Consider the following 71850-nt stretch of genomic DNA (forward strand, 5'->3'; position numbering starts at 1 on the left):
GCTCAAAGCTTTCCTTGTCATCTTTGATTTGTGTTTTATGGACCCATTTTTAGGGTTTTTGGTCCCAAGGTGGAGACTTTATGAGCAAAGGGTCTCCATAAGCTTAGATATGCCCTATTCCAGTGTAATATGTGTTGTAGGTTCATAAAAATCCAATCTTGGACGTTGAGATTAAGTCATGCATGAGATTAGGGCTTAATGGGAAAAGTGGATATATGTTTGAAGTGATTGGTGACCTTTACAGCCATGCAAGGGCTTAAAGGTTCCGACTTTATGACTTAAGGGGCAGTAGGGAGCTTAGATATGAGTTATGAGTCTAGGTCTTAATCTATTCAGACCAAAAATGAAGAAAGTAGGAAACTGGGACTTACGCTGGGCGTAATCCCAGTACGCGTCGCGTAAGGGTTTGAGACCCCGATTTTGGATCGCCGGAGTACGCCCCGCGTACAAGAACCGGTACGCGCCGCGTACTGCCCCCTGTTGACTTTTAGGGTTTTAGTCAACATTTGGACTTTTGGGTCAAGGAGGGGTAAAATGGTCTTTTACCCTTCTGTGGGATTGTAGAAAGGGATTTAATCTAGCCTTTGAGAGCCATTATTTATTTGAGGATATTGTTTATGTGATTAGGCGGGGGCTAGATCCGTATATCCGTGTGCGAGATTATCCGAGTTACCCGAGGTGAGTCTTCTCACTATACATTACTTAGAGTGGTATCTATGTGTAGACCGGAGAGTCTTGTGTGCTATGTGTATGTATGAGATTATGTGCATTGTGATATATGTATGTTATGTGTTGTATAGACCGGACCGGAGGGTCCAACGATATAGACCAGACCGAAGGGTCCAACGATACAGACCGGACCAAAGGGTCCAACGAGCTATGACCGGACCAGAGGGTCCAACGAGCTACGGGACTGGAGGGTTCCGCTGAGACACATCGACCGGAGGGTCGTACTGTAGCCTCGAGTGGCGTATGTGTTGTATGTGGTATTTTGGGGAACTCACTAAGCATTTATGCTTACCGTGTTATGTGATATGTGTTTCAGGTACCAGCGAGAGTCGCGGGAAGGCGCCGGCATGATTGTACACACTGGCAGAAGATTAAGTGTTGAGATTTTGGGATATGTTTTGTGGTGATGACATTGATATATGAGATTTTGAGAATATTATATGAGTTTTATTATGTTTGAAAAATGAAAAATTGTTTTAAAAATTTACGTCGTTACAAGTTGGTATCAGAGCCTTGGTTTGAGGGATTCGGATGCACCTTCGGGCATATCTGAACTCAAACTGAGGATTTGAGGAAATTTTCATAAAAGAAACAATTTTTCTAAAAGAGAAAGATTTTTGAGAAAATCAGAACGGAGTAGTGTGTACGATCATCCAGCGCCCGAACGGTGATTTCCCAAAATACCCTTACATTATGTGTTATGAGATATTATGTGATATGCTATGCATGCTAGAGATAGGCTAGGTATTTCATATTTTAGGACTAGAGTGGCCTGATCTGTGATGCCTTAGCCTAGAAGTTGCTGTTATATGCGATGTGCCTTCGAGTATGTGCTGAGTATGAGTATCCAGCAGGAATCCTTTTAGAGAGGGATCTGAGTAGAGGAGTAATCTAGGGGAGATACCTAGATGAGCACGTGTGGAGTCTACAGAGAGAGTAGACAGATGGCCGCATGGGGCGGAGTTGCATGAGTTCGGTGATATCCTCCGAGTATGAGGAGAGCAAGTGGGATCATGACCTAGATGGCTGGCATCATTAGGAGTTTTTCAGCAGCTGATGGCGGAGAAGTGTGAGGACCTAGGAAGAGCCTAGGGGGTGATCATGGTCGGATGAGTGCGCTGACAGAGTAGAGCATTTCGCTGGGAAGCGAGCACACGTAAAGAGATTTATAATCGAGAAGGTTGAGCAGCTACTTAGGAACTCTGGGATGGTTCGTGTGGAAAGTATGGGTAGATGTGGCAGGTAGTATGGGCCCGTACTACTAAAAGCATAGGACCCATACTCGATGCAGGGGGCATACCGGAGGATTCTAAGTAGCAGATTGAGAAGTGATGTCATGGTTCGAGTACCATGATTGGTAGCAGATTGAGAAGTGATGTCATGGTTGGAGTACCATGATTGGTAGCAGATTGAGAAGTGATGTCATGGTTGGAGTACCATGATTGGTAGCAGATTGAGAAGTGATGTCATGGTTCTAGTACCATGATTAGTAGCAGATTGAGAAGTGATGTCGTGGTTCGAGTACCATGATTAGTAGCAGATTGAGAAGTGATGTCATGGTTCGAGTACCATGATTGGTAGCAGATTGAGAAGTGATGTCATGGTTCGAGTACCATGATTGGTAGCAGATTGAGAAGTGATGTCATGGTTCGCGTACCATGATTGGTAGCAGATTGAGAAGTGATGTCATGGTTCGAGTACTATGATTAGTAGCAGATTGAGAAGTGATGTCATGGTTCGAGTACCATGATTGGTAGCAGATTGAGAAGTGATGTCATGGTTCGAGTACCATGATTGGTAGCAGATTGAGAAGTGATGTCATGGTTCGAGTACCATGATTTGTAGCAGGTCGAGAGGTGATTTCATGATTCGAGTACCATGATTTGTAGCAGGTCGAGAGGTGATTTCATGGTTCGAGTACCATGATTTGTAGCAGATCGAGAGGTGATGTCATGGTTCGAGTACCATGATTCGTAGCGGATTGAGAAGAGGTAACGTGGTTCGGGTATCATGATTCATAGCAGATCGAGAGGTGGCCACATGGTTCGAGTACCATGACCCGTGGCGGTTGGTGTTACTGGTTCTACCAGTTATTCCGTTGTGATTATCTAGACTGAGATAAGATGTGAAAGAATAGGGGGGACGGAGGGCCATGATGAACGAGCATCCCTTAAAAGGGAAATCGAGTTAGCTCCAAGGGAGTGTTGGTGAGATGCCAGTTGGAGTCGCAAGACTCACGGATGAGTAGAGATGGTGCGTTATGGGAGAATACGGTTTGGGCTGAGCAACTGGCCGATGGTGGAGATGTCATTTTCTGTGACCTGAGCGGTGCTAATTCTGTTCCTGTGGGAAACATGAGAGGTATTGAGATTTTCGGTTTCCAAAGTTGGGGGCGAGCCCTGTGGGGTAGCTTTGGTTACGATCTTTCATCAGAGTATTTGGGCAGTATGTCTGCCGAGAGGTGATGTTAGAGCCTGAGCAGGTTGTCAGCGGGGACTGAGATGGTTAAGGACAAAGATACACCCTATTTGAGCATAGTAGGGCATGTATTAGCTGCATCGGCAGACGATCAAGAAGAGGACATTGGGGCGGTGGCTCTTATTGTCTATGATGAGTATCGAGTGTGGTAATGGGGACTCCACTCTTACTACAACCCACGTGATGGAACGTTGGTTGAAGAATCGAGGATGAGGAATATGTTAGTTCGTTATTTTCAGACTGAGAGTCAGGGTTTTGACTGGACAATTGAGATGTCCGGTAGTGGGATGGTACGAGTTTCTGAATGACTAGAGGTAGTCATGATGAGAAGTTTACGAGGATTTCATCGGAGATTCGGGGAATTTGGGATTGCTTGACTTCCATCGGGAGTGTTGGATTAGTGTCTAAGTCCATAACTATAATTGGTATGTACTTGACCCGACTCGGCATGGTCCATTTGGGTTGCATGACATCGGAACATTTGGATAGACCGTTTATGAGGAAAAGACATTTTGTGACATATTAATATATTATAAGTTCTAATATATTAATATGACATCATGTTATTTAATTAGTATTGATCAAGAATTAATTTGGACTTAATTTAGTGATCAAAAAGAGACTAATTAAATATATGGGGATTGATTGTGTAAATCATTCATTCTTATATATGTGGGCTTATGATCCAAGATTCCTTTATGTTGGGTTTAACCCATGTGGTGATCCATGGATACTCTATGGAGGTTAAAACCCATGGAGCATAAGGAATGGGTAAAGTCATGAGTTACATGGTGTAACCCTAATAGCCACACTATATAAGAACCCCTTTAGTTCAAGAAATTGGCACTAGTGATACATATTTTGAGGGCTAGCCGATTTGAACATGTATGTCTTCTTCTCATGGTTATTCCAAGAGTTCATGATGTTGTGTGAACCATTTGAGGTGTCACACTTGGGGCACTAGGCTCTCAAGCTTCATGGAGTCAAGAAACAACAACAAGGTATGTATTCTATCTATTTTATTATCCTAGTATCAATGTTTTGGTATGCTAGTTAGGATAATACCTTGGATAATCATATTTGCATGTATAATAGAGAAAAAATAGATCCAAGGTATTTAGGGTTGCATGTACACTTAGGAGTGTTAGAATGCTCAAAACCCAACAGTGGTATCAGAGCCTGGGCTTGTTTTCAATTATACTTGATGCAAATTGCTGAAAAATGCTGAAAAAGTCGAATTTCGGGCATTCTGGGCACTAGACTCGCCGAGTCCACTGATGAACTCGCCGAGTCCATGAAGAAAATCATCCTACTCGGCGAGTAGGTTGATACACTCGACGAGTAGGAGCCCCAGACATCATATTTTCGAGTTTTTTTGGCTAGAAATGGACTAGAGACATTACCCTAAGATGTTTTTGAACTTATAAACTTGTTTTTGATGTGGTAATGTTCATACTAATCCAATTTCAAAGATAATTGTCAATAGATTCATGTTTTGTATTAGTTTAGTGATTAGGCTAATTACATGAAAAAGTTTGATTTGAATTATCTTGTTCTTATGAGTTGCTTAGATTAAAAGAAAAGTTAATTGATTATGTGTTTTCAATCCATTTTAATCTAAGATTTGATTCTAAAATGTGTTTTTGTAACTTGTCCTCAAGTTATATGAAAAGTCACATTTAAGTTTCATAAAACTCATAAAAGTTGGCAATGGTTACAAAAATGAAGAGTCTTGTCCTCAAGTTATGGAGGTTCAAGAGTCACTTCATTAAGTAATAAAATATGTAACCTTAATTAATTCCATAAGTTACAAAATAAAGAAAAATTACATTCTTTTATTAGTTTAAAGTCTTCCATAACTTGTCCTCAAGTTATGGAACTTGAAGAGTTTTTTAATTAAAACTAATTTAAACACATAAGTTATGGAATTAATTAGTTTTGAATAATTTCAAAACTTGCCCTCAAGTTTTGGAATTTGAAAAGTTTTCTCTTATGAATACTTTAATTCCAAGTTAAGCCCTTAGAATTTTAAAAGTTAAAATTCAACCCTTATACTTTATAATATTATAAGTTAATAATATATATATATGTATAAGAGAAAGTCAGTCTTACCGTTAGTAGGCCTCATTCACAAAGCCGGTCTATAAGGGGGGTATAAGGTTACTGCCTATAAAATGGCAGTTTAATGGGTGTCCACTCTCACCCACTGCTTCCTTGACTGGTGGAGGGTCGTTAGCCGAACGGGTAGGACAAGGACTATAATTCTCCCTTCATTAAAAGTATTAATGATAAATACTAAGTAACTAAACACTTATAAATTCCCAATCTTAGTTACTTAGGAAAATGTGAATAAGGTGCTAACCCATGAAATTACACTTTGCACTTTGCTTAAGTCGGTTAGTGGAGCGCGTGTGGTTTACCGGCACACTAGCTTGATTTAACAAGGTAGGCAAAGGGTAACTTAATGTTTATCATAGTATCGATGGAGCGTGTGTGGTTAACCGGCACATCGATTGAGGGGTAAACACTTAAGGGTACCAAGTATATTTGCATGGTTATTCACACCTTGTTTTGTGATCCTCGGCATCCCAGTCACAAAACCTGAAGGGCACACTCGAGATTGAAACATGCCATTGAACAGTTCAATGAATCTCAAAAGATCTAGGAGTTTCAAATCCAATTAAAACTTAATTATATTTCGTTTTTCATGGTGGAAATTGGTAAATTGTCATTTACCTACCTTCAACTATTTTATAACTTGGATTACGACATCCCTCTTCCAGTTATAAATAGGTTGTTGGGTCCTAACCTTAATATTTCATATTGGGTGTTATATTAAGGACTTTAAATCAACTCTCTTGAATATCTCCCAAAAGATGATCTTCCCAAATCTCTTGAAACAAAATTTCCTAAATGAAGATGATGTCCCATGGAAATCATACTTCTTTCACCTCCTCCAATTATTCTCCCTAACCCACAAGTTCCTGAAAAGATTAAGGTCACTCAAGCCCTATTGGCAAGCAAAGGTCTATGTGTGATCACATCTTGGAGATGTAGTCACATATTGACAAGCCGGGAGAGTTGGGTGTCAAAGTCTAGAGGAAGCTGATGATCAATCACTTTCTAAGTCACATAGTGAGTTCCTTTGGGACTCCTATGAAACAGAATATGACAAGACCCTTAATGATCTTATCTATTTGCTAAGATCAACTTCCTAAAACTTTATGGACATTGACAATGATGACATTGGATATCCAGTAAAGCTCTCTCTTCCCAATGAAAAGGGATCGGCCATAGTCAACTCGGTTGACCAAATGGTAAAGAGAACGGCTAAGTCTGAGATAGTCCCATTATCAAGGGTCTATTGCCAAAGAAAGGGGCATTGGTTGCGAAGCTGCCAAATTTACCTAAGGATATTAAAGTCAATAAGTTTGACTCTACTTCGGGTAAAGTCCACTATCTAACTCTGCTAAGTTTCTATTCTGAGATTCTTGATACATGATGTGACTGGGTCACATGGTGATGTTTTAAGAATCAAAGAAAAAGTGAAGAAACTTAAAGAAAGAATATGCTGAATCTGATCGCGTAGATGGATTTCTATCACATAGTTTGAAGATCAGATTCTTGAGCTACTTCTTAGGAGTTATGATATTTTGCTTAGGAATAGATAACAACAAGTTTTCATATGGATTGTAAGGATGAGTTTTTCCGCAAAGTTTTAAAATAAAAGGTAAATCTTTTGATTTTATTTATTTTAAAATATCCTTACAATGGCATTTGTGAAAAACTGTGTTGCTTATAAGATTCCATTAAGAGCAAGAGTGGAAATATGAATTTGATTCTTTCATTTGTGGTAGTGTCTAAATTTACCAAATAAGGAAAGATTATCATCACCTAAGTTTCAGTTGGATAGAAACTTGGAATCATGCAAGTTGTACAGCATGATGAATAAGAACTTTCAAGCATTGGAAAAATTAAGACTAAGTACTTGTTCACATGGATGTGTGAGTCAAGTAAAGGATCGAGTACACATTCTTGTGCACTGATTAAGTCCACCACAAAAGATCGATAAGACTATTCGTCATGATTTACTAAAGTTTAGTAAATATGGTTATACTTACAGGCTTAAGTATAATTCTGAAGCATTGGAAAAAATTTCAGTGTATGGCGGAACGAATGAGAAGAATCAAATTAGGCAGAAGGATAAAACTTTCTCAAATTTGAAAAGATGGTAGAGTACTTGAGTATCATGTTATATAATCATCTTAATGATTAAGAGACCTTATCACAATTCATCCTCTAAGTGCATTCTGGTAGCTAAGAAGAGGAGTTATGAATTGTCGAAGTGGTTAAATCAAGAAGATGAGTCATATTTCATTCCAAAACAATTCTTAGAGTCATACTCCAAGATTGTAACTTGAGTGACATGTCTTAAAGAAGGTTTAAAAACACTTGTCAAATGTAAGAGTAGAAGGTTTCTACTCTTGTACATTTGAAATTGGTAAGTTGTGATGTTTTTGGATAAAACAAAGACCAACTAAGGCCAATTGTGTGAAGTGTTTGTCTTGATTAGAATCCACACTATATCTTGAATATTTGACAAGAGAGTCTTATATGTCAAGAGGACAGTGGGAGTCTTAAAAGGTCTTGAAAGTCTCAAGAACTAATCAAGAGTAAAACCTAAAGTTCTTCACTAGCACACGACTTGAGGTTTATAACCTATCGTGTTGACTATTTCTGTGTCCATTCCAATTATAGTTGGCTTTGCATATGAGTTCTTAGAGTTCTCAATTGGTTTCACAGCTACTTGGAAGCAATGGCAGGCCCTTGAGCTGCCAAATGGCAAGAATTTAAGATTGCACAAGTTTAATCCATATAAGTGTGGATTTGTCAGTAACCTTGTCTTGTGATTATGGTTTTGACAAAATTCATATGGATAGGAACTCATACACCATAAAATCTAAGTGTCATAAGGTTTCTCTCCGATTCATGAAAATGATGGTGAGGAAACACTTTCACTAAGTAGATTTTAGCTAGATAGCAATTGTGATATTTGCATTCTCAAAGTCGTTAGTGGAGCGTGTGTGGTTAACCAGCACACTAACATGGACTTGTGAGAAGTGGTAAAGGTCTAAACAATCGAGGCTATGATTACGGAATCCCTTTTCATAGTTCTTAAAATTGTTTAGACACACCTGTGAGCTATCTAAGATAAGGTGTATGATATTGATAAAGTTTTATCAAAGCAATCTAGTATCAGAAATCTGAATTTTGGTAAGAAAGTCAATAAAGTATTGATTTCTAGAAGTCCAGCTGATTTCTGATTACATGTCAAAGCTAGTGGGAGCATAAGTGTTATGCTAATAATCATCATGTTAGTGGGAGCATGATAATTATGATAAAGGTTGCAAGTTAGCAATGTTAATTATAGAAAACAAAAGTTTCAATTCGTGAGGCTGCAGGGGTTGAAAAAGTTGTTTTGTTATAATTAAGGGAGTGGAAATTATACTTCATTTCAATTCTAAAAGCTTAGATTGAGGTTTTAAGTCGTATTTAGTCAAGGATATATATATGAATTTCATGTTGGAATGACTCAACATAAGGAAATTCTATATATGGGTCCATTATTTGCGTTCTAAAATTCGATTATGATTACGGCATCGCTTTTCATAATCTGAATTATGAGAACTTGGCAAATAGAAATGGAAATGTTATAGCAAAAGACTCGTTTAGTCTTTATGTGAGACATCATGACTCGTGTCCCATATGCTTCGGATATAGGATCGATTACATGTGCTATATTTATCCTTTCTAAAAATTTTCCAAATGCCTGGGGCATTAAGAAGGGAAAAGGTCTAGAACTGGATATGACTAAAAGGATTAAGCAATTGTCGAGGACAATCTAAGGTTTACCAAAGATTGGTTGCTCAAAGACAGTTGGAAGTATAGTGTTAATTCTGGAAGGACCATATTGACATAATCTGTAAGGAGGCAACTCTTGTTCAGAAGTGATAGTCAAAATGGAATATGGAAATGTTTCAAAGTTAGAAATTATTCAATCTGTGTAAGATTAGGAAACTTAATGCAAGAAGGATGTTTCCAAGGAGTTGATCTCCTTGGAATGCTCTGTAATGTTTGTTGTCAAGTCCTTGTGACTCTGTGCGTAATCATTACAGGAGGATCAATGCATATAAGTTTAGAATCTAACAGATTTCAGTAAATGGCATGAATTTGGAATTCTTGCATTTGCAGTAAGGATTTGGGACTGTGAAAGAGGATCATTGGAGTTATGTTCAATTGATCTAATTCACAAAGTGAAGATCATAGACAAACATAGTATGCATACTTGGTGTATGGCATGACTAGTGTTTAGAAAACATAGTGTACATGCTTGGAGCATGGGACAACTATTGTTTTAAATTCAAGAATAAAGTTGATAGCTGAAACAGTATACAATGAATAATGTGTAATCATATGGTGATAAATAAAAGGTGTTTTATTTATGTTCATAGGTTTTGATACCATATTAGATTCTATTATTATTGTGTTTCATTTTGCATGTTTTGACTTCCAGAATAACTAGGTCGTTCTTCCTGATTGACTAAGTTATTCAAACTATCCACAGTCGGTCATATGTTGGAAGTAGATATGAATCAAGACTGTCATGGGTTGGCTTGTAGAGGTCTAAGATGTTGGACAAGGGGCTACAACACTCATGAGTGCTCATAAGTTCTGAGTATTGGATTCAACTCGCGCTCATTGGAATCACTTCATGGATTTTATCACGAGTGATCATGAGACGATAATATCTTATATTCTTCAAACCTAGAGATATGAGTTGTTACTATGAGTTGGTTGTACATTGATTGCACGAAAACGCATTCGGTAACTCGGTGTTATAAAACGTGCCTTTGTGTATGATTCAACAAGTAGTAGAACAAGCCATATGAGTCGAAGTTTATCCATTCCTTTTACCTTCGGGATAAAAGTGATATCTATGGGCCCCTCGATGATTTGGTGATGACAAATGTAAGTACTCGGCCGGGCCTGGACTGATTTGATTTGTTCAATTAGTCAATCGTCATAAATCGGAAATCGGGAAACAACAAATGGACAGAGAGAATGATTATAATCCATGTCTCGGTCCATATGATATCTAGAATGGAGGAATATATGATCCCTTATCTAATGGACAAGTCATTGAAAAAGGTCAGAGTTCATCTACAAGGTCAGAGTTCGACAACGGCTTTTGAGAGCTACGATTGCCAGTTGGTTCCTGAAGTCATACACAATAATAGTTTTAGACTTATCCAAGTGGGAGACTGTTGGATTAGTGTGTAAGTCCATAACTATAATTGGTATGTACTTGACCCGACTCGGCATGGTCCATTTGGGTTGCATGGCATCGGAACATTTGGATAGACCGTTTATGAGGAAAAGACATTTTGTGACATATTAATATATTAAAAGTTCTAATATATTAATATGACATCATGTTATTTAATTAGTATTGATCAAGAATTAATTTGGACTTAATTTAGTGATCAAAAAGAGACTAATTAAATATATGGGGATTGATTGTGTAAATCATTCATTCTTATATATGTGGGCTTATGATCCAAGATTCCTTTATGTTGGGTTTAACCCATGTGGTGATCCATGGATACTCCATGGAGGTTAAAACCCATGGAGCATAAGGAATGGGTAAAGTCATGAGTTACATGGTGTAACCCTAATAGCCACACTATATAAGAACCCCTTTAGTTCAAGAAATTGGCACTAGTGATACATATTTTGAGGGCTAGCCGATTTGAACATGTATGTCTTCTTCTCATGGTTATTCCAAGAGTTCATGATGTTGTGTGAACCATTTGAGGTGTCACACTTGGGGCACTAGGCTCTCAAGCTTCATGGAGTCAAGCAACAACAACAAGGTATGTATTCTATCTATTTTATTATCCTAGTATCAATGTTTTGGTATGCTAGTTAGGATAATACCTTGGATAATCATATTTGCATGTATAATAGAGAAAACATAGATCCAAGGTATTTAGGGTTGCATGTACACTTAGGAGTGTTAGAATGCTCAAAACCGAACAGGGAGGTCATCGAGCATTGTGTATCACCTTCCAAGAGTAGGTGCGATATTATTGGTAAAAATAGTATGTGGGTTAGATTGTTGACGGACCAATTGGTGATGGTTCGAACCCTGAGTGGGGGAGAACCGGGTACTTTTGAGGAGATCGTAGACTTATTCAAGAGCGGTTAGAGAACTGGATAGAGAGGCCTGTGGTGCGGATTCCTGAGACCAGGGTTATTGTTGGTCAAGGAGAGATGCAGAGTGAGATAGTGCATGTGGTACGTGTTTGAGAAATGATGAGTGTCCCCACGGCAAGTGGCCGTTGGTCGGGGACCTTGTGGTGGCTAGGAATCCTTCAAGGTTAAAATAGTGAATTCGAGGTGGTTGGCTTGTGAGGTTAGTTCGGCAGTTGAGAGTTTCTGGTTCAGAGTATGGGCTATTATATGCAATATGGGAAGGAAAGAAGTTGATTGAGCAATCAACTTCAGGGTTGTTATGAGTATTCTTGCATGAGTTTTGAGCAATAGAGGAGGAAGTTTCGGATTGTCATCTTCGTGTTCTGAGTCGTCGACAATTTCTCCGTGTTTTAATTTGGGAGATGGAATATTTCGGGGTATCCGAGTTTAATGTCCAAAATCTCGGATAATTTTGAGTTTGAGCTTGAGATGACAAGTGGTGTATCGGGTGTCTATGGTTTCGGTGGGGGCCCTTCAGCTAATTGACATCAAAGGGATTTATTTGAGAGTGTGAATTGCAGCGAGAAAAAGAGGTTTTTGTCACGACGGTGGTCGTCCGAAGTAGTGATTCTTAGCATGGATGGGTGTGTGTGTACCTATCTATGCTGGGCCACAAAGCATGAGTAATGATCGCAGTGTGATGTCAACCTGAGGATGAGATTGTGAAGTGGTAAGAGTAAGTGCGGTAAGACTGTGGGGAGCTGCAGTTTCAATGAGTCGGTGCAGAGAGGTTGTGGTGATGCTACGGGGAGCCGTAGTACTCACTGTTCAGTGGGAGGTTGTGGTGATGCTATGGGGAGCCGTAGTACTCACTATTCAGTGAGAGGTTGCGGTGATGCTACGGGGAGCCGTAGTACTCACTATTCAGTGAGAGGTTGTGGTGATGCTACGGGGAGCCGTAGTACTCACTATTCAGTGAGAGGTTGTGGTGATGCTACGGGGAGCCGTAGTATTCACTATTTAGTGAGAGGTCGTCGTGATACTGCGGGGAGCCGCAGTACCCACTGGTCAGCAAGAGAATGTTGTGATGAAGTGCTCTCTGATCAGAGCTTGACGCAGAAGAGTTTTAGGCTTGGGTAGCCCTAATATTTGAGTTTGTGGAAGCCTGGGGTCGAACCAGGGGCGAGACTGGGGTCTCCATGATTGTCGGAAGTCATTATATTCTGATTTGAGTGGTGGTTTTTGTGACCAAGGGGAAGTGGATCAGTGAGGTACGCGTGGGTTGCGGGTCATGGGTCGCGAGTTGAGTGTTCGTTGGGACGAGTGGTTCCAATTTTGTGCCAGACCATACTCTCGAGTTGAGTTTGATTCTAGTGGTGTATTGAGTAGATGGAATGAGATGCCGGATTCAGAGATGAATTCCATATTGTGGGGTATGTGAAATGGAGCTGAGGCTTATGGTTATTTTCATGTCTAAGGACACTTCAGAGCGAGCATGATTATTTTCTTTTGTCTGAAGGCAGAGTGTTGAGAATTCACTGTTCGGATGGGTTAGTATAGCAGTTCAGTGGATGAGCCCTGGTGGGATGTGAACCCTTCCGTTCCATGGGGCGTGATCCAGATTATTTGGTACATTGGTATGAATGATCGCTAGCCGATTGTTGAATTTTGTCTTGTGAGAACCAGAGGAGCAGTGAGTTATCAGGGTTTGATGTTCGAGGGGCGATTATCATGGTGATAGCATGAGTGGGCGGTCTGGCGGCGGGCCATGCCACTAGAATTTCCCGAATTTGGGAAAGTCAGAAAGGGGGATCTTAGTGGCAGAAGGGTCGGTTTGGATTCCAGAGTTGGGAGTTCCTGTTTGGACTCAGGCGTCCATGGAAAGGTAGTGGCGGGATATGAGGTCCTTTCAGTGGTGCTTCTCGAGTTAGGTTCGAGCTATGTGTGGTCAAGAAGCGATTTCGAGGGCGAAATCTATTTAAGTGGGGGAGAATTGGAACATCCCGAAATTTAAGTACATCTATTGAACCCTTTTCTATTTACCAAACTGTCAAGTTTAGCCCCTAAGTGAAAAGTGTTACAAACGAGTACGCTGGGCGTACCAAAGTTACGCTGGGCGTAACTGGCTCAGATGCAAAACCCTAAATGAGACTTGAGGACTATAAAAGGAATGATATGGTCCTTACCCCAGCCACCATATTACAGAGAGTGAAACCCTAAGAGAGCAAAAACCCGTTATAAGCTTATGTGTGTGTTCTTAAGCTTGAAAGTGTCATTTTGTGATGGTGAAGAAGAAGAGGAGGCCATGGTGGAAGCTAGAAGTTAGAGGGCAAGCTTAGATCCGAGTTCTATAGAGGTTGGAGCTTCACCTGGAGGTAAAAAGCTCAAAGCTTTCCTTGTCATCTTTGATTTGTGTTTTATGGACCCATTTTTAGGGTTTTTGGTCCCAAGGTGGAGACTTTATGAGCAAAGGGTCTCCATAAGCTTAGATATGCCCTATTCCAGTGTAATATGTGTTGTAGGTTCATAAAAATCCAATCTTGGACGTTGAGATTAAGTCATGCATGAGATTAGGGCTTAATGGGAAAAGTAGATATATGTTTGAAGTGATTGGTGACCTTTACAGCCATGCAAGGGCTTAAAGGTTCCGACTTTATGACTTAAGGGGCAGTAGGGAGCTTAGATATGAGTTATGAGTCTAGGTCTTAATCTATTCAGACCAAAAATGAAGAAAGTAGGAAACTGGGACTTACGCTGGGCGTAATCCCAGTACGCGTCGCGTAAGGGTTTGAGACCCCGATTTTGGATCGCCGGAGTACGCCCCGCGTACAAGAACCGGTACGCGCCGCGTACTGCCCCCTGTTGACTTTTAGGGTTTTAGTCAACATTTGGACTTTTGGGTCAAGGAGGGGTAAAATGGTCTTTTACCCTTCTGTGGGATTGTAGAAAGGGATTTAATCTAGCCTTTGAGAGCCATTATTTATTTGAGGATATTGTTTATGTGATTAGGCGGGGGCTAGATCCGTATATCCGTGTGCGAGATTATCCGAGTTACCCGAGGTGAGTCTTCTCACTATACATTACTTAGAGTGGTATCTATGTGTAGACCGGAGAGTCTTGTGTGCTATGTGTATGTATGAGATTATGTGCATTGTGATATATGTATGTTATGTGTTGTATAGACCGGACCGGAGGGTCCAACGATATAGACCAGACCGAAGGGTCCAACGATACAGACCGGACCAAAGGGTCCAACGAGCTATGACCGGACCAGAGGGTCCAACGAGCTACGGGACTGGAGGGTTCCGCTGAGACACATCGACCGGAGGGTCGTACTGTAGCCTCGAGTGGCGTATGTGTTGTATGTGGTATTTTGGGGAACTCACTAAGCATTTATGCTTACCATGTTATGTGATATGTGTTTCAGGTACCAGCGAGAGTCGCGGGAAGGCGCCGACATGATTGTACACACTGGCAGAAGATTAAGTGTTGAGATTCTGGGATATGTTTTATGGTGATGACATTGATATATGAGATTTTGAGAATATTATATGAGTTTTATTATGTTTGAAAAATGAAAAATTGTTTTAAAAATTTACGTCGTTACACTTAATGGATTAAGGACTCAAATATTTGGGATGTTGCTTCAGACTACGGTCACGTCGTGACACTAAGGATGTCACGATGTGACCAAGGATGGATTTCACGACTATATTGTCTTATGGTGCTCACGAAATGACAAAGGAATGTTCACGCCGTGATGTTTGCTGAATGAGTTGCTCGTGACCGAGTGGTTGAGTTGGAACGTGACGAGTTGGAATCGGTTGAGTGCGTTCTCACGACGTGACCAAGGGTTGGTCACAACATGAGGTCAGTTGTTGGTATTATTGCTATTGACTTTGACCTTTGACTGTTAACTTGTCGGCTTGGGTTGACTTTTAGTCAAGATTTTTGGATTCAGGGTGTAGACTAAGATTAGACCTTGTGTGTTTTGATAGGAATACTATAGTATATGGGCCCATTGATATGTTGGGATAGGCCCATTGGTATGCTGGGCTGGGCCCATTTATATGTTGGGTTGGGCCCGATGATATGTATGGTATGTGGTACTTTGGGGAACTCGCTAATTTTTGTGCTTACGATTCTGTGGTTTAACATTTTCAGGTACTTCCAGTTGCAGAGGGAAGGGCCAGGTGTGATCGCACTGCATCTCCCAGAGTTTATTTCGCATTGGCTATTTGTGACTTTTACTCTGATGGTTTGATAATACTATTACTTTGATTATACTTTTGAACAAATGAGTGAATGGTTTTATTGATTAAAGATGAAATTTTTTCTTGGTATTTTTGGGACGTTTGTTAGGTGCATTTTATGCATCCATTTTGTAGTTTTACTCCATAAAAGTGCATTGCATTTAGGTTTAAACTCATGCATATTGCATATTTTTCGGGATTTTTCATGATGCAATTCCATTCACACGCTTTTCTGATATTTCAGGGACTTTTGGAGGTAGGATCTTAGTTGAGGTGATGAATAAGAGATATGGATGAAGTTTCGGGACTTGTGGAGCATCGAGGAGGAAGCTATCAAGAAAATGAAGATTTTAGCTTTACAGAGATTTACACGGCCGTGTAAATGCAAGCCTTGTGTTTACACGGGCCGTGTAAACGCATACTCATGAGCAGTGTACTTTGAAGACCTGGCCAAATTGAGCAATATACTTTTTGTGTTTACACGGTCGTGTAAATTGGTAGTGTTAGTTTACACGGGTCGTGTAAACGAGGTCGTCATTTTAAATCAGTTTTTCTCCTTTCTAAAATGATGCAATCGGTTCCAGAAGAAAAGGGGGTCGATTTTGTGAGTTCTAGGAGGCGATTTTGGGAGCATTTTGAAGACAATTGTTGCTTGAAAACATTTGGATTTCACTTGGATTTTAATTTGTAAGACTTTAACTTCAATTTCTAGGTTTGTGCTTGTTCTAGTCATGAGTGGCTAGAAACTTAACTCTCCAACTTCATGTATTGACAATTGTGTGTGTGAATTCAATCATTTGACTTGGTGTTTGTTTTAATTTCTATCTAGTGAATTTGATTTTGTTTTAATTGAAGTTTTGATTTCAATTCTAGTTCTTTTTAGCTAATTGAGTAAGGGTTAAATCACTCATGTGATCTATTATACAAAATTCCTAATTGTTTTGTAAAATAGAACAAGTAACAAGTATTAAATCATACTACTTGCAATGATTCTAGTACAAATCAAATTCACACATTCTAACACTGCCAAGCTTATGAGGAGTATTGAATGTTGTTGGTAAAATTCACATAAAGCATAATGCAATCTTTCACCTATTCTAAGAACTTGTTTAGATTAGGTTAGTTATATTAGAATTAATTAAAGAGCTTATTTTAATTAATTAAAATGGTGAATGTGAATTGCTAGAGCTTATTAGCATTTCTAATACCAACTTAGATGGAATTAAACAAATATCATTTCATATTTTGAATCACATTGCTAATTAGTCTTGCATAGAGTTTGAGTACTTACAAATCTTGAATTTATTTTACTTAATCAATTGCTATTTATTACTTCAGTCCTTTATTTGAATCATTGTATCTAAACCCCCCCCTCTTTTGTGAACTCATTTGTACCATACGCAAAAAGGGTATAAGCATTTATCTCGTGTCTATGAGGATCGACCCTACTTACCTTGTATTACATTTTTAGTACAAAGTAGTAGTGTTTAAGGAGTTATTTTTACCCCTTTATTTGTTAGCTTTGACACGCCTAACAAATTAGCGCCGTTGCCGGGGATACGGTAGTACTAATTGTTTATGCCAAGATCTTTTCGTACAGGTACACCTTTACCAGTTGATTTAGAGATAGAGAAATCTGCAAAACAAAGAAGGAAGCAAGCTAGACTTTTAAAGAAACAACAACAATCCGGAGCTTCTTCATAAAATCCTTCAACCACATCTTCACCAACATCAAAAAGTACCTCCCCACCATCTTCACCTTTACCCGAATCTCATACTTTTATCCCTACTACTACCATGGGAGACAACCATGGAGGGAATCCACCACCCGAACAAACCTTTAGACATTGGGCCACTCAAGATGTTACCCAACAACCATTATGCATCAATTATCCTGCAACAATAAACTTTGAACTCAAATCCGGACTCATTCACTTGTTACCTTCATTTCGTGGTCTTGAGAATGAATACCCACATAAATTCCTTAAGGAATTTCATGTCGTTTGTGTGGGTATGAAGCCACATGAAGTTACAGAAGATCAAATCAAGTTAAGGGCATTCCCCTTTGCTTTACAAGAATCAGCTAAGGAGTGGTTATATGACTTACCACCGGGGTTAGTTACAACATGGAATGAACTTGCAAGGATGTTTTTGGATAAATATTTTCCAGAAATGAGAGCTTCAGCTTTACGCAGAGAAATAATTGGTATCAAGCAACAAAAGAGAGAAGCCTTGCATACTTACTGGGAACGGTTTAAGAAGTTGTGTTCAAGATGTCCAAAACATGGGATTTCAGAGTATCAATTGTTGCAATATTTTTGTGAGGGAATGTCATCTTGGGATATAAGATTACTCAATGCATCAAGTGGTGGATCAATAGCTGATAAAACTCCAACAGAAATCAGAGCTCTTATCAAGAACATGGCAGAAGAGTCCAAGCATACAACTCAAGAAGAAGAATGGTACAGTGATGCACCAAGAGGAGTGAAAGAAATTTCTACCCCAAAAATTGAGAGTCAACTTTCTGAGTTGACTAAAGTAGTGACGATGCTTGCTAAGGACAAGGGTGTGCAACCACCAGCAGTTAGACCTTATGGTATTTGTACAGATGTTGGACACCCCACTAATATGTGCCCAATGTTACAAGAAGATATAGAGTCGGTTCAAGCTATGGGATTCTCAAGTCAACAACAAGGAAACTTTCAGCCAAGAAGTAATCCAAATTGGCACCAACCCAACGCCAATTTTCAGCCAAGGCCACCATCTTTTCAAGCAAGACCTCAATTTCAAAATCAAATGCATCATCAACAAAATTATCAACCACATTTCCAGCCAAATCAACCTCCTCATCAATCTCAATTTCAACCTCAAAACATGCATCAAGGAAGTAGTTCAAGCGGATCAGGAATGTCTTTGGAAGATATTGTCAAGAGTTTAGCCACAAGTACTCAAACATTTCAGAATGAGACTAAGGCGAGTATCAAGACTTTGGAGCAACAAATGACTCAACTCGCCACTTCTGTGAGTAAATTGGAGTCACAAGGCAAACTACCGGCACAAACCGAAAAGAATCCAAAGCATAGTGCATGTGCCATCACTTTGAGAAACGGCAAAGAATATGAAGGTCCAAAGATGATTGAAGAAGAAGAAGAGATGGAGTTAGAAAAAAGAAGAAGAGAAGTCAAAAACACCTTCAAAGCAAGTTCCCATTGAAGCAAAAGTCACTCCTCCTCCATTTCCCACAAGGTTAAGCAAGTCAAAACGTGAAAGGGAAGACAATGAAATCATGGAGATGTTCAGAAAAGTTGAGGTAAATATTCCTCTTATTGACACCATCAAACAAGTCCCTAGGTATGCTAAATTCCTTAAGGAATTATGCACATCTAAGAAAAGATATAAAGGGAATGAAACTGTCAAAGTGGGTGAAAATGTATCTGTAGTGTTACAGAAAAGATTACCTCAAAAATGTAAGGATTCGGGTGTTTGCCCTTAAACTAATATATGTTGCCTAATGTCTCTTGTATTTTGCTAAGGCATATATTGTAAGGATCTTTCAAATGTGATGTTCCATCATTAGATCTACAAGTCAGTTGTTTCTTGAAGTGTATGAACTTCACTCATCTACGAACATCATCAACATGAATTTTGTATCAAAATGGTTCCAAGCAGGGAATTTCAACATTTTTTTAGGATGCTCAATGGTCGTATTATTTTCTACAGGTTCTTGTTCATTATCCTCGAGTTTATGTTCATCATTCATGGTTGGTTGTTTATTATTTTCTGAAGTAGCCATCTAAACCTACAAAAAAACACAATTTGTAACATCAAAACAAAGTTTGAACATCAAAATAAAGTCTGCACTCTGCACATCAACATTAAGGTGTAAAATTCTGTGAATTTTTATTTGGAAAATCATAAACACCTATTTTAAATGATGTATTAAGCACAATCTGCACAATAACATTAATTATAAACAAAAATTCAGCATCATCATCCAAAATCATAAACATACAAAGGTTGAACAGAAGATTAGTTGATCACTAACTTGTAGATAAGTAAAATTAAACAGATGACTTTATGAAAAGTCAATCCTAAATTCGTAATGACAAAGAAAAATTAAACGAGATGGAGAATGATGACTTATGAACCAGTATTCAGACAATAACTCAATAAGTCAATCACTACTCACAGTTCACTGACCTGTTTTCGTGTTAGTCTAATGATAGGGAATTTGGGATTAAACAATGATGAATGATGATTGATGAACGACAATCGACTACTCGATACGTCACACCTGCGAAGTGCAAACAAAAGCGAGAAATCTAGTTGCGATAGGAAATTATTGAATTCGAGATTAGGGTTCTGGGGAGTTGACTCATTGCATCATCGCACGTGCACAGTGAACACCGCCAAATCCCAAGCCATATTGTATCATACATATTGAAAATTTCATATTGGGTCAACCTTGGTCATGGGTATAATTTAGTTAAAATCTTTAATATTTATATTTTTAGGATATAATATGTATCAATACTCGATGTATAATGTAATATACTAATACTAACATGTGGGTATAATATAATTGAGGCGGGTCGGGTTGGGGAATAGCATACACGGCCCCGATCCCATCCCCACTTTTTGTCATACGAGGATCCCCGACCCCATATCCGCTACTCGGTTTTGTGGGGAATATCCATCCACGGTCGGGACGAATTAACCGGTCCCCCAACGGATCCGGGTCATATTGTCATCCCTATATGTTATCCATGGTCTAGCTTAATTTTATTGAACGGTATTCATAATTCATAATCATTATATAAAAATAGAAGTTGCTAAGCGAGTTTGAGCAAAACTGTAAGGCTCAAAACCCATATATTAATAAAAGGCCCAACTCGGAAGCCCTAAAGCAAAGAAATTTCTTAGGTCACCGCCTCGTATACGCGTTTTCACACCGTATATTTGAATTGTCAAGCAACATTATTTGAGGGCAAAAAAAGAAATCGATTTGGGGGCGGCTGTTGTTGAAGGATAAGGTTGCTAGGCTGTTCGAATCTAGATCAATATTCGCCGTCGATTTCATTTTACCACCATCGTTGTTCATCGGAGTCTGAAGAATCGTGTTCCGGTAAGAAATATCATCGCCTTTGATTGATTTTCGGCCTCAAAAAACAAAATCATAATTTGAGGTTCGAAAGACGACGATCGTCACCGATTTGACTGTCTAATTTCATACATCGCATAATCAATTTGACAGATCTGCTATATTCACATTGATTTCTGATATTCGGTTTCCTTGTATTTTCTGTGTTGAATCGAACAATATCCCGTTGCTTTCTGTTTGGGATTTTGTTCGGGGTTACGAATTAGGGATTCTCGTTACAAATTTTGTTTTCAAAAGGAAAAGCGATTGAATTTGTTGAATTTGGGGGCTGTAGCCTAGCCGGATATTTAGATCTCCGCTAGGGTTTCATATTTTTATCTCTTTGTTCTGTTATTTGGTTGCTTAAAATCAGTTGTTGGTGTTGCTAATTATGGCGGCAGGACGACAGATCTCGAGGAAAAGCTACTCGAGTCGTTCCGAGGAAGAAACTCTTTCTTATAACAATCGATCTAATCACAGAACTTTTGTTAGCGATCATGATCAAAGAAGACATCGATACGTTGATGGTGATTATGACAGGGACTATCATCGCACGTCTTCACAACCAATTCATCAAGGGTTGGAAAACAGAAACAAAGCAGATGATGTTTCTGGAAACGACTCAAGAAGATCTGACGCTACCAAGAAAAGAAAATTCTCGCCTATTGTCTGGGATAGAGCTGAGAAGCAGGTGAAGATATCCTCCAAGAACAGAATCCTTCCTACCAAAACTGTTCCCTCTCAATCTCCTCCATCCAAATCAGTCAATGACTTCGGGAAGTTTCAAGATATTATTGCAGACACGAAGATCGAAATTTCTCCTGTTGAATCTCTTGTATCCAATCTTTCAGATGAATTGGGAGTATCAAGAGTATCAAGCTCATTGGCTACAAACACACCTGAAGAACATGATCAAGAACCTGAGCACGAAGATGGAGAATATGTGGAGGAACGAAACTTATCCAAATCAAAGTGGGCTTTCAAAGACTCCCCACAAATGGCATCAAACACCAACAATTCAAGTCCCGAAAGTGGGGAATTTAAGCAAGAACACATTGAAGACACAATCGAGCATATGTCATGTTTATCTGATGAAGAAGATGAACAGTCCAAATCTCTTGATGATGATGAAGATGATGATGAAAGAATCGAATCCCCTGTAAGCATGATGCCATCTTGTAGAAACGTGTTCGAGTATGAAAGACTCGGGAAGATAAGTGAAGGCACATACGGTGTTGTATACAAAGCCAGAGACAAAAAAACCGGAGAAATAGTCGCATTAAAGAAAGTAAAAATGGGGAAAGAGCGTGAAGGTTTCCCTGTAACAGCATTACGGGAGATCACAATTCTCGGATCTTTCCAACACCCATCAGTTGTAAAAATGAAAGAAGTAGTTACAGACGATTTCAATGGCGTCTACATGGTTATGGAATACATAGATCACGAACTCAAAGGCTACATGGAAAAGACAAAGCAACCATTCAGTCAAAGTGAAGTGAAACGCCTCATGATCCAGCTTCTTCAAGGGTTAGCTTTTCTTCATGAGAATTGGGTGATTCATAGAGATTTGAAGACATCAAACTTGCTTTTGGACAACAATGGTGATTTAAAGATTTGTGATTTTGGTATGTCTAGACAATACGGGAGTCCAGTGAAGCCATATACCGCATTGGTAGTAACACTTTGGTACAGGGCGCCTGAGGTTTTGTTGGGGATGAAAAATTACACAACTGCCATTGACATGTGGTCTGTGGGTTGTATAATGGGGGAGTTGTTGTCAAAGAAGCCGCTTTTTGATGGCAATAGGGAGATTGAGCAGATTGATAAGATTTTCAAGACACTTGGGACACCAAATGAAAAGATATGGCCCGGGTATTCAAAATTGCCAGGGGTAAAACCGTCTTTTGTGAAGCAGAATGGTAATAGCTTGAGGAAGAGGTTTCCTGGAGCTAGTTTTATGGGGACACCTGTGCTTACAGAGATGGGGTTTGATTTGTTGAATAGGTTTTTGACTTATGATCCGGACAAGAGGATTACTGCTGAAGAAGCGCTTAATCATGGGTGGTTTCGTGAGAGTCCTCTTCCTGCTGAATGTGTCAGGATTTGTAAATAGGGTTTTTTACATGTTTGTTGTTTTAGGTGTAATGTATAATGTTTGACTTGATATGCTCAACTATTAATGCATTTGATGGTTTTACACCAACTTAACTCTTTTATAAATGTGCTCTAAGTTTTAGTTTTTATGGTGATTTTTCTCTAATTTAATTGTTGCACCACTTTACAAAAAATCTGTTTTAATCTTTCTACAACTTTGTAATGTTTTTTTATGTTTTTACATCGTTTCGTTGCAACGTCATTTTTATATGTTTTCTTTTTAACTTGGTTTTGAATTGTTTTCATAATGCCTTTAATTTCATGTTTTACCACATTTATTGACAATTTCGTTTTTACAATATCTTTTTCCTTGCAGAGGAACTTCCACAAACGTAGGTGGGTAATACAAGATTAAGATGATGAAGAAGAAAAGAGGTGGGTAATAAAAATAACAATGGAAACAAAAACCAAGGGTAAAAAGGAAGGTTGAAGGTAATTTTACACCAAAGTACCAACAATTGACAAAAAGCGTGACAAAAAAACTCCAAGGACAATGAACTTTAAAATTGAAAAACTGGACATTACACAACAATTAATGCTTTACATTTCAATTATATAAAACATAATTTGTTGTATATGGCTAAAAAATGTTGTGTAGGGATCATCATCCTTTCCAAAAACAATATCTAATCATAACAGACTACCCAAATAATAATAATAATTAGGGTCCTGATAATAATATTAGCAATAACAATATCTAATCATAACAGATTATGCCCATTATCCAAGGTACAACTTTGCTTTTACTAGATATAACCTTATAACCTAAAATATATTTTCAGTTTATATGATTACATATAATCCTTATCAAGTAGCACACCAACAAAAATAAGTCTGCTGCTCCGTTGTTAGTTGTTGCTTTGCTCATACCATGTTAGAGAGTGAAGATGCATGAAGAAGAGTCGACATAGATCATGTCTACCTGAGTGTGATAGTAATGGTCTTACCAAGCACAAAGAAGATCAACGACAGCTCAATGAAAAAGATGGTGTTAATCAGCATTCGATCAATGATCCATCCAAAAACAGTAAATCCACCCATGTTTGATTGTACATACGCCACTACAACACAACATAATAAAATTCATTATCAAAAAAAGAAGAATAAAAACCAAGAATTGTCACCACATAGGTTACCAAATGATTGTCTTTTGTGATATGATGAAGTAGAAGAAGCGAACTGGTTATGAACAGAAAATGGCACAAAATCCCCTGATTCCAGCTCAGTCTGTGAACTACCATTAGCCTCCAAGTTGTTATCGATTAATATTTCAGATTGAGAAGAATCATTTGAGTCGCATGTCACTAGTGCATGCCATTTACAAGCAACAGATCCAAGTGCTTGAGCTCTGTGTGAAATTTTTGCAGCTGCAGATAAACAAAGAACGATTCCTACAAGCTGAAGAATCGATAATACCTGCATATATTTCATTCAGAGATGTAAGAACTAGATCTAGAATTGTAGAATGTAGACCCAAGTTTGGAAATAAGTATCTTTAGCTTACAGCAAAGTCGCCTGTGTTTATGAAGTTTATGATTCCTTGGTTTTCAGTTGTCTGTAAGAGAGCTGAGATTTGACTTCCTGTAACAACCAAGAACTCGAGAAGAAGAAACGCTCGAAACCTGTGGCTAATTTTGGATAAATAATGGAGGAGACGCATATGCTCTTCGATATAAACAGAAACATCCAAATCTCGTTCTAGAATGTTGCTGTAGTTTTCAATTCGTACCACTTGTAAATTGCCAACCAAATTGAACAAAGCGGTGCCTGATAAGAAGACTACGGCGGAGTATGACCAGGTTACTAGGGAGACTAACAGATACGCAGCAGATAACCACCATGAATCATGATGCAGATAAACAACGCAAGTGATCTCACGAGCAGTCTTCAGTAAAAAACATACCGATAACCACAAAGCAAGCCCTCGGAAAAAACCCTAACGAATCAGAGCCAATGACAGAGAGATGTTCTTAGCACAGTTCACGTATAAAGTATAAACTTAACAGATTTACGGAGATAGGAAAAGCTCGAGCTTACGTAGATCTTCTGGATGTAGAGTTGCCGATAAAGAACAGCGTATCCATCGTAATGATCAACGAAGAGAAGCTTCCTGACACCGTATTTCCTCAAATTATGAGAAACACAGAGCAGAGAAATGGCGGCAACGATGGCCTGAGAAACGAGAATCTCAAGCTCAAACCTCCTGATTTGGTACTTGTAGCAGTCGGTGCAGAAGGAGTAGACGATCAAGAGCACCGGCGCCGCCAGACCGACAACAAAGAAGACGATCCACGAGACGGCTGAGCTAAGAGGAGAGTACTGACAGAAACCGAAAAATCCGAGGAACGATTCGAGTTTTTGCAAGGCTAGTTCCAGCTGAGCATCGTCGGCGTCAATGAGAGGTGCTTCAAGCGACGAGCTGCTTCCAGGTCCCGACGGAGGCACCGCCATGATTGCGCGTGCGTGAGAATGCAAGTGGAGGGAGCGGGGAGTTTTTTCTATATTGGGAAGGGATTTGTCAAAGAGAAGTAAGACCATGGTGGAAAAAGTGAGAAACTACTAAAATGGTCCCTTGACTATCTTCAAATTTCAACATTCACCGTCTGATACCCTTTTAGTGCATTTTGATCGCTACAGCTTTGTTTTTTTCTCCTGGAAAAGTAGAAATAATAAGAGAAAATTATTTTGTATGGTAATGAATATAATTTAGTACATAGTAATTTTTATTTTTTATATATGATTTACTATTAAAATCACTTGAGCTATTCAAAATCTACAATTTTAACCGGATTTTATTGGTTAATAATTTTTTTTTATACATAATTTACCATTAATTTTTTTTATATACGATTTACCATTAAGTTATGTCTCACCCATCTTCTCCATCCAACACCACCCACACCTACCACTTTCATCCACCTCCTACCAACACCACCCATCTCTAACAACAAATACTGCCTTCTATCAGCTTTTTATCAGGACATTTGCAACCACAACCAGTCATCTTTACCATTCACCGTCACCACCAACTAAGCTAAAATCCTTGAATGGATGTGCTATTGGTGTCACACGGTTCAAGAAGAAAGGGGCAAGAGAGTGATGTAGGTGTATAGGGCTTTCACAAAGTAGCAGGAAAGGGATAGGACCAAGGAAATTATGAACGACGACATGAGTAAGGGGAGGGGTAGGGGCATTTTCACCGAAGAGGAGAGTGAGGAGATTGTATGTTTGCAATGTTTAAAAAATGAACATGTAAATGGTGTGACCTTTCTTCTTTTAAATTGTATCGGAGAAGATGACCAAAAAATTGATGATGACTGAAAAAGATGAAAGTGACTAAATATATAGAAAAGTTAACTTGATGGTAAATTGTGTATAAAAATGTTAGTTAATGGTATATCTTGATCTACAAATGTGAGTTTGATGGTGTTTTTTTTGAATAGATGAATGAGTTTAATGGTAAATAGTGTACAAAACGACTTCAACAAATATACTACAAAGTTGTTTTGTATCGGTATTAATTTAAGTGTAAAGTTAGCTGGAATAACAAGTCGATAATTTAAGAAGCATCTAATCTAATAGTAATAAGATATAGTTAAAAAAATTTAAAATGAATTATATTTTCTATCTTTAAGTATAGTTGATTTAGGGGGTGTTTGTTTGACCTCTTAATCATCCCATAAAGAGGTTGACTCTGGATCATTCAAATTCAGAGCGTTTGGTTGAAAGTTTTTTAGCCTCTTAATCAACCAGATATTAAAAAAAAAAGGTCTTATTCGGTCAGATATCATAGGGAGTCTGGATGAAAGATTTTCCTTTGATGCCCTTACCCTAAAATCGCCCGCCTCTTTTTTTTTCTTCCTTCTTCTACTTCAGCGAACAACAAAAAGGTCCCTCCACAGATTTCAGCTTGCAATCGGACGCTTCCCTCCTCGCCTCCACCTGCGCCGATTCTCCTCCACCTGCGCCGCCTCCCTCCTCGACGCCTCCCTCCTCGCCGCCTCGTCCCCATCGCTGGTACGTTTCCAACTTCACTGGAGCGATTATTTTTTCTTCCTTATTCACTGGAGCGATTTTTAAATATTTCTTCTCTCTTAAATTTGTTTCTGGAAACGAATGGCAGCAATGTGTTGTGTTATTGTCATGTTCTTGCTGTCTTGCTATGTTGGCTGATCAATTTGTTTTTGGGTGAACGATTTGTGTGAAATCTAATTGAGTTTTAAGCATATTGTTGTGGTTTTGGTTTGTTCTTGCTGATTTCTTGTTGATATGTAATTAAGGGGCTGTTTGTTGATTTGTGTGAAGTCTGAATTTTGTGCCATATGTGTTCTTGCTGAGTTGCTGCTATGATTTTGCTTGATTTTTCTGTAATGTTGCTGGATTTTGTTGCTGAAATATGTTCTTGCTGAATTTTGAATAATAGACATGGCACAAATGGCACAAAAAAGGCCTAGAATTAATTGGAAACAGATAGAAGGTGTTGAAAAAGCATTTCTTGAAGCTTGTATTCAAGAAATTACGACTTACGGGCGTGAAGGGAGTAGTTTGAAAGCAAGCTCATGGAAGAATGTAGCTGAAAGATTGAAAACAGAATACAATTTTGTAGTTGATCAAAAACAGATGAAAAATCGATATGACTATCTAAAAGCAAAATTTGGTGCTTGGTTGAAATTAAAAAACAAAACAGGCAACGTTTATAACCCTATAACTAACACGTTTAACATGGAAGAAGACGAATGGCAACCAGAGATTAAGGTATTGTGAAAGTGCCGATCTTAGAAAAGTTTGGTTATTTCTTCCGACGGAAGCTTGTGAGATGTGGTTAAAGAACGCCGGATCAAAGTATGGCTTGATGTGATGTTTTCTTAGGATTTTATTTGATGTGTGTCATTATGGATTTAAAATGTTGAACTTTTTTAGAATTTTATTTGATGTGTGTCGTTATGGATGTAAAATGTTGAACTTTTTTAGGATTTTATTTGATGTGTGTCGTTATGGATTTAAAATGTTGAACTTTTTTAGGATCTTATTTGATGTGTGTCGTTATGGATTTAAAATGTTGAATTTTATATGTTGTTTGACCTTATGTTCTTAAAATGTTGAATTTTATATATTGTTTGACATTATGTTTTTATAATGTTGAATTTTAAATGTTGTTTGACAGGTGATTTATGGATACCGATGATGATACTGTGTATTTCATGTTGCTTTCTTGGTATTGGATGTTTTTAGCTTCGACAAGAATAGAAAGGATAAGCGACTTGAATTCGACATTGACCGGTCATGCATTTACGCAAGAATTGTTGCATGGATCTTCTTTACAATGTCATGAGTTGATGCGTCTTTCACGAGAAGCATATGTACTACTATGCAACCATTTTAAACAAAAAAATTGGTTGCAAAGTAGTCGGTCAATAACTGTTGAAGAAAAGTTAGCTATGTTTTTAACAGTTATCGGACACAATGAGCGGTTTCGAATGGTTAAGCGTAGATTTCAACATTCAACAGAAACAATTCATAGGTGTTTTCATGAGGTTCTAAATGCGATGATGAATTTTGCAAGAGAAATTATTGTGCCAACATCTTCTTATGCAACAGTAAACACATCAGGACGACATAGAAGGTTGAAAGAAATATTTCCGGGAGCGATAGGTGCATTAGATGGAACTCTTGTACATGCAGTCGTGCCCGCCGATCAACAAACTCGTTATAGGGGAAGAGGAAAAGGTGAATGCTATCAAAATGTTATTGGAATTTGTAATTTTGATATGATATTCACGTTTGTATGGGCCGGTTAGGAGGGCATAGCACATGATTCACGAGTTCTAAAAGAAGTTGTATTTAATCCAACTTCCGGCTTTCCATTTCCTCCACCAGGTTTGCAATCTATTTTTTTAAAACTTTGATTATTAAATACATTATCTATTTTTCATATAACAATTGCAAAATTCACATTTATAGACAAATATTACCTTTGTGATTCCGCATACACCAACACTCGTGGATTTATGGCTCCCTACCGCAATACGAGGTACTGGTTATCCGATTTCCGAAGACAACGTGCATTAACCAAGGAGGAAAAATTCAACCATGCTCATGCACAACTCAGAAATGTTATTGAGCGCGCTTATGAAGTTTTGAAGGCGAGATTTCCAATCCTAAAACAAATGGCTCCTTATCCTTTTCCAATACAAAGAGACATAGTGCTTGCTTGTTTTGCAGTCCATAATTTTATAAGGAAATGTAATATTCGTGATCAATTATTTATGGACTTTGAAGAGGACATTATGTTTACTGTTGACGTAGGTGGAGGAAGTGATGACCAAAGCGTACATGACATTCAGTGGGGTAACCAAGACAATGAATATATGGCTAATTTGCGTAACCAAATTGCTAATCAATTACTTTAAAGTTGTATGTTGAGGATTATGTTTAATTTGGATGTTATATGATGTTTAATTTGGATGTTATATAAATTTTAATTTGTATTTTGTTTTATGTTTAATTTGAATTTTATATGAAGTTTTGTATTTTATTTATAATTATTTACAAATTCAGTATCATTCAGCACAGTCGTTAAGTCCAACCAAATAGTAACAAATAGCTCAGAAGGTTAAATTGATCATTTTCACCATTAAGAGATAGACATTCAGATGTCTGACCAAACATCAAATTATCATTCAGATACAGATTCATACAGAGCCTCTACATCATCCAGACATCTGTATCATCCAGATATGAATAATCTAGATGCTACCAAACAGCCCCTTATAGTAATTTTCATTCCTTTTTTTTTAGCTTCTAACGATTTTGGTCCTTTTTTTCATGCGCTTTAAATAGTGTAAGTATTTCAGAGGCGGACCTAGGGTGGAGACAATATGGCAGTTGCTTCCATTGTTGTTTTTTTGTTTTTTTTTTTTCGAAATAGCTATAAAACTTTAGACATAATACGCACTTTCATAGATATATAATATTTCCTCTTGAAATTTCAACAAAAAGTTGAACCAATCAAGTTTGCCTAAATGATGGAAAACAATTTAGCCTCTAAAAAAGATAACGAGGTAAACAAAAGAATTTTAGAACGTAAAAAAAGAAAAGAAACGGGCAACACCCGAAAAGCATATCTAAAGGGAAACAGAAAGCTATTACTGCATAAACTCGCAGGTTTGTTTTATTGAAGAAAATATAACTCAAAACTTCAATCGATGATCTAGATTACAAGAACCTATTGACTATATATACTAAACAAAACTAATTAGTATACAATTAGGATTCCTAAAAGTAATCTAAAACTTTCCTTATAGAGAATCCTTATGGCTCAAGGAAATTCTCTGGAACTTGGACAACACTCCAAGTAATTTGCATCTGGACCGGATCATGCCTACTAGCCACTTTCCGGACTCGGGTATTCACTAACAATCACCCCCTGAATTTCTGAGTCGAGGGTAATTCTTGCACGCCAAGCAACGCTCTCATCTCTGCGAACCTTATTCGAGCTAAGGCCTTCGTAAGTGGATCTGCTCGTTGCTTATCTCCCGAAACATGCTCAACAATCACTTGCTCGTTTTCCACACGCTCTCGAATAAAGTGGAATCGAGTGTGAATGTGTTTGCTTCTTCCATGAAAGACAGGATTCTTTGACAATGCAATTGCTGATTTGTTGTCTATGCGAATCAGTACCTTCTGTTTCTTCATTCTTGTCAACTCAGCTAACAACTCCCTTAACCAAACTGCCTGACACGCAGGTGTTGTAGCTGCCATGAACTCAGATTCACATGAGGACAAAGCTACTGTATCTTGCTTCTGGGAGCACCAAGTGATAGGAGAGTCACCAAGGTAGAAAACATGCTCTGTTGTACTTCTACCATCATCAACATCAACATTATGACCGCTATCACTGTAACCTATCAAGCTCATATTTTTACTTCGTTTGTATACAATCCCAAAAGATGGTGTACCATGCAACTAACGAAGAATTTGCTTAATAGCGCGTGCATGAGATTCTCTTGGACTTTGCATATAACGGCTAACGACTCCAACCGAATATGCTAAATCCGGACGAGTGTGTAAGAGATATCGTAAACAACCTACTATTTTTCGATAATAGGTAGCTTCAACTTTTGGTTCATCTTCAGCTATTGACAACTTTAGTCCTGGCTCCATCGGACATTGAGTTGCATTACACTCTTGCATGCCTGCCTCTTTTAGAATCTTCATAGCATAACTTTCTTGCTTCACCTTTACACAACCATTTTCTTGCAATACTTCAATACCCAAGTAGCAAGTTAGTTCACCAAGGTCCGACATTTCAAACTGGAATGCCACTAGTCTCTTGAATTGGTTTATAAACTCTAAGCTTGTTCCCGTCACGAACAAATCATCTACATAAACCGCAACTATTATGTATTCTCCATTTGCAACCTTTCTATAAACCACATTTTCTGGCATGCACCGTTTAAAACCCATATTCTTCAACGTGTTATTAAGCTTCAAATTCCATGCACGTGGAGATTGTCGAAGACCGTATAACGCTTTTGCCAATTTGTAGACTTTTGTTTCTTCACCTTGCTTCACGAAACCTTCTGGTTGGCACACGCACACTTCTTCCTTTAAATCTCCATATAAAAATGCAGTTTTTACGTCTAAGTGATGAATCTTCCATCCGTTCCCGGCCGCGAGAGCAATCAATAATCTTATTGTCTCGAGTCGAGCTACTGGCGCGAATACTTCATCAAAATCAATGTCTTGCTCTTGTACATAGCCTTTTGCTACTAGACGCGCTTTGTACCTTGTAATCGATCCATTCGTATTTCTTTTAATTTTATACAACCATATTAACCCAATAGGTTTAGCATCTTTAGACGGAGGAACTAATTTCCAAGTATTATTCTTCTCGATGGAGTTAATTTCGGCCTTCATTGCATCGAGCCAATTCTTGTTCACTTTGGCTTCCTTAAAGTTCTTTGGTTCTTCATCGAATGACAACATTAAATGATCCACATCTAGCTCGTAGTCATTTAATCTTCTTGGCAGCACTGAAGTTCGAGTGGACTGCCGAAGTGGGACAAAACTTGCATCATTATTTTGATCATCAACAGGTTGCGATGGGCTGCTTTCATCATTATATGTGTCATTGGTTTGGTCGGTTTGGGCCGGATCAGAGAATTGTTCGGTTTCTGTTGCAGTTGGGATCGAACCACCATTATCGTGGGTTGCTTGACCATTACTCCACAAGACCGTAAATGTACCCGGTCCATTTCCGTCTTGATTTTTGGGTTCATTATTCCATTGCCATGTCTTATTTTCATCACAAATTACATGGGCACTAATAATAATTTTATTTTCTCGCGGATTATATAACCGAGATCCTCCTGAATTAGGTTCCTTTCCAAAATATACCAACGGTCGTGACCTATCATCAAGCTTCTTCAAATGTTTTGAGACTACTCATATGCAACACAACCAAATACTTTCTAGTCTTCAAGATTTGTTTTCACCATAAAATTTCTCGAATGGTGTAGCACCTATCAATGCTCGAGTAGGTGTACGATTTATGATAAACGTTGCATGTCGTACCGCTTCGCCCCAAAAGTGGTTTGGAATATCTTTTGCTTTCATTAGGCACCGTGTCATCTCGAGTAGCGTCCGATTTCTCCGTTCGACTATACCGTGTTGTTGAGGTGCATAAGGAGCCGTCAACATACGTGAAATACCTTCTTCATCACAAAAACGGTTCAACTCGGTTGATGTGAATTCTCCACCTCTATCCGTATGGAAAGTCTTGATCTCTTTACCAATTCGTTTTTCAATTGATATCTTGAATCGTTTAATAATTCCGGATGCATCGCTTTTGTGCTTCAAAAGAAAAGACCACATATATGTAGAATAATCATCAATAAGAACTAAAATATAAATATTACCCGCTTGGGTGGGGGGATCAACCGGTCCACAAATATCTCCATGCACCATCTCGAGAATTTTTGTAGCTCTATAATTAGCTTTCTTTGCAAACGATTGCTTTGTTTGTTTTCCAACCATGCAAGATTCACAAAGTTGGTCTTGATGTTGGATTGCCGGTACCCCTATAGCTAGCTTGTGCATCAAGTTTATCGCGCCAAAATTAATGTGACCAAGTCGCGCGTGCCATAACCAAGCTTGCTCATTAAACTTGGCTTGTAAGCAATGTGTTTTTCCAACTTTTAACTTTATTTTGTAGAGTCGGTTTGCACTTCTCGGGACTTTCATAAGTAATCTTCCGTCTCCATCTCGCATGGTTAGGAAATCACCTCGCATCCGAATATCACAACCGGCTATTGTAGACTGCCCGAGGCTAATAACATTGCTACGAAGTGATGGGATATAATAAATATCTTTCATTAATTTTTGCTCACCGCTTTTCCCTTCGAACAAAATTGACCCTTTTCCTTTAATGCTAACACACGATCCATCTCCAAATCTCACTTTACCCGTTATGTTTTTATTTAATTCAGAAAAATAAGAGTAGTTTCCGGTCATGTGGTTGCTCGCACCATTATCTAAGTACCAAATTCCGTCTTCATCGGCATTTGCTTTAACTTTTGGAGGGATGTATTTGTCTTCATTCAAGAACACCGTTTATTGAATTGTATTCATCATAAAGAACGTCCCTTCTTCATGATATGTATCTCCTTCGTGTGTCTGATTAAGGTTAGCCTCATGATTTTTTATTTGGTCGGGGCATCTTGAAGCAAAGTGGCCATACTTGTCACACCGGTAACATTGAATATTTGAGAGGTCTCTTTGCTCGCGTTGTTTTCCTTTTTGCTTTTGATCGTCACGATTTTTAGAGGATTCCGAGTGACCATGATTTTGGGTGTTACCTCGACCACGTCCACCGCCACGTCCACCACCACGTCCTTTTCCTCGATTATTTGAACCCCGACCTCTACCTCTTGATGAATCGGTGTTTCTGTTGGACGATTCAGTTTTGGAATAAAGTAATTTATTTTGAGAATCGATTACTTTGTTTTCACCCTTGATTCTTTCTTCATAAGCTTTTAAGCGACCAACCATGTCTTCAAAGCCAATCGTTTTAAGGTCCAAAACTTGTTCAAGGGCTGCAACAATGTGGACAAATCTTCTAGGGAGGCTCGTAAGAAACTTCTTCGCAAGCTTCTGTTCGGTCATGACCTCTCCTAGTGAAGCTGATTTTGAGGCAATTCTGGATAACTTTGCAGCGAACTCGTCTGTTGTACTATTATCACTCATCTTTAGATTTTCAAATTCCGTGATTAGAGTTTGGAGTCGGGCTTCCTTCACACGATCAGCTCCTAAGTTACGAGTTTTAATCGCTTCCCACATCTCTCTTCCGGTTTTCAAATTACCGATTTGAAGGATTAAATCATCCGGAATCGATTGAAACAACAATCCTTTCACGATGTTGTTTTTCTTCACATCATCTAGTCCGGGATCAATCACATCCCAAACGCCATGAATCCCGAGTAGCACCTCCATGCGCATTCTCCAAATTGTGTAATTCGTCGATGTCAAAGTCGGACATTGGAACGTGAACGACGTATGTTCCTTAGCCGGTGGTTGGGACGATTCTCCTCCCGACATCTTGGTTCAATTTTTTGATACCTCCACACAAATAAAAATATTGATTTGTTTTTTTTTTCTTCAAAAATTTCTCAACTGAATTGAATCAAAGTGAATGTCGCTAGCAAATAATAAAGTTGATCAGATTTTTCTGGCCCAATATAGAGAATAAAGAGGGCAACCACTTGATCTGGGATTCTGATTTGTACAAAGGGCCCAGAAAAAGCAAAGAACACGTTTATTATTATTATTATTTTTTTTAGGGCTTCAAGATTGCTCGCACCAATTACAATTTCACCGAAACAGATCTATGAAGTGAGTTAGAGGGGGGGCTCGGAGCAAAAATCGCCGATTTCTCTTGCTACACAGAAATCGCACCACGTATTCCTCTTGCTCAGATAATTGCCGATTCCAAACAGCTCACGACAATCGAACAGGAAGTCTTCAAAAGAACCCCGAATTTCAATTGTTGTAGATCGAGTTCTCCACACGTGTTCCTTCTATCGCAGGAGGGCTCTATCTCGCGTCGCAGGTACCTCACAGCAAGGACACAAAAACGCAGTTCTTGCTCTTGCACCTACTTTCACAGTAGGTCTCTCGAAGGTTATTGTTGCTCTGATACCAATTAAAGGGAAACAGAAAGCTATTTACTGCATAAACTCGCAGGTTTGTTTTATTGAAGAAAATATAACTCAAAACTTCAATCGATGATCTGGATTACAAGAACCTATTGACTATATATACTAAACAAAACTAATTAGTATACAATTAGGATTCCTAAAAGTAATCTAAAACTTTCCTTATAGAGAATCCTTATGGCTCAAAGGAAATTCTCTGGAACTTGGACAACACTCCAAGTAATTTGCATATGGACCGGATCACGCCTACTAGCCACTTTCCGGACTTAGGTATTCACTAACAATATCCCCCTCACTCACCGTTGCACTTGTGCTCGTGATCCGTCTTAAGCTCTGTAACTTGATGATGTTCTATCTTTTTTCTAGTCGGTCTCCATATCCACTTAATTGCCATGTTCTTAGATTGAAATTTTAAAAAAACATTGCATCTTTCTTTTAGAACGTAAAATATGAAAATATATGTCTGGTGAATGAGAAGAAAATTTCATGACTCTTTTTTCTTCTTGATAAATTTAAAATTCTGATTATGTATATAATATTTAATGTAGTATAGATTTTTTTTATATAGAAATAGATTTTATCTACTTTAATCTACTTATTATATTATACATGTATAATATATTTATATTTGTTAATTGATTATCATATATTCATATCTCTTTAATCAAACACATGTTTATTCAATTATATTTGTTTTAGAAGGATTATGATAAGTTTAATTTTGGATTTTCTTGATTATTTTCATGAAAATATAATATATTAATTGTTAGTGTGATTTTGGAAAAAAAATTAATACTAAATTGTGATTATAATTGTGATTTGCGTTTAGTAGTTCGAATTTTCTCTACACGTTATTTTTTTGGTATGTCCTTATCTATTCTATCCTATTTTTTAATATCATTTTTTTATTATTAGAATTTTATATTTGAGCCCTATTTGTTTTTTAGAACAATGCATATAAACTCTAATATATTCTTAAACTACTCATTAATTCCAAGTAAGTTTGGAGCGAGACTTTTAATCATCAACCTTAAAGAATGAAAACATCTCACCATACCGTTAGGCCAAAGACATATTGGTCCCTATATGTTTGTTAATTTCCTTTTCCCAATAAAAGCTCTTTGTCTCTTTGTTGTGTTAATCTTCCTTCTTCCTCTTCTTCATTCACATTAATCTTAATCTTCAAAAACACATTTTGAGACAATGATGTTTAGTTTGTGGGACAACCGTTCAAAGAACCAAGTACTTGATGATATCAATATGTACCACTAAGTGTATTACTTAACTCTTGATTTTTTTTAATTATATATTAGTTATTGTTTTGGTCTTTGGCAGTAAGTTATAACTTACATTTTCTATTTTGTTGTTGTTCTTTCTATTTTTAGAATATCAAGGTACCCTATTTTTAATGAAACACATCATGGGTTAAGCTTTCAAAGTTTCCTTATAAAAAAATATTTGGATGATAAATAAAACTTGTGGCATCGTTAGAGTCGGGCGAGGCTGTTCATGAACTTGATTGTATTATGCAAGATTTAATATCTATTAAAGGCACTATCTTCTTTTACCACTATAGAAAACCGGCCAATGATCTTTATTTTGGTCTATCTGCTTTATGTATGATATAACGAAGGGGTAAAGGTCTTTGTAGTTAAAGTTGATTTGTTCCTTTTGGGCATTGATAAAAGTGATATCCATGTGCCCTTCATTGATTATGTGCTGACACTTAAAGTATAGTTATACAGTTAATGTATAGTTATACTCAGACTAGATTGATAGTCGTTCAATTATGCAGTCTCAAGATCTCTTGAGTGATCACAAATCTATATTTAGAAACATAATTTTGAACGTTAGAGTTAGACAATAATATCATGTCTTACGTTCATATAGATATCTAGAACAAAATGACACTTGATTACTTACGTAGGGCTAGATCAAACCTAAGATTTCAAATAATCTTAGTACTTTTCATGGAGACATATTTGTATGAATTGTGAATACAACTATACAAATGTTATGATATGTGCAAATGGGAGTATGTTGGAAATATGTTTACTGACGCAACATGTTAGTGACATAATAGTTGCATGGGTCTATACGTGTTACACATTTTGCTCAAGATCGTGTAGCAAGAAAATATGATAACCGTTGATTTCAAATAATGAATTTTCTGAATTAAAATATAGAAATTCCACAACTATATAAAGGGCGAGGGTTAAAGAAATTTAATTCTTTTGAAAAGTGAAAAAGCTATGACTATTCCCAGCTCGGTGATCTTTTTCATTGGTTGGTCACCAAAAATAAATAAAAGAAAAAGATAAATGAAGAAATATATGTTAGAAAATTTGGGATATAGAAAGGTTTGGAACATCTGATAATTGTGATATCACTTTCAGATTAAAATATTTGGGTGGTACTCCCAATCTTTAATCGGATAAGACTCAGAATATGAGAGCAAGAACAAAGAATGTGATTGCTATGAATTTCGAGTGTACCAGAAAATAAAACCAAAAACCGATTTATGATATCTATCTGAAAACTGTCATATGACAATTTCAAACTGTCACAAACCACCGAAAACGATCATAAAAACGGGTATTTGGATAAAGTCAAAACTGTGTCAATTCTCAAAAACGGGTATTTCGACCCCAGCCAAGGGCTCAACCTCTTGGACCCCGCTCCTAGGGGTGCTGCCCGTGGACCCCCGTTCGTTCAGGGGCTTCGCCCATAAATAACAGTGTACTTTGAATCTTGAACAAACTTAAACAAGTATGCACTCCGCATCTTCCTTACTTGTTTAATATTAATCCATATTGATTTTGGTCAACAAGTCAACCCATTACACTTAAATACAATTAGTGAAACAATTCACCAACAATATATCTGATTAAAGTTACAGAAAGTGGTGTCACTTTTGTCATATTCTTTTTTGTTGTCACTGGGCGCCATATTATTTTTGTCACGCAACAATAACTTCTTGCCATTTAGTGGTTTGCCACACATTTTCATAAATAAATGTTAAATATTTTTTTTGAAAACATTTTTCATTAGTTGAAATTAAAAAATACATAAAAATAAATTAAAAACATAAAAAACATAAAAACTAAAAAAAATATATATAAACTAAACAACTCATAACTAGTACAATTTAGAGAAAGCCTCATCCGAAAATTGATATTTAAACCATCCACGGATTTCGCGTTAAGATCAATATGGTCAACCGTCAAATGATCATGTTGGTTTTATTATAGGGTGTTCTCTGTTTTGTTTGTATAAATAAAAATATGATCCCACAAAACAAAACAGATGCCTTACCACTTGACTATACTCGATACCGCCTATCTTTTGGACGGCATTTACAAGTGGTGACACAATTAATAAATGCAAAATCACTTTGTCTTCACAATGTATTTTTCTTCAATATTCAATTAACTAGTTCTCGTGGAAGTTTCTTTTATATCTATAAGGCTATAACTAACTATATTAACATATCTAAACACACCTTGTACCTCAACTTTTTATTATTATTATTATTATTATTATTATTATTATTATTATTTATGTATCATCATATATACATTATGCTATTAACATAGTTACAAATCCATCATCGATCATCATCCTTTAAGTTGCATCATACATCGGAAAATTAAAATTAAACAATCAAAGATACTGGATTCTAAGATTACGAACAAGATCTTAATCAAAGAGACTGGATTCTTTAAAACGCATTGAACCCCAATTTAAAAAGTAAACTGATATAGATCTTAATATATTAGTAAAAACTTACCATAAAAAAAATTGCTTCTTGCAGTAAATTGCAGCCTAACCTTTAGGTATATATATACCCACTCATAAACAAACTGTAATAAAACCTGTCCCATTTGTGTTTCCATGAAAAAAAAATGGTTTATCATAGTTTAGATGAAGCTCTTGATAAAGCATGCTTAACCAATTCCCTTCTCAATATCTTTCCAGCTGGCGTTTTTGGAATTGTGTTTATAAATGCAACTTTTCTAATCTTTTTGTATGGTGACACCTAAAAACATCAAACCAAATACAAAGACTGTTTGATATTTTATTGCAAAACTTATGCATTAAAGAAGTAAAACATTAAACATACCTGTTTTGCAATTATCTCCATGATTTGGGCTTCATTGATTTTGCTTCCAGGTCTTCTCACTATATATGCCATGGGAATCTCTCCAGCTTCTTCATCTGGATATCTGATTTTTTTTTTTTTTTTATAAACAACAAAAACAATGCTGTAATAAACAAATCAATGGAAGTATGTTGCTATTTAGTACTTACGGAATTACAGCAGCATCTGCAACTTCTGGAATTGCTTGAAGGTATCGCTCCAATTCAGCTGGTGCAACCTGCAATTTTGTTTTTCCATTAATTAATTATTATCATCATAAATAAAACGACTAGATAAAAAAAATTTATTTGGATTTTGAAACAAGAGATCACCTGATAAGCCTTATATTTAATTAATTCTTTTAATCGATCAGCAATATAAAGGAAACCATCTGAATCAAAGTAACAAAGGTCACCAGTCTTTAACCACCCTTCTGAATCCAAAGTTGCAGCACTTGCTTCTTTATTTCTAACATAACCTGTTTCATTCCTCTTGTTAAAAAAAATATAAAATGAGAAGATTACGTTTTAATGACACATTTATGGCTTAAAGGTATGTTTGGATTTACCTTTCATAACCATGGGCCCACGTAGCCACAATTCGCCTTGTTGCATAGGAGATAAAGCCTCACCAGTTTCAGGATCAACAATCTTGGCCTCTACATTTGGAGATAAACGACCTGCAGATCCATGATGTTCGCACTCATCTGGACCGTTCATTCCTGTAACCCCTCCCCCAGTCTCGGTCATACCGTACCCCTTCATACACATTCACCACACTTTATAAAAACCAACTTCTTCAATTTATTCAAGATAAATAAATGCACATAATATTTTAAATGACCAAAGATTCTTATGGTAAGCTTAGGCGTATTTTGTTTAAAATAGAATATTATCTAGTGAATTATTAGAATTTGTATTTTTCCTTTTAATTGTTTCAAAAATAGGAAGGTTAGCCAAAAGGGTAGGGGTCTCCCTCTCATCTTTTATATCCACCATTATCAAGTTATGGGCCTATGTTCCCCAAATGGACCAAACTTAAACATGAATTTTATTTATTTACAAATGATATATCCCTTTCGGTAGGTAAGCTTTTTTTTTTTTGAAATTTATTCCAAACTTTCACATTGTATGTCGATATGTTCTACTAAATTTGGACTCAAGTATTAAATAATTGGTTCCATAAAAGGTTGTTTTGTTATATGACTACACATTAGAACACGTCAGTTTTTCAAAATCAAACTCGACATAAAGTCAGATTACTTGTCAGTCTTCAAACATTCACGTGGTTAGATTTACAAATACTTACAACACTTAAATACTCAAAAGCCAAACTTTGAAATATTTCTTTTATCACATTATATTAAAAAGATCATTTTTGTGTGTTCTGTTCAAAAAATTAGTTCCTCACCATCTAGTTGTAGTTTTGTAACAAACAAACCATTTGCATGGTAAATTACAAAAAAAAAAAAAAAAAAGGTTTAATACACCAAACTAGAGCAACTCTACTGTTTTAGGTAATTCCTAATGGTTATTTTGAGTATGTTTGGTAGCCAGTAGCTTTTATCTGTGTAGAGTATTCAGCAAATGTAGGTGTAAATTACATAAAAACTCAAAAACAATACTGTAAGTACTATAGTTTAAATATCCATTTACTCTTTTCTTTAAGTAAAACTTGAATCGGGCATATAACTTGGAAATAAGTTCAGTTATATATAAAATACCAAAACTACCCTCCTGACAGAAAAGCCAAAATAAAGTTTCTTAACTTTTATATAAAAATTCTTAAAAAATGAGACTTTTAAATTTAAGATTTTTCTAAAAGTTCGTATCTTGTAAATTTAACCTGTTCATATCCAAATCTACCGAAACCTGTTCATAATCCTTTAATCAGCCTTATCATAATCGAGCCGACGCCTATGCCACAGAAGCTCAAACAAAATAGTTATTTTTTTATGATGACAGCGACATTAATAAATGATAAGGAATCAATAGCAACACGCGCAACAAAGGCGCGTGACCGGCAATACCTGGACAACATCGACATTGGGAAACCTCGCCGAGAAGCTTTTAGCGACTTCTTTTCCGAGCGGAGCGCCACCGCACCCGATCAACAGAAGTGAGCTGAGGTCGTATTTGGGAACAAGGTCGGATTTCGCCATTGCCACCACAAGCGGTGGTGACACAGGCATGTACGTGACCTTATATTTCTCCACCGCCTTCAACATGTTCTCGAAATCAAATCTCTCCATGAGAACCAGCGTCTCGCCAAACGATGCCGCCCTGATCAGCATAAAGAATCCGAAAACGTGAAATAGAGGCAAGGGAAACAACGACACGGGGTGTTCATGAGGGGCATTCCCGTCTTTCATGAATCTGTTATTGTGTGCGGCGGATGTTATGGCGATGAAATTCCTGTGGGTTAACTCGACCCCCTTGATTCGTCCGGTTGTGCCGGATGAGTAAAGAATCCCCGCCGTATCGGACTGCTTAACTAGTTGAGAACTGAAATTAGAGTGAGGATTTTGTATCATGGAAACGAACTGAGGAGAATCGATGATGATTGTGCCTAGGGGGAATGAGGACGGGAGTTTAGAAGCGACGGACGATGTGGCGAAGGCGATTACAGGTTTACTGAGTCCAACAAGGTCGGTTAGCTCCGATTTGGTGGAAAGCGGATTAACTGGGGAGACGGTGACGCCAATGGATAGAAGAGAGAAATAGAGGACAGGAATGTGGATGGAGGTTGGAGATAAGATCAAGGCGACTTGGTTTTTGGCAAGGGTAGGAAATTTATTTACGAGAGCGGCGGAGAGGGACTGGAATTGACGGATGAAGTCAGTGTAGGAGAGACGGTGGCCGGTGGCAGAGTCGATTAGGAAATCAGTTGTGGAGGGCGAAAATGCGGGATCCGATCGAAGGAGGGAGATGGCGTAGTCGGTGATGGAGAGGGGCTGTGAAGGAGGAGGCAGAGGTGCCGGTGACCGGAGGCTGTGAAAGACCTTTGTCTTTGAACAAAACCCATTTTGGGGATTCACAGAGCTCGCATCCGCCATGGAAATCTTGTGAGAATAGTCAGAAAAATCAGATACACAGTGCAGAAAATACCGGTTTTGATTTGTTCCCTTCAAAAACAAAATTACAACATTTATGAGAAAATAATATAACCACGTTCCAACAAAAGAATAAATAAAATATTAATTTAGAAAAATATATAACCACATTTGAACAAAACTACAAAAGAACTAAGTTACTGACACCAGCCATAAAGTTTGTTAAAAACTATGATTTTATTAAAATCATTTTTAAATACGATAAATTTGAAAGTTTTTTTTTTTTTTTTTTTTTTTTTTTTTTTTTAAATAAATATTATTATTCTATAACCTGTCAATATCATAGATAGTTAAAACGGAGGGTATATCCATAATTGATTTAAAGATTTTATAATTCAAAAAATAAATATAATTCTTTAAAAATGATTAATAAACTAAAAAATTAATTAAAATAAAAATACTTCATTATTTAAAATAAAAATTACATTAAAAAAACAAGAATAAAAAAACCTAGAAAACAACCAAAATTTAAAAAAACACAACCTAGATTTAAAAAAAATGAAACGATCTACCGGAAATATTTTTTTATGATATTCTCATTCTTCTTCAAAACTAGTTCGAGGGTCGATCCCGAAAGATGATCAATGTTTTCTGTAACGCCCGTGTTTCTAGGATAGGCATTAATATTGGCATAATGGTCTAGGTTAACTTTTGTAACTCATTTAGAAGAAATGAAAAGGAATTATGTGAATATTATGTGAATTATGTGTTTTATGCTTAATTATTAGGGTTTAATTAATTAAGAATAAAAATGAGCGTCAAAAATTAAATTTTAGATAAAGCCGATATCTATTAAGAAACTTGTAGTGGGCGTGACAAGGATTACGGATATATAAAGAATGCCGAAATCCGAGTTATAACGAAGAAGTTATGACCTGTCGAAGTTTCACGATAAACCGGCACGGTGCCGAATGTCGTAAAAAGTGAGTTTTTGATAAACTACTTTTTAGCCTCAGTGATCTAAACGAAACTCGTAGTGTTCGTTAAACCGAGAGTAGGTATAAAAAGAACACCTAAATCTGACTTCGTATGACGAAGTTATGATTTTTCGAAGTTTCAGCTTAGCAGTAGACAACTAAAAACTCGAATTTTAGATCGAGTGATTTTTAGCCGACACGACCTAAATGAGAATCGAAGGTCTCGTAAATAGTAGCACAACGGTAAAAAGTCTGACGAAAACGGACGTCGGATGAAGAAGTTATGAATTTTTAACGGATTTCCTGTCCCGGTCTGTTAAAAATAATAATATAAAAATTAAAGTCAAAATTAGCCGACAAAGTCTAAACGGAAGTTGTAGAGCGTAATTTTACCTACGCGTGCATATAAAGAACGTAAAAAACGGAGCTCGTATGCGAAAGTTATGGATTTTAGAAGTTTTTGCACAAAAACCGAGAAAATTCGCATAGTCACAATTGCCACGTCACCCTCGCTTAGAATGTGACACGTGTCCGAAATCTGTGACTCATGCGAAGCCACGTGGCGAAGCTGCTGAGTCATCCGAGCACATGGCCTTATCCGAAGCGGTCCAGTAGCCATGCGACACGTACCCTCTTAGCACGAGACCGAACCCTCGCTGACTGCCACGGTGCCTAGGCTTCGGACCAGTAGACCTCGGTCCAATAGGAGACTGCCAGCGAGCCTTCGCAGGTGCGACCCACGTGCAGCCCTCGTGCGAGCCTCCTCTGCGAGCCGTCGGATCCGCGGAGCGTGGCCACTTCTCAGCCATTGGATCAGGAGGCTCGGCCCTATAAATACAAGGGTGCGAGACCTCCCGGGGGTATTTTGAAAACTTGTCATTTTTAGCCCCTTTCTCCATATTTCTTTCATATTATCATCCCCCGAAGCCACGGTATCGATTCTAACACCCGGAATACGCCACGAAGTGCCCGAGAAGCCCGGAAAATTTATCTTTTCGGTTTTGAAGCCCGACCCTTCGTAGAGCCCGGTTTCTCAATAAAACTCCCGGTTTTATTAGAAACGATCGTTTTAGGAAACGAATTGCTGCCCGATTTTCATTAAATCAGGTGAGTGTGTAGTCACTTTCACCTTACACATAGATATGAAGTATTTTACATAAAATACGTATTGTGTGAATATTTATTGTTTGTTTATTTGAGTTGGATGTTGAAGGTGTGATTTATACATGTTTTTAAATAATTTAAACTGTATATGTATTTTTATCTACAAAAATGTTAGGTAAAACATGGGTAGATGAAATAATGGGTGTGTGATGAAAGGTGAGTTGGATAAAGGAGATGATCAGTAATATTGATCATGAGTTGAGGGTGAGTGGTGAAATTTGAGAGAATCACTTACCCAAAATGTTGGCCCCCGTCATTCAGCAGAGTATGGATGACAACCCTGACTATTCTAGACAGTCTGTGGAACACTAGCAGGCCCGCAATCTGTAGGTGTAATGAACTATATGTTCATTTGATGTACTCTAAAAACCCATTGACATGTATTGCAGGGGGGGGGGGGGGGAATACCTGTAAATAATATTGTCGATAAATGAGAGCTATGGATTTAGCACATGTTGAATAAACCTTGGTAGCTATGGACTTAGTGCCTGTTGTATAAACCCTGGTGATGGTGTGACCTTGTGCCTATTCCTTAGGATGAATCCTTAGGAAGGAGTGATAGTTGAATCTTATTGTGGGTTGAAAACCCTATATGCTCACCAGGCTTCCAAGCCTGACCCACTCAGCTTTTTATGATTACAGGTAGTGGACCCCGAACATAGTCAGATGATGATGATGAGTGATTTATGGATTATAGGCCAGTAGTTATAAATAACTGTTGTAAGGCTTATAATGTCTTGTTTATGCTTTTGATCTGTATCGGAACATGACATCCCGAGGTTTTAATATAAAAGGAAATTATATATTTCTTAAAGAAAGGTTTTGACAAACTTTTATCATGCTTTGTTTTTGGGGACCAATTCCGCAATATCTTTTAAAAAGATTCTCTGACTTTATTTTAAAAAGCATAAATTAAATCGGTCTTTTCTGGCCGAGAAATTAGGGGATGTCACATTTTCCATCAAGAACTTCATATCGTCAATTTATTGCCTTTCTGCATGCTCCTTATTTTTCTCGTAAACTTGAATGTCTTTCCCGTATCCTCACGAAAAAAATTGCAAAGTCTCTTGAAGAATTTCTTCATCTCCTTGACCGCTTCTCCTTTGGGTTTTTAGGTTGTTGTACAACCCGTCCATTTTTTAAACGACTCTCGATATTTCTCCAACTTTGAATTAAGTTGGTGTTTGGTACGATACTCTTCATCTTTGTAACGCCTGCAGATTCAGGCTAGTCAATTAGAGATAATAAGCGTCAAAAATGACTTTTTGATAGAATATTATCTAAGATAAATAATCTTAACCAAAGTTATAGTACATGTCACAAGGATTTCGTACATATAAAGAACGCTGAAATCTGACTTATAACGAAAAAGTTATGATCCGTCGAGTTTTCATGATTAAACCGGCACGGCTCCTCGTATCGTAAAAAGTGAATTTTTGACAAAATACTTTTTAGACTTAGAGATATAAATGAAAAGTCGTAGTAGACGTTAAACAAAGAGCGTGCATATAGAGAACGTCCAAATCTGACTTCATAAGAGAAAGTATGAATTTTTCGAAATTTCAACGTAGCAGTATATAGCTCAGAAATCAAATTTTATATTGGTCAATTTTTAGCCAAAATGATCTAAATGAGAGTTGAAGATCTCATTAATAGGAGTTCAACGATAAAAAGACAGTCGAAACCAGAGTCCGTAGGTAGAAGTTATGAATTTTACACGGTCGTTAACAGTGTAATCTTCTCAGACTGTTAAATTTAAAATCAGTCCAAAATTAGTCAATGGGGTCAAAAGGAAAGTTGTAGTACTTGGAAATACCTACGCGTGGATATAAATAACGTCAAAAACGAAGCTCGTATGCGAAAGTTATGAATTTATTAAAATTGGATGTTTTACATGCGTCCTGCGCCATGTGTCAGCACTAGGCAAAGCCTTGGTGCCTACGCAAGCTCATGACGTGAGAGTCAAGTCTCACAGCGTGAGTATCCCCTGGACAACTTATAAATAGAGCCAAATTTCACTCATTTCTTTACACCTTTCAACTTCATTCTCTCCTAAACCCCCCAAGGTCCTAAGACCTTTTCTCTAGCACTTCCTAGGTGTTAGTAGCGAAGCCCCAGAGCGCAAGAAGGACCCGAGAATAAGAGATTTTGGCTCAGAATTTGTAACACCTGTTCCAGGTATTATTTAATTTTCTAAGTTTTAGAGTTTTGGTGCTGGGACTCGACGAGTTGGGAGCTCCGACTCGTCGAGTAGAGAACATTTCAAGGACGCGGGATCTAAAACCTACTCGACGAGTTGGAAGGCCAACTCGACGAGTAGATGCTGTAAAGGAAAAGCCCTAATTTTAGGGTTTACACCCTATATAATCTCCTTAAGAACCTTGAGGCTGACCTTCCATCAGCCTCCAAACCCTAAGATCGCATGTGCTAAACCCTAATCCCCATTCTCTTTCATTTTGTGAGCTAGAGTGACTTGTGGAGCTTAAGAAGAAGGAAATAGTGAGAAGAAGAAGAAGATCCAACAAACCAAGCCCTCACTCTTGAGCTTGACCATATTGTGGACTGTTGTAAGTCTTCAAGATTCAATTTTTATCTTAGAATATGGCTAGATCTTGAGTTTACTCTTCATTTCCTATCATTCTTGTTGATTGCATGCATGGGGTTCATAAAGTTTGCAACTTTATGGATCTCCAGGGTGTCACACCCCAAAACCAAGAACGACGGAAATGTTCTGGGGCGGAGGACGTCATGTACAGTATCACAACAATGAATAGTAGTAAACAAGCAACAACATCATCCATTGCATTAATAATATAATTTTAATACAAGTGTGTTCTGTCAAGTTTATAGACACCAAAAATATAAATCAAAATGAAAGATGAGTCTTGAACGAGCTCCATCTTCTCTAAACCCTGCATCGGTACCTGTCTACTGGTGACCTGAAGATACAAGTTATTTTGAAAGAGAGTATTAGCTTTAAAGCTGGTGAGATCATAAGTATTTTAGTGTCTGTATTTGTATGAAAGTGCTTGTAAGTATGTGATGTGTAAGTTTGTAAAAGGTTTGAATCTCCTAGAAAACCCTATGTTTCCTACTAAAAGTAGCCTTCTACCAAGGCATCAAGTAACTGTGTGTGTGTCTCTTGTAAGAGTGTGTATTTTCCCAAATCTGACTATCATTAACCAAAAATATAGTTTTTGCATTACTGTTCATTGTGTGAAGATCACAAAGTGAATGCAATGGGGAAATAAAATAGTACTGTAATATTGTATTAAGTAACTACTGCTGTACTAACTACCTTAAACCATTTGTCATTTAAAGTACCATGTGATCGGCCTGTATCCTGCTACCGACTATAGAACGCGATGATGTAAGACGTCGGAAGAAATGACGTTTGGCACCCGTAGACTTGCAAGTCCCACTGTAGCGAGCAGCGAGGTGTAGGATAGTCAATCCAGTATAGATCTATACACAAACTCATACGCTCCCCACTTAAGGAGATTCTGGATACAAAACGGCCATGACAGGTAGTGCCATGCCCCGTTACGTGGCTCACATAACTGTAGTAATGTTCTAGTATATGTATGTGCTAGCTGTATTGTGTGTTCTCTCCCTGTCTAGCATGTATGTATGTTCTCTCTGTATGGTATTGTTTGTTTCTCATCATAGTATTCTCTATCTGTATGTTATGTTCTCTCTGTATAGTATTGACTCATGTATGAACTGACTCTTTGTATGTTTCACTGTTCTAGTAATAGTATTAGTATCTCCCTAAACTATACCTATTATAGCTTACTAGTAATGTTGTTTGAATGTATGAACATGTGTATATCCTTGATACCCAAGGGTATTGAATAGAAAGAAGGAACTTTTATATCTATATACATATACATGATATATAACTAGGATTCAAACGACCTTCAGACAAATAACCGATACCCTAAGTCCACAACCAAACGAGGAACAGGAGGTAAGGTGAGTTATCAGTCCTAAGTCCTTTCAATCCTACTTATATAACTATATCTATAAAGATATACATTTAACAGAATATAAGTGTAAAAGAGTTTAATTAAAAGAGTTTGATAAAATGTAAAAGAGTTTGATAAAAGCATTTGGTATGTAAAAGAGTTTGTAAAACAGTTTGAAGTCGTTTGTTTGAAAACACAGTTTGAAAAGTAAGAAATCCACTAGACTGGTAGTTATTAATCACATGTGATTGATATAATAACTATAATAGATCAACTTGTATCCCCCCATAAAAGCATTTAAAAACATTTAAAAGGTTAATTAAGGGGGTATGAACTCACCTGTAGTGAGTGGTTTGGATGAACGGATGTTATAGGATGCTAAGTGTCAAGTGAAGACTTGAACACACACAGGGATCCTAGTTAACATATAATAACACATATATGCATTCAATTAGTCATTTAACAACTAATTAACCAAGTTAAGGCATCCTAAGACATGTAAAACACTTGATTTAAGTGCTATAAGTACTAAGGATTGCATCTAAGGGTTGTAGGACCTTGCATTTGAGTTTAGGGTTCAAGGGGACACTCTTTTGGAGTTTACGGTTTTGTGACCAACTCCTTTGGAGTTTACGGTCGTAAACCCATGAGTTTACGGCCGTAAACTCATGGTACTTTTACCATTTTGTGATTTGAAGCTTTAAAAGTCATAAGAAGCATTCCTACTTCAAGTCTAAGCCTTTGGAAGTGATTAGGGCAACATTTCACCCCTTTATGGAGTTTACGGCCCATGGACCATTTCTCCATGTGTTTACGACCGTAAACCCATATGGTTTATGGTATTTTTGGTGCTTTAAGTCCTAAGCACATCAAGGATGGGATCTAGACTAGTATACAAGGCTTGGTAAGGGACTAGGGCACACTTTGGCCCCTTCAATAGGGTTTACGGTCCAAGAACATCTTGGACCGTAAACACCTTTGATCTTGTGTTTCCTTGTGTTTTCTAGATGTTTAAGAAGTGTAACAAGTCTTATAAAAAGCCAAGGTAAGAGTACCTACTATGTAGAAGCTTGAAAGGGTGTTAAAAGTCCAAGAACACTAGTGTGTGTTCTTGGTGTTCTTGGTGAAACTTGAAGATCTACACATTTGGAATGATTTCACGGATGGAATCATGTAAGATCACTAGATTAAGTAAGATATCAACTTATTAGGGCAAGAAACACTTACAAAGTTGAAGATCAAGAAGGAAAAATCGGATGCTACTTGAGAGGATTTGAGTTCTAGACTTGAAATGGTGAAAAAGTGCTAAAAAATGGCTAAGTGCCATATTTATACCTCTTGGGGTTTACGGCCGTAAACTCCATGTTTAGGCCGTAACTCTAAACTCTTGGAGTTTTGGGAATTTATTGTTGCACAATAAACCCTAGGGCATCCTCTCTCCTGTTATATCCTGAAGTACTAGGCTTTAGAACACTCAAACCGACTCTACACAGCTCAGAAGTTAGCAGAAACTGTTCTGACTTCTATTGAAGTGAATGGTTGTACAGAATAGAAATTTCGGGTTGTCACATCATCCCCCCGTTAGAAGGAATTTCGTCCCTAAATTAGAGTCTAAGCAAATAAGTAGTTCCAAATAACTAAGTAAAAAGACGAGGACATTTCAGTTTCATCTGATCCTCTCGCTCCCAAGTGAATTCAGGTCCTCGCTTGGCGTTCCAGCGAACCTTCATTATCGGGATACGGCTTTGTTTCGTTTGCTTGACCTCCCGGTCCATGATCTTTACTGGTTCTTCCACGAAGTTGAGGCTCTCGTTGATCTCGATCTCGTCGAGTGGGATTACAAGAGTCTCGTCGGACAAGCACTTTTTTTCAAGTTCGAGACGTGGAAAGTAGAATGTACGTTACTGAGTTCACGAGGTGAGTTAAGTTTGTAAGCTACAGGGCCGATTCTGGTAAGAATCTCGAAAGGCCCTATGTACCTTGGATTTAGCTTTCCACCCTTTCCGAAGCGTATCAAGCCCTTCCGGGGTGAGACCTTCAATAGAACACGGTCTCCCTCCTGGAATTCCAACGGTTTCCTTCGTTTATCAGCGTAGCTTTTCTGTCGGTCTCCAGAGGCTTTCAATCGTTCACGAATCTGAACGATCTTCTCTGTCGTTTCCCGAATGATCTCCGGACCCGTGAGAGTGCTTTTAGGAACTCGTCCTTTAGCTAACTGGGTATCACCCTCCTCAGCCCAACACAGAGGGGATCTGCACTTTCGGCCATAGGGGGCCTCGAATGGAGCAGCCTTTATGCTTGTGTGATAACTGTTGTTGTAGGAAAATTTGACAAGGGGTAAATGAGTATCCCATGCTTTCCAAAGTCGATCACACAGGCTCGCAACATAACTTCCAAGGTTTGGATAGTCCTCTCACTTTTTCCGTCGGTCTGTGGATGGTAGGCTGTACCCATGTCCAGCCTAGTTCCTAGGGAACTTTGTAGCGACTGCCAGAACGTCGAAATGAATCTACTATCTCTGTCCGAGATAATAGATATGGGAACACCGTGTAGTCGTACCATCTCCCGCATGTAAGTTCTTGTAAGCTTCTCTATCTTGTCTGTTTCCTTGATCGGCAGGAAGTGTGCGGACTTGGTCAATCTGTCGACGATGACCCATATGGTATCAAGTCCACCCGTTGTCTTGGGGAACTTGGTTATGAAGTCCATAGTGATCCGTTCCCACTTCCATTCCGGTATCTCCGGCTGTTGTAGTAGACCCGAGGGTTTCCGGTATTCGACCTTGACGTTGCGGAGGAAATCCTGGGAGTTTTCTGTTCTATTTGAATCTATTGTCTCGATTGGTGGGAAAAGCATCTGATTGGATTCTAAGTTTATCCGCATGGCAGTACGATCACTCGTAGTCTTGGACAGTCTCCGTCCTAAAGTTCATATCAGAAGTTATATTTGGTTCATCAACCACAACTTCGTGTATACGAGTCGTATATAATTAAGACTGAAAAGGCAGTCGAATAAATGATTCTTCCTTAAGCTCACATCCAAACAAGGAAAAGAAGTTAATGCGGAATCATCAATTCTAAGACTTTAGAACCTTGATTATATACCACCCTTGCGTATACCTTCTCCAGCGATAGATCAACCTTATGGATCTTTGGGTTGAACTTGACGTACTGTACGAGTGGTACTCCGGGGAGTTTTGCCGAAGTGCCTTTGGGAAGGATACGAGACATAAGGTACTCTATGCATGAGTACCTCGGAGTTCTGGAATGACGGCTTCGCTAGAAAGGCGATTTCGGAGAAAAAAATTTACGCATGAAACTGGCATTGTGAGGATCGAATTTTACTCAAGTTAAACGATAATGTCGGACTACTCGGAATAAAAGGGCGTTAGACTAGATCATAAAGGTGTTACAAAACATAACGGTGCAACTTTTATAGAGTTTAAGTACTTTAGTTTTATCTATAAGACTACTGCTGCGAACAGGAATACTACAAAAAGCATGTTCACGCAGCACGAGAGTCCCTTGTTTGACGGGGTCTCGCAAAAAGATAAGACTCGAGTTGCACTAGTTTTTAACAGTTTATAAGTCTACTAAAACGAAACGCCCTAGTATTTCAACGTGGGTCCGGAGTAGTCTCTCCTGCGGCTGTGATCCTTAGTTACTTCCCGTCTGCACCAGAGTTCTTCGTTATTGGACAATCCTTCTCGAGGTGTCCTATCTCACCGCATAGGTGACATATCTGGCTTGCACCTGCATTGGTGGTGGAAATGATGTGTCGGGTCAGAGTTATGTGGACATGGTTGCTTTCGCTGCTCCTCCTTTTCGAACAATACCTCTTAAGGTGTCCGATTTCACCGCAACCATAGTAAGCCTGGTTGGCTCCGATGTCAGGGACTTGAGTGATGGGTCATGCCGGTGCTCCACAGATACGAGCATGGTGCCCTATTTTGTGGCAATTGCAGCATTGCATTTCATTGCAAGTCCCATTATGGTGAAATCTACACTTGTCACAATTCGGAAGTTTTCCCTCATATGGTCTGATCGGTGCTGGGATGGCAGGGGTTGCCACTTGTTGTTGTTTCATGGCAAGTCTTTGGGATCGCTTGCGCTCCTTTTGGGCTTGGCGCTTTCGTTTTCTTTTCTCGGGTTTTCGGCTTTGCAAGTCTGTGACTGTTATCATTTGTTGGTTTCCCGGACTGATACAACGATCCGAATTATCAACCCCCTTGTCAGCCTCGCTTGCGTTGTTAGCGCTGAGGTTTGCAAGGACAGCTGTCACGGCAGCTGATACCGCGGCTTGGAAAGTAGCGGCGTCGATATGAAGGATAGGGGTTTCGTTGCTCGGCTGGTTATTTCTGGGTGACGACATGATTCTGTTATGCAAAAGAAAATGAGTTCGTGAGTGATTATTGTCGGCCCTAGATGATAAAGTTTTTGTTTTGCTAAACTGTTCTCGATGGTTTGACCTACATCCCTATGATGCAGAATTGGAAAAGAGTTGAAGTAAGTTCGTAGAATGTTTACTAGACAATTGCTATTTCGCACTAGACTATCATTGGTTGGTGGATAACCGGATCCAACTTTTGACAAGAATTTGAAAGAAATCATTGAGCTAATTCACCAAAGCTCAATAATTTGACGAAGAGAGTGTTTAGATAGGATTCTAATGATAACAAAACGGAAGTATTTGAACAATGATTGGCACCAAAAATTTGCCGAATTTCAATATCATTGATATTTAAGATGTAATACGTTTGGGAAAATGACCTTGGAGTAGGTCTTACATCATATCCGAAGTAACAAAAGTTTTGACGGCATACTGGCCTAACTAGAAGGTACTTACAGTACAAAGTTAGTTACTTAGAAAAGTAGTACTTAGAGCATAGCTAGGAAGACTATTCTTTCAACCAGGGAAAGAAAGGTAGAATATCTCCTACTGGGGACGGTTATCCCTTGGGTGAACCTTTAGTTCAGCCAGCTGACGCTCCATATCAATTAGGTGCCTTTCGTACACCCTTTGGCGTACTCGGAGCTCTATGACTTCAGCTCGAGTTTCAGCTAGCTCTTGCTGCAGGGTCTCATGATTTACTCTAGATCTCTCACGAGCATCTTCCAGACGAATGGTGCGGATTGTATGCATTCTCGCATTGGTGTCAACTTCCGTGATTTGATGGAGAGCTGTCCTGCCTTGAATCTCATTTCTGGCCACTCTGCGGACCAGGATTGGCAAGACTCTGTCTGCCGAGCCCCCTTCGCTTAGGTCAAAAAAAGCTTCGGTCTCCATTGAATGGCATGGGCTGATCCTGCCCTTGGCTCCATGTTTCCAAGCTTTCTACCCATGGAGGTGTCGGGCCTTGAAAAGCCGGACGAGGGTTAGGATTTGGGACATGAGCCATCGGGGGTAGGTTCTCAACTTCAGGCTCGGAGTCAGAACCATCTGCAAAGCCTTCAGCTTGGTGACCATCCACAGGGATTGGGTGATCATTTTCTGGCTCGGCTTCAAACCCTCCTTCATTACCTTGGTTAGGGAAGTACAAGTTGCCGTGGGGATGGAATCCAGCCATATTATCTACGCGAGAAAAGGGATATAAGAAATAAGCACGTAAGTAATTTATAGTAACACAAAATACCCCTATAGTATTTTAGGTTTATGTTCTGTTCTAAGGTTTTCATTGTGGTAGTGTTGGTAAGTTTTTAGACTTGTTGCAACCTCACAACCACACTTAGGCACATGCTAGTCAATCCTCGGATAATATAGTTGATTAGGCTATATCTTCCTAGTTTTGACTATATGTCTCTAAGTCTACTTGTGCTGCCCCAACAATCGTAATACTTTTGTTATGTCCTAGTGACACTGATTTTAGTATGAATGCAGACATGTATACTTATTTAAATATTTTATTATTTAAAAGTATCAACTCTTGGTCAGAGTATTTTAATCCCATTGTATTTATAGTCTGTATATCTTTTATGGGTTGATATACTTAATTCACTATAAACAATGCTCTGATACCAATCTCTCACACCCCAAAACCAAGAACGGCGGAAATGTTCTGGGGCGGAGGACGTCATGTACAGTATCACAACAATGAATAGTAGTAAACAAGCAACAACATCATCCATTGCATTAATAATATAGTTTTAATACAAGTGTGTTCTGTCAAGTTTATAGACACCAAAAATATAAATCAAAATGAAAGATGAGTCTTGAACGAGCTCCATCTTCTCTAAACCCTGCATCGGTACCTGTCTACTGGTGACCTGAAGATACAAGTTATTTTAAAGGAGTGTATCAGCTTTAAAGCTGGTGAGATCATAAGTATTTTAGTGTCTGTATTTGTATGAAAGTGCTTGTAAGTATGTGATGTGTAAGTTTGTAAAAGGTTTGAATCTCCTAGAAAACCCTATGTTTCCTACTAAAAGTAGCCTTCTACCAAGGCATCAAGTTACTGTGTGTGTGTCTCTTGTAAGAGTGTGTATTTTCCCAAATCTGACTATCATTAACCAAAAATATAGTTTTTGCATTACTGTTCATTGTGTGAAGATCACAAAGTGAATGCAATGGGGAAATAAAATAGTACTGTAGTATTGTATTAAGTAACTACTGCTGTACTAACTACCTTAAACCATTTGTCATTTAAAGTACCATGTGATCGGCCTGTATCCTGCTACCGACTATAGAACGCGATGATGTAAGACGTCGGAAGAAATGACGTTTGGCACCCGTAGACTTGCAAGTCCCACTGTAGCGAGCAGCGAGGTGTAGGATAGTCAATCCAGTATAGATCTATACACAAACTCATACGCTCCCCACTTAAGGAGATTCTGGATACAAAACGGCCATGACAGGTAGTGCCATGCCCCGTTACGTGGCTCACATAACTGTAGTAATGTTCTAGTATATGTATGTGCTAGCTGTATTGTGTGTTCTCTCCCTGTCTAGCATGTATGTATGTTCTCTCTGTATGGTATTGTTTGTTTCTCATCATAGTATTCTCTATCTGTATGTTATGTTCTCTCTGTATAGTATTGACTCATGTATGAACTGACTCTTTGTATGTTTCACTGTTCTAGTAATAGTATTAGTATCTCCCTAAACTATACCTATTATAGCTTACTAGTAATGTTGTTTGAATGTATGAACATGTGTATATCCTTGCTACCCAAGGGTATTGAATAGAAAGAAGGAACTTTTATATCTATATACATATACATGATATATAACTAGGATTCAAACGACCTTCAGACAAATAACCGATACCCTAAGTCCACAACCAAACGAGGAACAGGAGGTAAGGTGAGTTATCAGTCCTAAGTCCTTTCAATCCTACTTATATAACTATATCTATAAAGATATACATTTAACAGAATATAAGTGTAAAAGAGTTTAAGTAAAAGAGTTTGATAAAATGTAAAAGAGTTTGATAAAAGCATTTGGTATGTAAAAGAGTTTGTAAAACAGTTTGAAGTCGTTTGTTTGAAAACACAGTTTGAAAAGTAAGAAATCCACTAGACTGGTAGTTATGAATCACATGTGATTGATATAATAACTATAATAGATCAACTTGTATCCCCCCATAAAAGCATTTAAAAACATTTAAAAGGTTAATTAAGGGGGTATGAACTCACCTATAGTGAGTGGTTTGGATGAACGGATGTTATAGGATGCTAAGTGTCAAGTGAAGACTTGAACACACACAGGGATCCTAGTTAACATATAATAACACATATATGCATTCAATTAGTCATTTAACAACTAATTAACCAAGTTAAGGCATCCTAAGACATGTAAAACACTTGATTTAAGTGCTATAAGTACTAAGGATTGCATCTAAGGGTTGTAGGACCTTGCATTTGAGTTTAGGGTTCAAGGGGACACTCTTTTGGAGTTTACGGTTTTGTGACCAACTCCTTTGGAGTTTACGGTCGTAAACCCATGAGTTTACGGCCGTAAACTCATGGTACTTTTACCATTTTGTGATTTGAAGCTTTAAAAGTCATAAGAAGCATTCCTACTTCAAGTCTAAGCCTTTGGAAGTGATTAGGGCAACATTTCACCCCTTTATGGAGTTTACGGCCCATGGACCATTTCTCCATGTGTTTACGACCGTAAACCCATATGGTTTATGGTATTTTTGGTGCTTTAAGTCCTAAGCACATCAAGGATGGGATCTAGACTAGTATACAAGGCTTGGTAAGGGACTAGGGCACACTTTGGCCCCTTCAATAGGGTTTACGGTCCAAGAACATCTTGGACCGTAAACACCTTTGATCTTGTGTTTCCTTGTGTTTTCTAGATGTTTAAGAAGTGTAAAAAGTCTTATAAAAAGCCAAGGTAAGAGTACCTACTATGTAGAAGCTTGAAAGGGTGTTAAAAGTCCAAGAACACTAGTGTGTGTTCTTGGTGTTCTTGGTGAAACTTGAAGATCTACACATTTGGAATGATTTCACGGATGGAATCATGTAAGATCACTAGATTAAGTAAGATATCAACTTATTAGGGCAAGAAACACTTACAAAGTTGAAGATCAAGAAGGAAAAATCGGATGCTACTTGAGAGGATTTGAGTTCTAGACTTGAAATGGTGAAAAAGTGCTAAAAATGGCTAAGTGCCATATTTATACCTCTTGGGGTTTACGGCCGTAAACTCCATGTTTAGGCCGTAACTCTAAACTCTTGGAGTTTTGGGAATTTATTGTTGCACAATAAACCCTAGGGCATCCTCTCTCCTGTTATATCCTGAAGTACTAGGCTTTAGAACACTCAAACCGACTCTACACAACTCAGAAGTTAGCAGAAACTGTTCTGACTTCTATTGAAGTGAATGGTTGTACAGAATAGAAATTTCGGGTTGTCACACAGGGCAAAATGGTCCCAAGGTGGGCTAGATCTAGCTTTTGGTCAAGCAAGGATGCCATGTAAGGGTTTTTAGAGTGTATTTCCCCTTTTTGGGCCATTTTGACTTAAAGACATGCATGTCCATAAAGCCTCCATCTTTGGAACGTTTTGAGGACTATAAACTCTTCTGGAAAGGAGGGATCCCAGATCCCTAGAGCCTTGGACCACATGGAAAAGCTTTTGAACTTTCCAACCTTTGTTAAGGGTCTTAGAGCATTCAGAGTGGTTCTAGAGGATAAAGTTGGAAACTTTATCCTTCTAGACACCTTAGGGTTTCAGATCTAAGCCCTGGAGTCCCTGTATTCGGTGTATCATCATAATAAGCAAACAAGGAGGGGGACTCGATGAGCTGCCCTGGCAACTCGACGAGTCGGATTGGGTTTCCCCGTCTACTGGATATCAAGTGAACTCGTCGAGTTGATGAAACAACTCGACGAGTTGGCTAGGGTTGTTCAGGTTTTCTGGACTCTATAGGAACTCGACGAGTTGCTAGATGCACTCGATGAGTTGGGGTCAACATGGACTGTTGACCTTGACTTTGACCAGGGTTGACTAGGGTTGACTTTGAGGGTAATTTTGGGATTATGAAAAATTAATCTTATGATGCTTATAGGGAGTTGAGTTGGACCTGTGCATTGGGACTTATTGGATCTTATCTTGTCAGCACAAAATTCGTGAGAGGTGAGTCTCCTCACCATACCAATGGGTCTAAGGCACCAAGGCCGGCCCATTTTATGATATGTGGCATCCTAGCTGTAGTTGTATTATGTGGTATGTTAGTTTGTTGAGCTAGGAAGCATGCTAGTAGTATATGGTATGTATGTGTGGAAGACCATGGGAGAGCTCATGGCACTTGGATGTAAGACCATGTGGACAGCCCATAGCTTTCCTATCGAAGACCATGGGGGAGCCCATGACACTTAGGTGTAAGACCATGTGGGGAGCCCATGACATCCTGGAGTAAGACCCTGGGGACGAGCCCATTGCATCCCTATTTGTTGTATGCATGGCTTATATAGTATATATGTAGCTTTTATAGCTAATATGTTATGTGTTATGTGGATTGTGTGTGGGGTATGCTTTGGGGAACTCACTAAGCATTAACTTACAGTTTGTGGATTTGTTTCAGGTACATCCGAGCCCAAGGGCAAGGGCAAGTTTTGATGGCACGACGTGCACTCTCTCTCAGTTGTTATCATGGGACACTCTGATGTTTTAAAATAAAAATTGTTGATGTTATGAATTTGAAAACAATTGTATTTGGGATTACATGGTTGATGAAACATATTTTGGCTAATCAAAAATGAAAATTTTCTTTTGAAAAATTGGGTCGTTACAAGTTGGTAGCAGAGCCTTGGTTTGAGGGATTCAGGCACACTCTCGGGTGTGTCAGGACTCAAACTAAGGAAATGGTAAAATTGTTTTCAAAAATAAAAGTTAAAAACTTTTAAAGAATGGAAAAGATGAGAGTGCAACGCGCGTGATCAGCCGAGCCAAGTAAGTAGTTTCCCCAATATGTTAGCCATGTTATACTGATATTTGAGCTATGATAATCGTATGGATCTTGCTACGTGTATGCTTTTAAAATTGTATACGGTTAGGAGCTTATAGCCTTAGAATGATTGATTTGGCCTTATTTCCTGTTCCTCGTTTGGTTGTGGTCCTAGGGTAGAATCTTTTATTCGAAAGTCTATTGATCCTTTTCTGTGTATAATTTACATGCATAAAGACATCCTGTTATGATTGGTCTGATTGATGTGAGTAGAGCAAATCTTAGGACATCCTAGGATTTAAGATATGCGGTAGTCTGTGGGATATGATTTATGTTGGGACGAATTAGGGTTATCAGGTAGAGCCTTGGGAAAGGTACAGGTAGGTGTGGAAGGTAGTATTGGGCCCGTACTACTGAAAGCACATGACCTGTACCCGAACCAATGTTAGATCTGACAGCTCAAAGGAGGACCGGTGTGGGAAGATCCCATATATAGATATCCTGATCATTATGATTTATGACATTTCAGTTCAACATGGTGGTGACACGATTTGGGACCGGGGGATCAGGATCAGGATCAGGATCTAGATTCGGATCGAGCAGCGGTACTGAGCCCATTGATGAGAGGTTGCGCGGGATCATTGCAGCTGAGGTTACGAAGGGCATCCTTGACGCTACCCCAGTGATCTTTGGGACGGTCAAGGAGGGGATTAGGGACTGAACTCCCTCGTTTCAGGAGTTCAAGTCGTGTGGAGCGCCAGAGTTTTATGGGGTCAGGGACCCCATTGTTAGCCGACACTGGGTGGCGGATATTAAGAACGCCCAATGCACGAGTTCTTGCCCTGATGCGGCAAAGGTGGGTTTTGCTTCATGTATGCTGAGAGAAAGAGCCCGAGATTGGTGGGAAGATGTGACCAGCCAGGTGGGAGCAGCCGGTGTGGATGAGATGACGTGGGCCGAGTTTGTTCGGCGATTCGATGCGGAGTTTGCACCACCTATTGAGGTACAACGGCTTCTGAGGGAGTTTCATGACCTTCAGCAGACCACCGAGACTGTGGCGGAGATCACCGCCAAGTTTTGGGAACGAGCTTTGTTGATCCCATAGTACGCTATGATGAGGATATGAGACGGATGAGATATCATTCCATGCTGAGGGATGATATCCAGGAGTTTGTGAGCTTTACGGGGTGCAAAACCCTAAACGAGATGGTGGAGAAGGCCCGTGAGCGGGAAATGGAGTTGGACTTCCGCACCAAGCGGAAGCCTGAGCAGGCACAGGCGGCAGTGGGTCAGGCTAAAAAGCCTAAGACCTCGGATCCTTCCAGCAGGGTCCAGCAAGGCCGTGTCTGGTGTGCCAAGTGCGGTAAACCGCACAGTGGGGCTTGTCGGGTGGCAGGCTTGGGATGCTATGCTTGTGGCCAATCGGGCCACGTGATCAGGGATTTCCCCAAGAAGGGCTTGATTTGTTTTCACTGCAACCAGAACGACCACAAACGAGCCGATTGTCTAAAGTTGCAGGGAGGGAGTGGAGCAGTGGCAGTGCCTGCGCCCGCCACACTGAGGATCACAGATGGCTGCCTGATAAGGTGGATGCTCCAGCAGTGAGGAGCCGCACCTTTCAGTTGACTACCGAGGAGGCTCGGGCAGAGCCAGACGTCGTGGGTGGTACGTATTTCTTCTTCTCTACTCTATATTTATTTGCATTGCTTATGTGTACATTGTGCTTATATAGGGACCTTTTTGGTCAATGGTATGTCGACTCATGTTTTGTTCGATTCGGGAGCTACCCGATCATTCGTGTCTCTTGCACTTAGCAAGAAGTTTTGTGATGCACCGAGAACTCTTGATTCCCCGCTCGAGGTGGAGATTGTCGATGACCGCACAATGAGTGCTGCGAGGGTGTATCGGGACTGTGTCCTGAATGTGCTTGGAGAGCGGTTTCGTGTTGATTTAGTTCCGATACCGTTGCGGGGACTGAAGGTGATTGTCAGGATAGACTGGTTGGGGGCCAATGGGGCCATGATCGATTGCGAGCGCCAGTTAGTGAGGGTTCGAACCCCAAGTGGGGGAGAACTGGTTATACATGGTGAGAGGGCCTCGCAGGGGCCAACCCTCTGTTCGGCTGCGAGGGCTAGGAGATTTCTACAGCAGGGATGTACGAGATTTCTGGCTTATATTTCGGATACGAGGGTTGAGACCACGACAGATGTGGGCAGTGTGCCGGTTGTACAGGAATTTCGGGACGTCTTTCCCGAAGAGTTACCAGGGGTGCCTCCGGAGAGGCAGGTGGAGTTTCGCATCGATTTGGTGTCGGGTGCCGCTCCGATAACGAAGGCACCGTACCGGCTAGCACCGCCCGAGATGCAGGAGCTATCTACGCAACTTCAGGAGCTGCTAGATCGAGGTTTCATCCGTCCGAGCAGTTACCCATGGGGAGCTCCAATCCTGTTTGTGAAAAATAAGGATGGGTCACACAAGATGTGCATTGATTATAGGGAACTGAACAAACTAACGGTGAAGAACCGTTATCCGCTACCGTGGATGAATGATTTGTTCGATTAGCTACAGGGCGCGTCTTGGTTTTTCAAGATTGATCTACGGTCGGGATACCATCAGATGAGGATTCGAGATTAGGACATACCAAAGACAACTTTTAGGACTCGGTATGGACATTATGAGTTTGTGGTGATGCCATTTGGGCTCACCAATGCCCCCACAATGTTCATGGATCTCATGAACAGGGTGTGTAGACCGATGCTGGATCGGTCGGTGATCGTTTTTATTGATGATATCCTGGTCTGTTCTAAGACCACGGAGCAGCATGAGCAGCATCTAAGGGAGGTATTGGATACCCTGAGGGTGGAGAGGCTATATGCCAAGTTCTCCAAGTGTGATTTTTGGCTGCGGGAGGTACAGTTTTTGGGGCACATCATCAACCAGGAGGGTATTTCGGTTGATCCAGCCAAGGTTGAGGCAGTGATGCGGTGGGAAGTACTGAAGAATGCTTCCGAGATCCATAGCTTCTTGGGTCTAGCGGGCTATTATCGGAGATTCATCCAAGATTTCTCCAAGATTGCTATGCCCTTGACCCGCTTGACCAAGAAGAATGTGACATTTCGATGGGGTACGGATCAACAGATGACTTTTGAGACCCTGAGACGAAGGTTATGCGAGACTCTGATTCTAGTACTACCCGAGGGGTTAGATGATTTGGTGGTGTACTGTGACACATCGATTTCAGGGTTAGGTGCGGTACTGATGCAGAGGGGGCATGTGATAGCGTACGCCTCGAGGCAGTTGAAACCTCATTAGGCGAATTACCCCACTCACGATCTGGAATTGGGGGCTGTGGTGTTTGCCCTCAAGATTTGGAGGCACTACTTGTATGGATTGTGGTGTACCATCTATACTGATCACAAGAGTTTGAAGTATTTGATGGATCTGCAAAACCTCAACATGCGACAGAGGAGGTGGTTGGACGTGCTGAAGGACTATGATTGTGAGATCCTATACCATCCCGGGAAGGCCAACGTGGTAGCCGATGCTATGAGCCGTAAGGCGGCAGGTTCCCCGATTGGGAACATTTGTTTGAGGATGACCGTGATCTCTCCATTGTTGGATATGATCAAGGAGGCTCAGGTCGAGGGTGTGAAGAAGGAGAATTGGAAGATAGAGCGGATTCGGGGACAGTATCCTTTGTTTGTTAAGGATAGCCGTGGCCTTTTGACACAGTGTGGCCGGGTATGGGTACCGGTGACTGGATGAGTGAGGCAGAAGATATTGGAGGAGGCACACAAGTCCAAGTTCTCTGTACATCCTGGGGCTAAAAAATGTATAGAGATTTGAGACTGAGTTACTGGTGGCCCTGCATGAAGCGGGAGATCGCCTGGTTTGTGGAGCGGTGCTTGACCTGCAGGAAGGTCAAGGCCGAGCATCAACGGCCTCATGGCAAGGTTCAGCCGCTACCCATTCCCATGTGGAAGTGGGAATAAATCACTATAGACTTCATTACAAAGTTACTGAGGACGGCGAGGGGTGTGGACGCTATATGGGTGATCGTAGACAGACTGACGAAGAGTGCCCACTTCATTCCGATCTCTGAGAGTATATCCACTGAGAAGTTGGTGGATATTTATGTGCGAGAGGTAGTGGCTAGACACGGGGTGCCAGTGTCGGTAGTCTCTGACAGGGATGTTCGGTTTACGTCTAGATTCTGGAAGAAGTTCCACGAGAAACTGGGCACTCAGCTGCATTTTAGTACGACATACCACCCCCAGACAGATGGCCAGAGCGAGAGGATGATCCAGACACTGTAGGATATGATGCGAGCATGTGTGTTGGATTTGGGATACATACCTTCCACTGGCATAGTTTTCGTACAATAACAGTTAGCATGCCAGTATCGACCGACCTCCATTTGAGATGTTGTATGGTAGGAGATGCATGACCCCGGTTTGTTGGGGCGAGGTTGGACACCTGGTCATGGGGAGCACTGAGGTAGTGCTCAAGACTACCAGACTGATTCAACAGGTGCATGACCGGTTGCGGGTCGCGCAAAGTCGTTATAAAAGTTATGCTGACCGGCGACGATCGGATCTTGAGTTCCAGGTGGGGGACTTTGTGCTACTAAAGGTTTCGCCATGGAAGGGAGTCATCATATTTCGGAAGAGGGGCAAGCTAGGGCCTTGATATATTGGACCGTTCAGGATCACGGCCCGGGTAGGCAAGGTGGCATATCGCTTGGATTTGCCGGATGAGCTTAGCCAGATTCACAACACCTTCCATGTGTCACAGCTTTGGAAGTGTGTCAAAGACGAGGCCGCAGTCGTCTCTATGGATGACATTCAGGTGGATGAGAGCCTGAACTACATTGAGAGGCCTGTTGCGATTCTAGATAGGAAGACCAAGGTTCTTCGAAACAAGGAAGTGAAGCTGGTAAAGGCGCAATGGCAGCACCGAAGGGGCTCCGAATGGACATGGGAGCCGGAGGAGGTGATGCGAGACCACTACCCGGACTTATTTGGGTCGACAGACTTCGAGGACGAAGTCTAGTTCAAGTGGGGGAGATTTATAACACCTGTTCCAGGTATTATTTAATTTTCTAAGTTTTAGGGTTTTGTGCTGGGACTCGACGAGTTGGGAGCTCCGACTCGTTGAGTAGATAACATTTCAAGGACGCGGGATCTAAAACCTACTCGACGAGTTGGAAGGCCAACTCGACAAGTAGGTGTTGTAAAGGAAAAACCGTAATTTTAGGGTATTCACCCTATATAATCTCCTTAAGAACCTTGAGGCTGACCTTCCATCAGCCTCCAAACCCTAAGATCGCCTGTGCTAAACCCTAATCCCCATTCTCTTTCATTTTGTGAGCTAGAGTGACTTGTGGAGCTTAAGAAGAAGGAGATATTGAGAAGAAGGAGAAGATCCAACAAACCAAGCCCTCACTCTTCAGCTTGACCATCTTGTGGACTGTTGTAAGTCTTCAAGATTCGATTTTTATCTTAGAATATGGCTAGATATTGAGTTTACTCTTCATTTCCTATCATTCTTTTTGATTGCATGCATGGGGTTCATAAATTTTGCAACTTTATGGATCTCCAGGGCAAAATGGTCCCAAGGTGGGCTAGATCTAGCTTTTGGTCAAGCAAGGATGCCATGCAGGGGTTTTTAGAGTGTATTTCCCCTTTTTGGGCCATTTTGACTTAAAGACATGCATTGGACATGCATATCCATAAAGCCTCCATCTTTGGAACGTTTTGAGGACTAGAAACTCTTCTGGAAAGGAGGGATTCCAGATCCCTAGAGCCTTGGACCACATGGCAAAGCTTTTGAACTTTCCAACCTTTGTTAAGGGCCTTAGAGCATTCAGAGTGGTTCTAGAGGATAAAGTTGGAAAGTTTATCCTTCTGGACACCTTAGTGTTTCAGATCTAAGCCCTGGAGTCCCTGCATTCGGTGTATCATCATAATAAGCAAACATGGAGGGGGACTCAACGAGCTGCCCTGGCAACTCGACGAGTCGGATTGGGTTTCCTCGTCTACTGGATATCAAGTGAACTCGTCGAGTTGATGAAACAACTCGGTGAGTTGGCTAGGATTTGTTCAGGTTTTCTGGACTCTGCTGGATCTCGACGAGTTGCTAGATGTACTCGACGAGTTGGGGTCAACATGGACTGTTGACCTTGACTTTGACCAGGGTTGACTTTGAGGGTAATTTTAGGATTATGACAAATTAATCTTATGATGCTTATAGGGAGTTGAGTTGGAGCTGTGCATTAGGACTTATTGGATCTTATCTTGTAAGCACAACATTCGTGAGAGGTGAGTCTCCTCACCATACCGATGGGTCTAAGGCACCAAGGCCGACCCATTTTATGATATGTGGCATCCAAGTTGTAGTTGTATTATATGGTATGTTAGTTTGTTGAGCTAGGAAGCATGCTAGTGGTATATGTTATGTATGTGTGGAAGACCATGGGAGAGCTCATGACACTTGGATGTAAGACCATGTGGAGAGCCCATGGCTTTCCTATCGAAGACCATGGGGGAGCCCATGGCACTTAGGTGTAAGACCATGTGGGGAGCCTATGGCATCCTAGAGTAAGACCATGGGGAAGAGCCCACGACATCCCTATTTGTTGTATGCATGGATTATGTAGTATATATGTAGCTTTTATAGCTAATATGTTATGTGTTATGTGGATTGTGTGTGGGGTATACTCTGGGGAACTCACTAAGCATTAGCTTACAGTTTTTGGATTTGTTTCAGGCACATCCGAGCCCAAGGGCAAGGGCAAGGGCAAGGTTTGATGGCGCGACGTGCACTCTCTCTTAGTTGTTATCATGGGACACTCTGATGTTTTAAAATAAAAATTGTTGATGTTATGAATTTGAAAACAATTGTATTTAGGATTACATGGTTGATGAAACATATTTTGGCTAATCAAAAATGAAAATTTTATTTTGAAAAATTGGGTTATTACAGAATTTATGCCCGCGTGCAACCCGATTTCTCGCTAAAACCCCCTGTAAGTGAGTTATGCTTACCATACTTTAAGTATAACTTATGTTTAAGTTCATTATCGTTATTATGAACCTATAAACAAGATTATCAGTGATTCCAAGTCGTTATATTGATTGATCTACTTATGGGGATGATATCTATGTTGTGATTTAGTGAGGTGTTTAAAGTGGGATTTCCAAACAGTATGCTGCAAGTACTACTCTGAGCAGGATCTTCTGGAGATCAACAACGAGTTTCAGAATCTGGAGAAGGGAAGAATGAGCGTCAGCGAGTATGTTGTAAGTTTTACGGAGAAAATGAAGCTTGTTCCTTATTTGGTTCCAACTGAACTCTCCAAGGTCAACAAATTTGCTAATGGGTTACCAGCAGACTTCGGTCCAATAGTCAAAAAAGCAACCACCTTGAAAGCCGCCATCTGGGCAGTTAAGAATGTAGAGACTCAGATAAGAAAAAATGGTCTAGAAAAAGAGAAGGCAGGAGAAAAGAGGAAGATTGAGATATCCTTAAGATCCGATAAGAAAGGAAGATTCTCGAAGTCCAACCTGGACGACCAAAAGTATGGAGGTAATAGTGGAGCCAAGTGGTGTGAGAAGTGCAGGAAGAAGCATTATGGGAGATGCGATAGAGAAGTGAATTGTTATAAGTGTGGAAGGGTCGGTCACTATTCCAAGGATTGTACACTTAATGATAAGTTATGCTACAGATGTGGAGACAAGGTGCATATGTCAAAAGATTGCCCGAAGAACAATGAAGCAGCAAGGCTGTAACGCCCGTAGATCCGGGCTAGTCAATTTAGAGACGTTAAGCATCAAAAAATGACTTTTGATGGAATATTATTTAGAAGGAGTAATCTTAACTAAGTTGTAGTATATGTTACAAGGATTCCGTACATATAAAGAACGCCGAAATCCGAGTTATAACGAAGAAGTTATGACCTGTCGAAGTTTCGCGACAGAACCGGCACGACACAGCGCGACGTAAATAGTGAATTTACGATAGAGTGATATTTAGCCTTAGTGGTCTAAACAAAAGTCGTAGAGTTCGTTAAACCGAGAGCGTGCATGAAAAGAACGTCTAAATCTGACTTCGTATGAGGAAGTTATGATTTTTCTAAGTTTCGACTTAGCGGTATACAACCCAAATCTCGAAATTGAGATCGAGTGATATTTGGCCGAAACAATCTAAACGAGAATCGAAGATCTCGTCGTTAGTAGTCCAACGGTAAAAAGACAGACAAAAACGGACATCAGATGAAGAAGTTATGATTTTATAACGGAGTTTTCCTATCCCGGCCTACTAAAAATAATATAATAAAAAAAGTCAAAATTTGCCAACGGAGTCTAAATGAAAGTTATAGAGCATAGTCACACCTACGCGTGGATATAAAGAACGTCGAAAACGGAGCTCGTATGCGAAAGTTATGAATTTTTGAAGTTCGAGGCACACATACCAAAGCTTATCCGAAGAGTACGCCCAGCGTAACCGAAGTACGCCCATCGTACTTCTTGTAGAGGGAGTACGCCCAGCGTACGGCTTGTAGAGGGAGTACGCCCAGCGTACTCTGAAGTTACGCCCAACGTAATCGCAGGGATCAGCCCCTATAAATAGATGTCGTGGGCTGCCGAGTTTTAGTGCTCATTTCTTTCTCTCTCACTCGTTTTACCTCGTTTTATGTGCAAGCTTTACCCCCGAAGCCCCGGTATCCTTCCCGAGACCCGAAGCAAGTCCCGAAGCCCCGAGGATCCCGAGAAGTAAAGTTTCCGAGCCAAAACTCTGCCCGCGAGAAGCCCGGTTTTCAAGAAAGCATCCCGGTTTCACCGGAGAATTTCTACTCGAAGAGCCGTAGTGCTGCCCGATCATCGCCTTATCATGTGAGTGCATAGTCCCTTTCATGAACATGATTTTAATACAAGTATTGTTTGAATGTATTAAATATATGTTTTATGTGAGTTATTTGATGATGTCTGAATTAAGTGTTAAAGAACATACCTGATTGTTTATGATAACTTAGGTTAAAGAGTAAACCTAAGGTTTGTTATAATGGTTATGGGGTAGTATCTCTTTATGAGTACGAATGAGATATATACGGAGAATAGTTTAAAATATGTCATTGATCCGGGAGCATGGATTAGACATAGTTATTCGTCCCTAGTCCGAGAGTATGGATTGGACTTAGTTAATTGTCATTAATCCGGGAGTATGGATTAAGACTTAGTTAGTTGTCATTAATCCGGGAGTATGGATTAAGACATAGTCAGTTGTCCTTAGCCCGGGAGTATGGACAGGACATATAATCTGTCATTAATCCGGGAGTATGGATTAAGACATAGTTAGTTGCCCTTAGTCCGGGAGTATAGACAGGACATAGTTATTTGTTATTACATCCGGGAGTATGGATCAGGTCGAGAGGTTAGTTTTAGATCCGGGAGTATAGATCAGGTCGAGAGGTTAGTTTTAGATCCGAGAGTATGGATCAGGTCGAGAGGTTAGTTTTAGATCCGGGAGTATGGATCAGGTCGAGAGGTTAGTTTTAGATCCGGGAGTATGGATCAGGTCGAGAGGTTAGTGTTATTAGTCTCGTTGAGAGGATTGACGGGGTGGGGTAAGAGTTGGTTATATATATATATATATATATATATATATATATATATATATATATATATATATATATATATATATATATATATATATATATATATATATATATATAGAGAGAGAGAGAAAATTTATATTGTATGAATTCTAAATTATATATATATATATATATATATATATATATATATATATATATATATATATATGTTATAACATTGTGGGATTGAAATCCCTATGTACTCACCAGGTTTCCAAACCTGACCCACTCAGTTTATTTGTATCACATGTGTCGATATGAAGTTACTTTACACTGAGAGATTTAAAAGAGATGTAGATCACTAGTGTAAATGAATGTAAATTCTGTTTATGCTTATGTTTCTATATTGACGATGACATCCTAAATGTTTTAAAATGAATAAAAATACATTTCTTCGGAAATGCTTTGATAACGTATTTGTCATGTTTTTCTGGGAACGAATTCGGCAAGATTTTTATTAAAAGAAGTACTCTGATTTTTATAAAGCATAAACAAAATCGGTCTTTTCTGGCCGTGAAATTTGGGGATGTCACAAAGGCCAAATGCACCGCCGAAGCCAAAGGCAATAACAATCCAGATGATCCTTGATGAAGAAGGTGACAATGCAAGGGATTAGGAGTAAGGAGCTATAAAGTAGCCATATAGATTGAAATGTTTTGAGCATTCTAACACTCCTATGGTGTACATGCAACCCTAGAAACCTTGGAACTATGTTTTCTCTAATATATATGCAAATAATCATTTTCCAAGGTTCTAAACCTAACTAGCATGTTATGGGGTACTTGTAATATAAAAAACTTAGTAGAATAACATACCTTTTCTTGTGGTTGATTGCTTGGAGTCTTGAGAGCCTAGCACCAATAATGTGGATGCCTCAAGTGGAATCACAAATCACCAAAACACCTTGGAAATCTTGAGAGAATGGAATGCACTAGAGAAATCGACCCACTCTTGTTCACTCACACACTCGTGCCATTTCATGTGCCAAAGAGCTCTTTATATAGTATGGTGGATTAGGGTTACATCCATGTAAACCCTAATACCCATGACCTTTCATTTCCATAGGATCCATGAGTTAAAAACTCCATGGACTATCCATGCAAGCTTAGCCCATCCTAAATGAACATTGGCCCATTCTATATATACAAGAGTCCATGTTTAATTAGTTTCTTTTGATCACTAAATTAATTCTAAATTAATTCTTGATCATTACTAATTAAATAATATGATTTCATATTAATATATTATAACTTATAATATATTAATAAATCATAAATATACTATTCTCAAAAGATTATCCATACAAATTGTTTCAGTGAAGTGCAACCCAAATGGACCATGCCGGGTCGGGTCAAGTACATGCTAAATATGGTTACGGACTTAGACACCTTATCCAACAGTCTCCCATTTGGATAAGTCTGATAACTATAGTTGCAAGCATGACTTCAGGAACCGACCTGCAATCGTAGCTCTTAAAAATCTGTTGAACTATGAAGTGCCATTTTAGATATGTGATAATATAATCCTCTGTTCTAGATATCAGCCAGACAAATACATGGAACAATGTCATACTTATTGTCCAGCAGTTTGTTTCCCGATTTCCGATTTGTTTGACATAGAACTAAACTGAACACATCAATTCAGTTCTGACCGGGCCCGACACATAGGTCAAAACAAAATCATCGAGGGGCCCAAATATCTCTTTTAATCCTCCAATGACTAAAAGGAACAGATAAACTTCGACTCATATGATTGTTCTACTACTTGTTGAATCATACACAAAGGTATGTTTTTTAACATCAAGTTACTGATACGTTTTCGTACAATCAATGCACAACCAACTCATAGGAAACAACTCATATCTCTAGGTTTGAAGACTTATATTATATTACCGTCTCATGATCACTCGAGATAAATTCCATGAAGTGATACAATTGAGCGTGGGTTTAATCCAATACTCAGAACTTATGAGCACTCATGAATGCTGTAGCAACTCTTGCTATGTCCAACACCTTAGACATCTACAAGCCCAATTCATGACAGTCTTGAGTCATACCTACTTCCAAAGTACGACTGACTGTGGAAAGTTTGAATAAAGTAATTATTCTGGAAGTCAAAACATGCAAAGTTGAAACAATAGTAAACGATTGACACAAGATAGCAACACCTTACTAATAAATAAACAACAACTTTTATTTAATCATCAAATGTCAATTACATCTTACAAGTTTCAAAAATAGCTATCTAATCTGTAAAACTAATATCGTCCTTCAGCCCGATGCGCCTCGCATGCTGCAAATGCCTAACCCTAGTCAGTCCCTTCGTGAGGGGATCTGCCGGGTTTTCATCTGACGATACCCTCTTTTCCACGAGGAGTCCTTCTTCTATCTTGTGTCTTATGAAGTGATATTTTCTGTCAATGTGTCTGGATCTGCCATGATCTCTCGGTTCCTTGGCTAAGGCAATCGCACTATTGCTGTCACAGAAAATCTCCATAGGCCCCTTTATAGCTGGTACAACTCCAAGGTCTCCGATGAAGTTCCTCAGCCATATCGCCTCCTTCGCCGCTTCACTCGCTGCTATGTACTCTGATTCACATGTCGACTCAGCTACTGTCTCCTGCTTGGAACTTTTCCAGGTAATTGCTCCTCCATTCATGGTAAAGAGCTAGCCCGACTAAGAGCGGAAATTATCCCTATCAGTCTGAAAGCTAGCGTCACTATACCCCACTACTCTCAAGTCATCACTCCCACCAAGGGTAATGACCCAGTCCTCAGTCCTCCGCAGGTACTTAAGAATGTTCTTTATCGCAGTCCAGTGAGCCTTGCCAGGATTCCCCTGATATCTGCTGACCATGCTCAAAGCAAAGGCTACATCAGGTAGGGTACAAGTCATAACATACATGATCGAGCCAACAACAGAAGCATATGGTAATCGACTCATCTCAGCTATCGCAGTCTCTTTACTCGGACACTGAGCCTTGCTCAGTTTGGCATTATGCTGAATCGGTAAGTCACATTTCTTGGAATTATGCATGTTTAGCCTTTTCAACACTTTGTCCACATAGGTGCTTTGACTAAGTCCAATTAGTCTCTTACTCCTTTCTCTCAATATCCTTATCCCTAGGATATATGTATCTTCTCCAAGGTCCTTCATAGCAAAACACTTCCCAAGCCAGGACTTAACCTCCTGTAAGGTTGGGATGTCATTTCTTACGAGTAGTATGTCATCCACATACAGTACCAAAAAGCTAACTATACTTCCACTAGCTCTGAC

At 39.2% G+C, this 71850-nt stretch overlaps 4 protein-coding genes and 1 pseudogene across 6 annotated transcripts; 3 read left to right on the top strand and 2 right to left on the bottom strand.

The window, feature by feature from the left end:
• The first annotated feature begins 17513 nt into the window (after positions 1-17513).
• Positions 17514-19209, top strand: LOC145105332 (uncharacterized). The gene is made up of 2 exons (XM_079042453.1): positions 17514-18840; positions 18932-19209. The coding sequence occupies exons 1-2, from the start codon at positions 17514-17516 to the stop codon at positions 19207-19209; spliced, it is 1605 nt and encodes a 534-aa protein (XP_078898579.1).
• Positions 19210-20522: 1313 nt separating this feature from the next.
• LOC145107685 (uncharacterized) lies at positions 20523-29545 on the top strand. Of its 3 annotated transcripts, none has more exons than XR_013707926.1 (4): positions 20523-20841; positions 23327-27027; positions 28175-28887; positions 28972-29545. XR_013707926.1 is itself a non-coding variant. In XM_079044627.1 (4 exons), exons 2-4 carry the CDS (start codon positions 28672-28674, stop codon positions 29418-29420), a joined length of 594 nt encoding a protein of 197 aa, XP_078900753.1. In that variant the 5' UTR covers positions 25756-27027; positions 28175-28671; the 3' UTR covers positions 29421-29545. The 3 variants fall into 3 exon arrangements, 1 of the variants encoding a protein (XP_078900753.1); XM_079044627.1 differs by lacking the exon at positions 20523-20841 and having other exon boundaries at positions 25756-27027; positions 28175-28737; positions 28809-28887; XR_013707927.1 differs by lacking the exons at positions 28175-28887; positions 28972-29545 and adding an exon at positions 27434-28079.
• LOC145107683 (uncharacterized) lies at positions 20838-23076 on the top strand (annotated as a pseudogene).
• On the bottom strand, positions 23660-25525 carry LOC145107684 (uncharacterized). Its single transcript, XM_079044626.1, has 4 exons — positions 25048-25525; positions 24515-24946; positions 24147-24426; positions 23660-24071 (listed from the first exon to the last, which is right to left on the bottom strand). The coding sequence occupies exons 1-4, from the start codon at positions 25459-25461 to the stop codon at positions 23929-23931; spliced, it is 1269 nt and encodes a 422-aa protein (XP_078900752.1). The 5' UTR covers positions 25462-25525; the 3' UTR covers positions 23660-23928.
• A 9422-nt stretch (positions 29546-38967) lies between the features above and the next one.
• Positions 38968-42506, bottom strand: LOC145107687 (AMP-dependent synthetase and ligase family protein). The gene is made up of 6 exons (XM_079044628.1): positions 41396-42506; positions 39935-40124; positions 39699-39844; positions 39537-39604; positions 39349-39451; positions 38968-39264 (listed from the first exon to the last, which is right to left on the bottom strand). Exons 1-6 carry the CDS (start codon positions 42419-42421, stop codon positions 39139-39141), a joined length of 1659 nt encoding a protein of 552 aa, XP_078900754.1. The 5' UTR covers positions 42422-42506; the 3' UTR covers positions 38968-39138.
• Between the last annotated feature and the right edge of the window lie 29344 nt (positions 42507-71850).

The sequence above is a fragment of the Lactuca virosa genome, chromosome 4 (assembly GCF_052849685.1).
Source record: "Lactuca virosa cultivar CGN04683 chromosome 4, Lactuca_virosa_CGN04683_v6, whole genome shotgun sequence".
In the NCBI taxonomy this organism is placed as follows: Eukaryota; Viridiplantae; Streptophyta; class Magnoliopsida; order Asterales; family Asteraceae; genus Lactuca; species Lactuca virosa.

What these genes read in the sequence shown, in the direction of transcription:
- LOC145107684 (XM_079044626.1), bottom strand. Translation starts at nt 25,461, where the DNA reads ATGGCGGTGCCTCCGTCGGGACCTGGAAGCAGCTCGTCGCTTGAAGCA. An exon ending in TCTACATCCAGAAGATCTAC is followed by an intron (nt 24,947 to 25,047) that starts GTAAGCTCGAGC and finishes CTGATTCGTTAG; the next exon opens with GGTTTTTTCCGAGGGCTTGC. An exon ending in TCACAAAAGACAATCATTTG is followed by an intron (nt 24,072 to 24,146) that starts GTAACCTATGTG and finishes GTTGTGTTGTAG; the next exon opens with TGGCGTATGTACAATCAAAC.
- LOC145107685 (XM_079044627.1), top strand. Translation starts at nt 28,672, where the DNA reads ATGGAACTCTTGTACATGCAGTCGTGCCCGCCGATCAACAAACTCGTT. An exon ending in TTATAGGGGAAGAGGAAAAG is followed by an intron (nt 28,738 to 28,808) that starts GTGAATGCTATC and finishes TGGGCCGGTTAG; the next exon opens with GAGGGCATAGCACATGATTC. An exon ending in CTTTCCATTTCCTCCACCAG is followed by an intron (nt 28,888 to 28,971) that starts GTTTGCAATCTA and finishes TCACATTTATAG; the next exon opens with ACAAATATTACCTTTGTGAT.
- LOC145105332 (XM_079042453.1), top strand. Translation starts at nt 17,514, where the DNA reads ATGGGAGACAACCATGGAGGGAATCCACCACCCGAACAAACCTTTAGA. An exon ending in AAACGGCAAAGAATATGAAG is followed by an intron (nt 18,841 to 18,931) that starts GTCCAAAGATGA and finishes TTCCCATTGAAG; the next exon opens with CAAAAGTCACTCCTCCTCCA.
- LOC145107687 (XM_079044628.1), bottom strand. Translation starts at nt 42,421, where the DNA reads ATGGCGGATGCGAGCTCTGTGAATCCCCAAAATGGGTTTTGTTCAAAG. An exon ending in GCAGATGCTGCTGTAATTCC is followed by an intron (nt 39,452 to 39,536) that starts GTAAGTACTAAA and finishes AAAAAAAATCAG; the next exon opens with ATATCCAGATGAAGAAGCTG. An exon ending in TGGAGATAATTGCAAAACAG is followed by an intron (nt 39,265 to 39,348) that starts GTATGTTTAATG and finishes TGATGTTTTTAG; the next exon opens with GTGTCACCATACAAAAAGAT.